Source organism: Lithobates pipiens, unplaced genomic scaffold (genome assembly GCF_037356315.1).
Source record: "Lithobates pipiens isolate NorthernLeopardFrog02 unplaced genomic scaffold, aLitPip1_a1.2 Scaffold_18, whole genome shotgun sequence".
Taxonomy (NCBI): Eukaryota; Metazoa; Chordata; class Amphibia; order Anura; family Ranidae; genus Lithobates; species Lithobates pipiens.
In genome coordinates, this window is record NW_027507758.1 from 459,518,550 (window position 1) to 459,590,638 (window position 72,089).

At 42.9% G+C, this 72,089-nt stretch overlaps 1 protein-coding gene across 1 annotated transcript; it reads left to right on the forward strand.

Annotated features, from left to right (window-relative positions):
- The first annotated feature begins 7,002 nt into the window (after nt 1-7,002).
- Nucleotides 7,003-48,863, forward strand: LOC143988580 (mast cell carboxypeptidase A-like). The gene is made up of 11 exons (XM_077488254.1): nt 7,003-7,125; nt 7,245-7,320; nt 13,457-13,581; nt 14,703-14,799; nt 14,881-14,982; nt 26,261-26,362; nt 38,589-38,699; nt 41,481-41,571; nt 46,677-46,879; nt 47,154-47,238; nt 48,448-48,863. The coding sequence occupies exons 1-11, from the start codon at nt 7,022-7,024 to the stop codon at nt 48,633-48,635; spliced, it is 1,284 nt and encodes a 427-aa protein (XP_077344380.1). The 5' UTR covers nt 7,003-7,021; the 3' UTR covers nt 48,636-48,863.
- Nucleotides 48,864-72,089: the final 23,226 nt, after the last annotated feature.

The following is a 72,089-nucleotide window of genomic DNA, read 5'->3' on the forward strand; positions in this document are numbered from 1 at the left end:
CAACATCTGTCTTAAGGGGCGGAATGCGGCCTGGCCAGTCTGAACCCAAGTGGGGAGGTTTCCAGAAGGAACCTCTCCCTGCTTCTAATCAGTGCTCCTGTCAGATGGGAGACCTGTCCCTACACTACATTACCACACGTAAAATGCACATCAAGCCTGGAATACAGGGCCCTAAATAGGCTCCGTCTGACCCAAGATGGCTGCTAGAGTCACATGGGGCAGCAACATCCAATCAGATTGCTTCCCCATTGACCCTGGAAACCATAGAGGAATCATGTCTTCCACCCCCCTTGCAATGTCGTTGCAGCAGAGCACCACCTGCAGTGGAGAAAGTAGACTGCACCTGCCTACACTCCCCCCCCCCTTTGATAAATGCTGTCCCCTGCATCGCAGCACACTAAAGAGCAAAAAAGAAAAAGGCAATGAACATAATTAAAGCATAACAGGTACAAGTTCAAACAATATAATCAGAGTATCTTGCAGGAAGCCGGCTGAAGTTAGACTGGAAAGCCCAACGATCAAAAGTGATCTCTGAGGAGCCAGGTTGCAGGTAATCCTGTTTTGGCAATGACTCCTAGGCCACAGGTGGATGGGGGTCAATCAGAACCTCCATACCCCCATCACCCCTATCCCTAGTCACTATACTGTACTGAGAGGCCAGAGTTTTGAGCAAGAAAGAAGGCAGGTACCATTCAGCGGAGACTTCCTGAACTGGTGGGACTTCCACAGGATCAGTCATCTCTCAATCTCCTGCTAGTTTGGCAGAGCAGTCGCACACCATACACTGGAGTTGAAGGGAAAATGTGTTTTTCTGTGTCTATCTAGCAACATCTGGTTGGTTTTCTGTAGCCTATCCTAGTGCTCCTGCACCCAGGTGATAGGTGTTTGGTGTTACTAGGTGTTCCTACTGGATTCTTCAGGAGAGCCCAGTAGGAGATCCACTGGTAGCCAACCATAGCACCTAAACATCAGGAAGAAGGGCAGTAGCCCAGTATCATTGTAGGCCCATGCCACATGTTGGTGCTATCTGTTTTAGTGCCCTTGTTGCAGAGTCCCCACATGCTAGGAGCGTGGTATGTAATTTCCTGATACTGCTGATTGTAACAATGGCCTGCAAATGAAAAAAACATAAATAAACTAGGTAGATACAATGCACCATCATCCAAATAATATGAAATAAATGATAGTAACTCTGGTCCCCAACCAGAGAAACATCAAACACGGAGGGAGTAAGCGGACTAACTATTGCCGTGCAAAATTAATATAAGGATAGTAAACAACAATATAAAAGAATATATATATATTTATTTAGAAAGTTAATGTGGACATAAAACACATGTACATAAATAGTGGCTAGTAGAAGGGGTGAAGTATTTTGACTAGTTTCGCTTTTACAGCTTCCTCAGGAAATACAGACATCTACAAAATATACAATAACAATTAAATATAACTAGAATTGCATATATAAAATGTATAAAAAAAGGGGTGAGAGCATAAACAAGGGAATCACATGAAAAACGTAGAGAAGTCTTACCAACCACGCTAAAGCCCATTAAACTGCTCAGGCACCGCAATTGTCTCAACCGGCGACTGGGAGTGGTAGACTGGCCACAAACAGGCCAGAATCTAAATGAGGATATAGAACATGTACTCTATGAAATGCTCACAATAGCACATGGGATCAAATAAGGTTGTAGATTACCACCACCCGGGTGAAAAGTGTGATGTAAACAAAAATAATTAAAGTGAAGGGTGCATGAGAAAATATGAGTGAAATATCAAGACATGCTAACTAAAACCCCAGAACGGGGATAAAATAAAGTGTGAGAAAGGTTGTAAAATGAGTGATTAGATAGAACTGCAACCAAATAAGCCCATGAAAGATTATAGAGATTAACCTTTATAGCTGTGATTGGTAGTCTAATTGGGACCTGGGAACAATATAGACAGCACCCACAATAAAGGAGTGCGATCTTGGACACAACCGCCTAGCAGATATACCAAGTAGAAAAGGTCATCAAATGCTCAGTAGTGCCAATGTGACAACTAGACATGTGCATTCGTTTTCGTCCGAATGCATTTTCGTCTGAATTTCAAGTATTTTCATTTTCCTTTTGACAAACGATAACGAAAGTGCAGAATCTGAAAAACGAAAGATCCGACATAAATAAATGCTTTATTTTCGTCTTCGTTGTTACAACAGTTCGATATAGAATAGGAGATTCGACGTGACTCTGACAATAACAATCTGTGTCTATAGAACCTGTAGTCGAATGTGCCTAACCTTACCTCTATTAGTCCAAGATTATATAGAGAAAATATTCGACAGAGAGAAAATATTTGACATAGAGAGAAAAGATTTGACAGAGAGAAAAGATTCTAAAGTGCTAATTTTAAAGGCTAATATGCAAGTTACTGTCCTAAAAAGTGTCTGGGGACCTGGGTCCTGCCCCAGGGGACACGTATCAATGCAAAGCATCCTCCCAATGTTGAGGGCATGTGGCCTTGTACGGTTCAGGAGGGGGAGGGGCGCTCTTTCGTCCCCCCCTCTTTGAGTTGTTGCGTGCTGAAGGGCCTGGTAATTGAATTTGGGGGAACCCCACGCTTTTTTATTTTTTTTTTATTTTTTTATCAATGACTTTCAATGAGTGTTCTCTGTATTACGGGAGCCGACAATTCATTATAGCCACGAGTGATTATAAAGGACTTTTTTTCCTGCAGAAATGACACTTTGTGCAGGGACAGTTCTAAGCATGGGAAACAGGCATACTATAGACACCCCCCAAATACGAAATTTATAGGAATATTACACTTTTATTGTTTTACTTTAATCATTATTAAAATCACTGCTCCCGAGAAAACGGCTGTTTTTAAAACTTTTTTTTTGCATTGATACATGTCCCCTGGGGCAGGACCCAGGTCCCCAAACACTTTTTAGGACAGTAACTTGCATATTAGCCTTTAAAAATAGCACTTTATATTTTGAACATTGGAGTCCCATTGACTTTAATAGGGTTCTAAATTTAACACGAAGTATGTTGTATACTAGCTCCCTCGAATCTTCTTTATACATTCGACAGACACCATAAGCCTTCAAAGACAGATTCGACCGTAATTCATGTGGATTTTTGGACGAATGCAATTTTTGAACGAAAAACTAAATAAATAAAAACGAATTTCGGGAGTAACTAAATAAATTTATTTTTCGGACAAAAACGAAATTCCGAAACAAAATATTTCACTCTGCACATGTCTAGTGACAACCTGTATGAATACAGAAGATTATGGTATCATAGGTGCCATGGGTCATCTAGTATTACAACGAGAAAAAATCTACAAAGCTTAAGAAGTTAGTGGCATAGGCAACTCACTTATCAAAATATGTGTTATGAAATATTACAAAATCATGCATGGTATTTACCTATTCCACCCACATATCTAATGACATTCGTAGATGAATTTAAGGAACTTTGTACCAAAGCCTATTGGCATGACTTAATTGATAGAGAGACCCTTGATTTTCTCATTCCCAAAAATCTGCGTATTCCTACATTCTACACGTTACCTAAAACGCATAAGAGTCTAGATAAACCACCGGGCAGACCTATTGTGTCCGGCATGGGAGCACTAACAGACAGTGCGAGCAAATTTGTACATAGTTTTCTACTCCCGCATGTATCTAGTTTACCTTCACATATTCGCGATACTTCTGACCTTTTGCAACACATTGAAGGGATCCTGGTCCCTCCTGACTCCCTTCTCGTGGCTATCGATGTCGAAGCATTGTATTCGAGCATCCCCCACAAGGGGGGAGTCAGGACGGCCAAGATGTTCCTTATGGAGCAGGAGCACACATCCTGGCCATTGAATGCATTTATTCTTGATTTATTGAGCTTTATTCTTACACAAAATGTTTTTTTATTTGAAAATCAACATTATTTACAAATCCAGGGCATTGCCCTGGGCAAGTCATGTGCACCGTCCTATGCCAACCTTTATCTTGGCGCTTGGGAACGTTTCATCTTCTCTAGTGACCATTTTCAAATATTTATTGAATCCATCCTGTGCTGGTTTAGGTTCATTGATGACCTACTCCTCGTCTGGACAGGTTCTAGCTCCCAACTAAATAAATTTGTACACATGATCAACATCAACGAATGGAATCTACGGTTTACCATGTCAGTGGATGTGAAAAAAAATTCCTTTCTTGACCTACTGATCTACAAAAACCTTGATGGATCTTTGGGGACCAATTTATATTGGAAGTCCGCGGCGGGCAATATATTGTTACATGCATCTAGTGTGCATCTTCAGCCCCTCATACGATGCATCCCATATGCACAGTACCTGCGCTTGCACCGTAACTGTGCACGTGACGAAGACTTCTTCGTCCAGGCAGTTGCCCTACGGGAACGTCTTCTTGTTAGGGGCTATTCCAAGACTAATTTATGTAAAGCCTTTAACAAGGCCTTTGCCCGTACCAGGACCTCCTTGTTGTATCCTCGCCCTTAAGTACCTACAGATGAGTCGGTTAAATTTATTACACAATTTTCAGCACATCATGATCAATTGAGACACATACTGGTCAAACATTGGCATTTATTGACAGACCATCATATTTTGAGTACATATGTACGAGACACCCCGGATCTGGTTTTTCGTAAAGCCCGATCTCTCAAAGACCGCTTGACTGCTAGTCACTACACCACCGATTTCAACCATGGTCCTGGACGAAAAGGAACTTTTCCCTGCGGGGATTGCCCCTTGTTCCCATGGATCTATTCTGGGTCTACTGTCAAACTTCCAGATGGGAAGTTGTTTACCCCTCGTTTCTCCGCTGATTGTAGCAACACAGGTGTCGTTTATTTGATGTTCTGCACCTGTGGTGCTTTTTATGTTGGGAAGACCATACAGGAGCTCAGGCAGAGGGTAGGAGATCATATATACTATTCTACCAATGGCAAGTTAACCTCGGTTGGGCGACAAATTGGGTTACACCGCAGATTTGACCCATTGGCAGTCAAGTTTGTGGTGTTGGATGTGGTGCCAGGGGTAGTAATCGAGATCAAACCATTTTACAAAAAGAGGCACTCTGGATTGAGCAATTAAATGCTCTGGTGCCCCCTGGCCTCAATGAAACCAACTCATTCAAATCTTTTTTATAAATATTTTGATACTGCCCCCTGGCTGAATGGGGCCCCCTTTTTCTTTCCTCCCCTCCCCTCCCCCCCTTTTTTCTTCCCCTCTCCCTTTTCTTTTCCCTCTTTTTTTTTCCCCCTACCCCCTGCTGTTCACTTTTCCCAATAAAACCACCCCCCCTTCCCATCCTTTTTTCCCCTTCCTTTCCAAAACCCCCCTTCTTTTCTTCCCAAACTGAATATTTTGAATATGGATTATCTATGTCAGGTTCATTTACTGTACTCCATTTAATGTTCACTGGCCGCCTTTGAGTGTAGTGCCATCCAGTTCTGGTATCAATAATTTTGCTATTGTATATTGCTTAGATATTTTGTACTGCGAGAACAAATCGCTGTATTTAATATATATATGTATTTACTCTTGTATTCCAGTGTAATATTATTGTCATTACTATTCCTTTATTTTTTGCAGAGCGCTCTGTCCATCCCTGCTGTCAGCCCTGCTTCAGCTGTGGGGTGGATTGATCTATTTGAAGGTTATATAGAGATTCATAATATTCTGAGAAGGAATCAGCTATTTCTTGGGGGTTGTAAATTGTTTTATTTGATTTTTGGTGAATTAACTTGTTAATTTTGCTTTTATTTTGCCGTTGGCGTAGTTGGTTAGCCAAAAGTTTACCCGCTTTATTACCTTGAGAATGGCAATTCAGTTTTATTCGTTTTATGCATTTGTCATGGTTATCTATTAGCTTATATCTCAGTTCCGTTCTTAGATTGTTGAGTTGTTGTGCTAATTTCATATCCCTTGGGGATTTTTTATGTTGTTCTTCGGTTTCGGTAATGTCTTTTAGTAGTTTATTTAATTTAAAGGATTTTCTTTTTTTTGCCTAGCTGCTATTTTTATTAAAAGACCCCTAACAAATGTTTTATAAGCACACCATAGTGCGGTACTTGTTATCAAACCAGTATCAATAAATACAAAAAAAATCTCTAAGGTTTTCTTTTATCATGGACAAGTGTTTCTCTTGGGAAAGTATGTAGGTATTGTTCCTCCATACTTGGTTGTTGGTGCGGGGAAATCCTGTATTCATATTGGAGCATGATCAGACCAAGAAATGTTGTGGATTTGAACTTTAGATATGTTCTGAAGTAAAAATTTGTCCATGATAAAATAATCTATCCTTGAGTAGGATTTACAGACATGGGAATAAAATGTATAGTCCCTTTTGGTGGCGTGCAAACACTTCCAGGGATCATACAAATCTTCATTAGAAAATATCGTATTTAGTCCCATTCTTTTGGTGTGTCCTTGATTGGAGGGGTCTATATCTGGATCCATCGGTGCGTTGAAGTCTCCCACTAATATCATTTAAATTGCCTGGCTATGCAAGGTATCATGTTATGTGCATATATGCATGTTTTGGAAAGATACATTAGTTAGCAGAGGTGGCTCTTGTTACACCTTAAATTTTTATAATTTTTTTAGGGCAGAATCTTAACACAGACATTACTTGTTTCACCTTATCTGTACACAAGACACAAAAACAAAAACTGCAAATGGGCACTACATGAGTGTACACTTTAACACATCAAGTAAAAAATCATGTTTGCTATGCGTGATGATCATGTGAACTTACAAAAGAAAATGTACAAAGTGGGTGTCAATCACAAAGTCAGATACTTTTACAATAAAGTGTATAGATCATATTCCTATTTAAGCCTGAAAATGATTGAATCTTAGATTAGGCTTATTTCCTGTACAACTGTTGTTGGAAATATGATAAGAGAATAACTGAAGTCATTCTAGTGATGATCACATGTACTTTAAAGATAAGAGAAAAATATAATAAGAAGAAAAGGGAAGAAAAGGAAAATATTCAAAAATGAACATAATGAGATTTCTGTGCCTGAACAATATAAAGCTGATGCTGCTTTTGCCTTGTGTGGTGGCAAGTGTCAGCATTTCCAAGGGTCGTCGGTTTGACAAGTATGTAATATCTGTCTGTCTACCTACCTATATATTTACCTATCCATCTAATATTATTTATAAATTTAGATTCATTATCAAAATTCTGGCTGCAGCTACATTTTTTTTTACATTTGCAGCGAAAAAGTATACCATATCAAACTAAATAATGAAAAGGAAGTAAAGTTCATTAAACATTTGGATAAAACAATGAAGGTAAGACAATACTTCCCTTTTCTGATATAATTATATGCTCATGTTAAACTGAATATTCCGCCTTTACTGTACTGGTTACTGACAATACATTGTATGTTTTTACTAAATACGTAGCATTGTATTTGATTGCATGAAACACAGGTCTCACTAAACTATAGAAGTTATAATAAATAATAAATGTTGTTATTTTTTTCTTCTCGCAATATTTGCTAGCATGAAAATATTTAATTCACTTACCAAAATATAGTTGTTCAATCAACATGTTTTACATGGATCTATTATTTAAAAAATGCAAGCCTTTATGTCACATGAATAACGTGTGAATATTCTCTCCAATTATCCAGTCATTTGCAGATGAAATAAGTAAACGGAAGCTTGCTTTTTACACGATTGGATAATTTAAGTGAATACTCTTACAATTTATTGTGTGAAGATTCTCAACTGCTTTAGCAAATCGGCCCTACTATGTCTTTGCTGGAATAGTAGGATTCAGCAAAAACTATACCTGTTGGGAACTGTACATTTAAAATGTGCAGACAAAATAAATACATTTAAACTAAACAAGTAAAAAGTACAAATCAAGGCTATTAAAGCATCTTCAGAGACTATTTAATTAGGCTGAAAGGAAAATACCTTTAGGCTGTAGTTTAAAGTTGAACTCCAGGCAGATAAAAAAGATGAAAAATTCCGTAGCTATTTTCATTAACTTTTCTTTTATATAAATACACACATATATATATATATATACATACACACACATATATATATATATATATATATATATATATATATATATATATATATATATATAGTTTATTGCTTGCTGCCAGCCTATTGTAAGATTATTTAATCCTACATCATGTTCTTGAGACAACCGACTTGGTGACAATGACCAACAGTATTAAAACAGGGGTAAATATTTCCTTTGAAGACACAGGCAACAAATAATATTTGACATATGGTCCATCCATTTCCCACTCTATCTAGAACGAAAAAAAAATTGCCTTTAATACATCAATAAATGTAAGTTTTGGATTCAATCAACAAGTACCAACGTTGATACATTAAGCTGGATACACATTATACAATTTTCTTTAGATTTTTTTTAGTTTGGATTTACCAAAACCATATAAAATGAGGTCGAACCTTAACAGTTTGAGTTGGTATGCAATCGGGCAATGCCCTTGCACTTCATGGTTTTGGTAAATCTAAAGGAAATCAAACAACAAAAGTTGTATAGAGTGCATCAAGCTTAAGGCTCCTTTCACACGGGGTCGTTTTGAAGGCGCTAATGCGCTAAAAATAGCACCTGCAAAGTGCCCTGAAAGAGCCGCTGCTGTCTCTCCAATGTGAAAGCCCAGAGGAGCTGGAGCGGTGTGCTGGCAGAATGCAAAAAAAAAAGTCCTGCTAGCAGCATCTTTGGAGCGGTGAAGGAGTGGTGTGTACACTGCTCCTTCACCACTCCTGCCCATTGAAATCAATGGGGCAGCACGGCTATACCTCCGGCATAGCGCTGCTGCAGAAGCAATTTGCGGTGGTTTTAAGCCTTTCGCAGCTGGTTTTTAACCCTTTCTCGGCCGCTAGCGGGGGTGAAATTGCCCCGCTAGCAGCCGAATAGCGCCGCAAAATTGACGGTAAAGAGCCGCTAAAAATAGCGATACTCTACCGCCGATGCACCCACCGCCACAGTGTAAAAGGGCTCTTTGACTTTTGCAGCTCCAATCGCAGAGCTCAGAGAGGGTGAAGAAGAAACAGCACAGGGGGGCAAGCAAGTGTACTGCAATGCAAGAAATATGCTGGTAAAAGTAGAGGGCAGAGTAGCAGAGAGATGAGCTTATTCATTTGCTGCTTCATTTTCCAACACAACATCCAGTCACAGACTGGGAGATGGAAAGGACCAGTAATTATTACTTTACTGCAGCACTGAAAAAAAATTGGGCTTTTCTGTGTAGCAGAAATGTGTAAATCTCAGAACTGGATGGACAGAAATACAACTCCTTTGGCAAATAAAACTGCACCTATATGATTTTATTATTTGCATTTAGTTGTGTACCTTTTATTCAGCTTTAAAACTAAAAATACAGTATGTTCTTTTAATTAATTGTTCAGTACTAATGCTGTTTGATATCTCTCTTTCTAGTACCCTATTTAATTTGTTCTATATACAGGCATACCCCACATTTAAGTACACAATGGGGTCTATTTGCTAAAGCTGGAAAGTGCAAAATCAGGCTCACTTCTACATAGAAACCAATGAGCTTCTAACCCCAGCTTGTTCAATTAAGCTTTGGTAATAAAACCTGGAAGCTCATTGGTTTCTATGCAGAAGTGAGCCTGATTTTTCACTTTCCAGCTTTAGTAAATAAACGTATCTAAACCCATTAACCCCCTTAATACAAACAGGAATCTGTAAACACCTCTATACAGATCAATTTGTAAAATACTTTTTTTAAGCTTTTTATACCCAGTCACATGACCATCCCTCCTTGCTCCAAACCACACCGGGAGATCTATGGGTGTAACATGCAGGCAATCTATGATGCTACCCATAGATGTCACAGTAGATGTTCACATGCTTTTGCCGTGGGATGCAGTCATGTGTTGAAAAAAAACTAATAAAAACACAATTTTATTTTTAATTAAACATGCACATAAAGCACATGAAAGCCCTTGGTTAAATATAAGATGGCAACTGTAATAAGAAAAATGATTTCTAATGTTTAGAACGATGATGCAGATTGACAACTGGAACCACCCTGCAAGCTGCTGAAGAGTATTACACAGAGCTAGCATAGAAGAAGTGGAAATTGTCAATCACTTTTGCTGTAGCTGCCCCACCAGCCACTGTAGGTAGTCACATGGGGTGGCCTTTAGGGAGGACGATAAATCATTGAATCACTTTTTCTGGAGCCACTCCACAAGACACTGGAAATAGTAACGAGGGGTGGCTTCAAAAGGAAAAAAGAGAAAGTAATGGGCTTCCCCACCCACAGGGAATAACCTGAACATGCATATGGAGAATGGCAGAGCAGGTGCCAGATTGCTGTCTGTAAATTAGTTGCAACTCAGAAGAAAGACAATGGCAGGATCAACCAGGTATTTCCTAGAAATGCATATAATAAAGATAAAAAGGTTAAAAAGATAGGTAGACATAATACAATTTTTATTCCATGACAACAAAAACAATTTTGGTTTACTGATACTTCAAGGGCTCTTGCACACACACACCAAAAAAATTACACATTTTTAGGGGTCCAGGCTGACTTAAATGCAGCCCATTGTTTTTGATGGGTCTGTACACACAGACACATAAATTTGTGTGGCGTATAGATAAGTACAAAAACAATTTGTGTTGCTGGTCAGTATTTTACATGCATTCACTGCACCCCCTAGATTAAAAAAAAATATATATATATAGAAAAATGTTTACACGTGAGCACGTACATGCATTTATGTTCATATACTAATGTACTATACAGCCCATCCTCATGTTTTAATACCCCTATAGGCCAAGTTCACCTTTTCAGGAAGAATTTCACTTTTCATAATAAATAGAAGCCTTTTCTAATGTGTTTCTGCCCATGCCATCTCAATGTGCTTATCTCACACTTACCTAGGTCCATGGCAGCTTTGAATCTACACCTCTCATTTCAAAATTTTAAATAATGCATTCTGAGCCTATCACATCTAGTGGCACCATGTAACCTTCCTTCTCATCATGCATTGCCTTACTGCATCACAGAATAGGGTGTGTTTTATTTCAGTGCACCACATCACCCTCATCACTATACCACCTCTTTTTTATTTCCACCCACTTCCCTGCTTCTTCCTTTAAAGTGGCCATAAACTGTACAATCTGATTGTGCAATCCCCTTTAGATTCACCATCAACTATGTAGTGCTCAGGCCCACCTGATTTGATACATGTTTGTCGCACATTTTTGCACTCAGCAAAATGCACATTTGCTTCTAGTTTTGAGGGGCTGTTAACAATTAATGATGCCGAAAGAGCAACTGGTTTATTTTAGATGTATAAAAAGTGGGCATACACTACACAATCTGATTGTACAATCACTCTGTATCCAATCAGGCAGGGCCTTGCACTACATAGTTGATGGTGGATCTAAAGGAGATTGTACAATCAGGGACACGCTTCTCCTATTTTCAATACTACAGCTCTGCTTCACATAAGTTGTTATGCTATCTCTCAACTCTAGCACATTCTCCCAAAGGAACAATCTATGCAAGAAGGAGGTAAGGTACAAAACAACTGATCAGCAGAGTGGCACTGGCTATGTATTTAATGAAAACATGGCCCACTGCCATTGCCTGCATTGTAGAAACATGCAAGTACAGAGGTTCAGCTATGACTAAGCACCATGCCTGGTGTGAAACGCATCAGTGCTATACCGTTAGTCTGTACCGATTTGTGATTCTTTGATATCCATTTTTATACAATAAAGTTTGAATTTTTGGGAGTGCGGATATCCAGCTATTTATTTTTCCTACAGAGGTGGGCTGGAGTAATTCCTTGGAGGGGGAGGACAGGTGTAGGGTGTGTGTTAATGAAGTACTTCCTTCTAACGCTTTTTCTGTCCTAAGACTGCATACCAGGAAGTAATAGAGGGGTTTTCTATAGGAGACATTTGAGGTTGATGCCTGCTCTAGAATTTAGAGAAAGTAGGGATGCGCTGAAATTTGGAGAAAAAAAACTGCCGAAAATTGTGTTTTCGGCACATTGCCGAAAGGAAAATATTGTAGATAATGGAGCCGAAAATAGAGTGTGGCAGAATTAAAACACTGATCCAATGGTGGGACATTGAATCAGTATGATGTGATCACAGGAGGCGGGACATTGTTACTGCGACCCGGGCAATCCAAGTACATTTACTCTAGATGGCTAATACTGACCCGTTTGTGGACGGCCATGTGAATTTATGCTTTTAGATGTCCCCTGAATTGCTGTCTTGTTACCTTTTAGGGAAGACTTATACCTATGGGAATAAGGACACATTGGTGTCACTAACTGATCCAGAGCCTTATTGAAAGCCCTGACCAGCCACCTACCTTATTTCCTGTAAATAAATATCCGCTACCTTTTTGGGATGTTCCTTCCTTGGGACGTATAGTGCCACCTCCTTTGCTAATGGGGGACGTGAGCTGTGTTCCATCTATGCCTGATACGCCAATGCCGGTTGTGCGCGCACCCTTTCGTCATCTGTAGTAAGAAGAGCCGGCAACACTGTAATACCTTGAAGTGTCGTTTATTGGTACATCAGAGTGACAGTAAAACAATAAAGCTGACGTGTTTCGGCAATAGCCTTAGTCATAGCTTAGTCTCGTCGTCTGCTCGCATGTGCGTGGTCACAGCAAGTGAGTGCGCACGTGCAGCCGTCCGGCGCCATTATACAAATAGATCCCCGCTCTGACAGTCTGATAGGCACTGCAGAGCAGGGAGACGCCAACCACTGAGACCAATGAAGAGGAATGAGGGATAGAGGGACATTGTTCCAAATCAGGTACTGTCCCTCAAAATCAGGGACAGTTGGGAGCTATGGTGTACCCCTAAGAGAAAGCTTTTTCTTTTCTACAACAGAGGTACATTAATGGTATATTGGTACAAGTGTTCACAAAGATGAAATCGTATAGAGTTAGCCTATTGAAAATTACCACTTCTGACCAATGGGGTTAGGACACACAAACCACAGTCTTATAGAAGAGCTGCCTCAAATTAGATAACGCTGCTCCTTTTCATTTAACTAAAAAAAATGTCTATGTGAGCAGGAAGAAGAGGTAATAACATTGATACAAATAATGAACTGCATATCTCTTAAAGAAAACTGAACATACAAGGTTCTTCAAAATGTTTCACCACTTTTTTTAATTCAAAAACAAATTACATCACTTTTCTACATAGTCACTTTCCCTTGTGAGGCATTTTTCCCAGCATTGTACCAAATTTTTAATGCCATCAGCAAAACTCTTTCTGTCCTCACAGTTTCCAACATAAATATAAAAGTGTGGAAACATTTTGAAGGCCACTCGTAGATGTAATTAGATCAGTAGTTCAACTAACAGTAATTATGCAGCAAATTTACCTCTGTCTATGTATTTCCTGACATTTCTAACTTTTGCAGCTTGATTTTTGGAAACCTAAATCATCTTATCATATTACCCCAAAATCCAGCGTGTACTTCCATGCTAACGCACAGCACTCAGAAACCATTGTGCATCAATTAAACAAGAAAGGAATTCAGTACAAGTAAGTGTTTTATTATATGCTTTGCTTAACCACTTAAGCCCCGGACCAATTTGCAAGCAAAGGACCAGGCCCCTTTTTGCGATTCGGCACTGTGTCGCGTTAACTGACAATTGCGCGGTCATGCGACGTGGCTCCCAAACAAAATTGGCGTCCTTTTTTTCCCACAAATAGAGCTTTCTTTTGGTGGTATTTGATCACCTCTGCGGTTTTTATTTTTTGTGCTATAAACAAAAATAGAGCGACAATTTAAAAAAAAAATCTATATTTTTTTACTTTTTGCTATAATAAATATCCCCCATAAATATATAAAAAACTTATTTTTTCCTCAGTTTAGGCCAATACGTATTCTTCTACATATTTTTGGTAAAAAAAACGCAATTAGCGATTATTGATTGGTTTGCGCAAAAGTTATAGCGTTTACAAAATAGGGGATAGTTTTATAGCATTTTTATTAATATTTTTTTTACTAGTAATGGCAGCGACATTATGGCGGACACATCGGATATTTTTGACACATTTTTGGGACCATTCTCATTTATACAGCAATCAGTGCTATTTAAATGCACTGATTCTTGTGTAAATGACACTGGCAGTTAAGGAGTTAACCACTAGGGGGCAGTGTAGGGGTTATGTATGATGTGATGTGTTTTTTGTATTGTAGGGGCACGTGGCCTGGCTTGTGATGTCACTGATCGTCCTTCCCTATAAAAGGGAACAGACGATCGGTGACAGCCACACAGGGAAGCACGGGGAGAGGTTTGTTTACACAGACCTCTCCTCGTACTTCAGCTCTGTGACCCGATCGCGGGACACCAGCGGCGATCGAGTCCACTGGTCCCACGGCCACGGTCACGGAGCACAGGACCAGGAGGCACGCTCCCAACCCACGGCTGGGTACTTAAAGAATCACGTACCGGTACGTGATTGTGCCCAGCCGTGCCATTCTGCCGACGTATATCGGTGTGAGGCGGTCCTTAAGTGGTTAATATGTCCCTTTGGCATATATTAGAAATATAAGAAGTTTTTTTTAATACTCTTCTAATACATAAATTTGCCACTGCTCATGCCTTGGAAGTGAAGTGAAGTTTAGTTCATATTGTGGTTTTGTTATTCTATATCAGGATCATTATCCCTAACTTACAAGAAGTTGTTGACAACCAGTTTAGAAAACAAGGTAAATATGAGAAGGGAATGCCAAGGTACCATCAATGGAAGGAGGTAAGTAACAAACAAATTCTTCTATATTCTTTCACAAAGATTCAGCCAGAAGATTCACTAAGGTTTTACCCATTTCATTAGATTGCCATCTGGGCTTATTCCATTTCATTAGGATACCCAAATTTGGTCTCCTTGGTCACAATTGGAAACACATTTGAAGGACACCCTATGCACGTTTTGAAGGTAAAAGTTTCTGTCACATTATTTGCGACTTCAGAATAAGCCGTGTTGATTGAAAAAACTGAATATAGAATAGTGATGAGCAAGTCTGCTTTGGTTCATTTGTTGGGTAAACACTCCATTTAGTTTGGCCATTCACCAAACAGTGAACACCCAAAGTTCTTGACAGTAGCAAACACCAGTCTCATCCATAATATATAACACTTGCACTATAATTCTTGCAAAAGTGTTCCCATTTAAATGGAATGTATGTTATTTTAATAATAATAAAAAATGAATAATAATAAATATGAAATATAAAAATATTTACATACCAAACTAGCAGGTATACCTTTTCCAGACTTAAGCCGCGTACACACGGGCGGACTGTCTGTCCAACTTAGTCCGCCGAAACACATTTCAGCGGACAGTCCGCTCGTGTGTGGGCTTCAGCGGACTTTTTCAGCGCGCAGTCTGGCGGACTAAGTATTTCGGAATTTCCGTAATATTGTCCGTCCAACTTTGGTTTCAGCGGACAGTCCGCTCGTGAGTAGGCTAGTTGGACGGACTAAGTATGGCGCATGCTCAGAAAGGATTTACACGGCGGAAGGTTGCATTGCTGTGTATTGGACGTCCTATTTCTAGTCCCGTCGTACGTGCTGTACACGTCATCGCGCAAGCTTTCAACGGACTGTTTGTTCATCGTGTGTGGTCAAGTCCGTTCATTCGAAAGTAGGACGGACTGTCCGTCGGATTGTCTGACGGACTTAGTTGGCCAGACAGTTGCTACCTTATTGAAAAAAGTTTATTTTTTTATTATGTCAGAGTGACCCCCCCCCCCCCCACACCCCTGCCTGCATTGCTCAGACAGGAAACCATGGAGTTTAAAGAAAGAGAGTCTGAAGTCAAACAGCTTATGGTCCAATTTATTGAGGCCCCAATTTTACGGTCCAGTTTATTGAGGCCCCAACTAGGAATGATGCTCTGTTGAACCTGGTAGTTTCAAACCATGCAGAGCTTATTACAAATGTTCATATAAAGGAACTTCTGGGTAGCAGTGACCATAACATGATTTCATTTGATGTTAGCTGTAAGCAAAAAACACATACGGGAAAGATAAAAATACTTACATTTAAGAGAGCAAATTTTCCAAGGATGAGGGCTGCTCTCCAAGACTTAAGTCGCATACACACGATTGGATTTTCCAACGGGAAATGTGTGATGACAGCTGTTGATGGAAAATCCAACCGTTTGTACGCTCTGACAAAGTCAGTCGGACAAAAGTCCAAAGTACGGTCTTGTAAACTAGTGTAATGGAGGATTAACATTCGTGACGTGGCAAATTATGAAATCTCGAAATGCAGCACACATACTTTTCTTCTTTAATGGGATAATGAAGCTGCTCTGCTAGAGATACTGATGGAGTTATTGTAAACAAATTTTCAAAGGCTTTTTTTTTCTAGCGATATCAAGAATAATATTACGCATTTTTTTTTTTGGGCAAGTTACCACAACACCATTATCCGGTAGTTTTTAAGATCAAAAATACCACTATGTTGGTGTCCCTTGTCAATTTGACATTGTATTTTTTTAAATGTAACTGCCTACTCCCAAACTGTCATTTGAAGTAAAACACATAGCCAAGTATTATAAAAAAAAATGTTATTGTGCATTAAAAAAAGAAAACAAATAAAATTAGACATGCTATCTGCCAAAAGAACTTAACCAAAAAGTGGTTTGACCCATAATTCTATGCATCCAAAAATATATAAAATATAACAAATCTAATCATTATTATTCAACCAAAAAATAAAATAAAATCCTCATGCATATGCCCTGCTTCTTAATATAGGGGGTCAACAATGCCAAGAGTTGATGAAAGCAGGGGTACGTCATCCGGAAATAATTCTGAAAATCTGGATTATTCTCCTGGAGCTCCTGCAGCAAAGGCATATGACATAATTGGTCACGATTAATAAAGCAACCAATTTTTAGTCCAAGAAATCCTCCTCCTCCTGTTCCTGGACTGGATTTGGGTCAAAGCAATAATTCCAAGGCCAATGATAAATAACACGTTATCTCCTCCGATTCCGTGTCTGGTTGACGAACGGCCGTTCAGAAACTAACTGAAAAGCACGAAATGAAAAGCGTGAACTGATAAGCACTAAATGAAAAGCGTTAAATGAAAAGCACAAATCAACACTCACCAAACATCTACTAACACAAAATTAGCAGAAGGAGCCCAAAAGGTGGCGCTAAAGAGCTAAAAAATAATGTAGCGCTTCACTACATTCGTGTTTATTACATAGTTACATCGTTACATAGTAGGTGAGGTCGAAAAAAGACACAAGTCCATCAAGTTCAACCTATGTGTGTGATTATATGTCAGTATTACATTGTCTGACAGACGCGAGTGAGGAAAAGCCGATCACTGGCTTTTCCTATTTACACTGTGATCAGCCGTGATTGGACATGGCTGATCACGTGGTAAAGAGACTCCGTCGGAGACTCTTTACCGAGATCGTAGTTGCGGGATGTCAGACTGACACCCCGCAACAACGATCGCCGCGATGCGCGCCCCCGGGGGCGCGCATCGGCTCAAAATCCTGATCACGTCATATGACGTCCGGTCAGGATTTTGAAACCACTATGCCACCATGTATCTGCTATAGGGCGGGCGGCAAGTGGTTAAAAAGTGTCAGAAAAGGGTGTTAAAAAGCTACAAGGAAAAGCCCAAAAAAATAACCTAAAAATGGCACCCAGCAGTCACCAGCAGTCAAAAAGCAAGACTTGTTCACTCTCCACTCAAGGTCCCTGCTGTTTAGTTTCCAAATTCCAACCAGCAGTTTGGCAATTTCACAGGTGCTCTACACAAGGTTATATAGGCCTCAAGCCCTGTGAGCACTCAGTTCTGTGTATGCAAATGAGCATGGGGGAGCTCATGTCCATAATAGGGATGGTATTGACACAGCCCTAAATGATCCACAATGGCTCAAAAGGGATATGGTCCAGAAATATTTAGACAGAATAAAGGTGGATAAAGAATCTGGACCAGATGGCATACACCCACTGATCCGAAATTAATTGAGCTCTGTCATTTCAAAGCCGTGGTATTTATTTTTTAGGGACTCATTAAAGCGGAGGTCCACCCTAAAGTGGACCTTCCGCTCATTGGAATCCCCCCCCCCCGGCGCCACAATTGGCACTTTTTAGGGGGGAGGGGGGTGCAGGTACCTGTACAGTACAGATATCTGCACCCACTTCCGGCGTAGATTCTGCAGAAGGTACGCCCCTTTCCGCAGAATCGACACCCCTTTCCGAAAGTCCCCCGCTGCCTGCTGGGAAACACACGGATCCCAGAGAAAGCGGGGACCGTCCTTATTGCGCAGCGCGACTCGCGCATGCGCAGTAGGGAACCGGGAAATGAAGCCGAAAAGGCTCCACTTCCTGATTCCCATACCCAAGATGGCGGCGGCAGCACCCGAGAGACGATCGAGAGATCGGCTTCGGGTGACGACATCGCGGGCGCGCTGGGCGGGTAAGTGTCACTATTTTAAAAGTCAGCAGCTGCAGTATTTGTAGCTGCTGGCTTTTAAAAAAATAAAACGGCGGACTCCCAGCGGACTCCCGCTTTAATAACTGGAATAGTACCACTGGATTGGCGCAGGGCCAATGTGGTGCCTACATTTAAAAAGGCAACAAAGTCTTTACCAAGTAACTATAGACCTGTTAGTTTAACTTCTATAGTTGGGAAGATACTGGAATGTTTAATAAAAGACCACATAGATGAGTTCTTGTTAGAAAAAAATATTTTAAGCATCAGACAGCATGGCTTCATGAAAGACGGAAGTTGTCAAACAAATCTGATTTCTTTTTATGAGGAGGTAAGGAAAACCTTGGACAGAGTGGTGGCTGTGGATGTGGTATACTTGAATTTTGCAAAAGCGTTTGATACAGTTCCCCACACAAGACTAATGTGTAAGGTAAAGTCTACAGGCTTGGAAAGATCAGTTTGTAAATGGACATAAAACTGGCTAAAAAGACAGAATTCAGAGAGTAGTGGTTAATGATTCTTACTCTGAATGGTCTAAGGGTATAAGTGATGTACCCCAAAGTTCAGTGTTGGGATCCTTACTTTTTAATATCTTTATAAATGATGGGATTAAAAGTACCATTTCAGTCTTTGCAGATGACACCAAACTATGCAGTGAAATAACATCTTTGCAGGATGTCTCTTTACAAGCTGACCTCAATGCACTGTACAATTGGACAACTATGTGGCAGATGAGGGTTAAGTTATGCACTTGGGGGCTATGAATATGCATGCATCATACATACTAGGGGGAGTACAACTGGGGGGATCAGTAGTGGAGAAGGATCTGGGGGTTTTGGTAGATCATAAGCTCAATAATAGCATTCAATGCCAAGCTGCGGTTTTTCTAAAGCAAGCAAAGTCCTTTCTCGTATTAAGAGAGGTATGGACTCCAGAGAGAGAAATATAATTGTGTCCCTGTATGAATCATTAGTAAGACCTCATCTGGAATATGCAGTTAAGTTTTGGACACCAGTTCTCAAAACGGATATCGGGGAACTGGAGAAGGTGCAGAGAAGGGTAACCAAACTGATAAGAGGCATGGAGGAACTCAGCTATGAGAAAAGATTTGAGGAACTGAATTTATTCCCTCTTTAGAAGAGGAGATTAAGGGGGTATGATCAACATGTACAAATATATAAGGGGTCCATATAGTGAACTTGGTGTTGAGTTATTCACTTTATGGTCATCACAGAGGACAAGGGGGCACTCTTTACGCCTAGAAGAAAAGAGATTTCCACTGCAAATATGTAGAGGTTTCTTCACAGTAAGGCCGCGTACACACGCGGGGACTGTTCGCTCAACTTTGTCCGCTGAACAGTGTTTCAGCGGACAGTCTGCTCGTGTGTGGGCTTCAGCGGACAGTTTCAGCGGACAGTTTGACGAACAAAGTTTTTCGGAAATTCAGAAAAACTGTCCGCTGAAACATGGTTTGAGCGGACAGTCCGCCCGTGTGTGGGCCAGTCCGCTGTACTTTCGAAATGAGCGGACTGTTCCCGCCCGGAGAAAAGTCTGCTCATTTCGAGCGCGTCTCCAGGTAGGCGGGGCACGCGACGGAGACGTCGCGGGCTCCGCCGCCTGGAATGGACTTAAAGGGGAACCCCAACGCCGAAAAAAATCGGCGCGGGGGTCCCCCCAAAGTCCACAACAGACCCTTGTCCGAGCACGCTACCCGGCCGGCCAGAAAAGTGGGGCGAGCGAGCGCGCCCCCTCCTGAGCCGTACCAGGCCGTGTGCCCTCAACATGGGGGGTGCCTTGGGGAAGGGGGGGCGCGCGGCCCCCCCACCCCAAAGCACCTTGTCCCCATGTTGATGAGGACAAGGGCCTCTTCCCGACAACCCTGGCCGTTGGTTGTCGGGGTCTGCGGGCGGGGGGCTTATCGGAATCCGGGAGCCCCCTTTAATAAGGGGCCCCCGGATACCGGCCCCCCACCCTATGTGAATGAGTATGGGGTACAATGTACCCCTACCCATTCACCTGTAAAATAAAAGTACCCAAAAAAAAACACAACACACGAGATAAAATATTTTATTGCACAGCTCCGGGGGTCTTCCGTCTTCGGGGGTCTTCTCACCGGACTCCTCCGCTATCTTCTTGTAGCTCTTTTGCTAGCGGAGGAGTCCGGCTTTCTTCCTCCCCGCCGCCGGCCTCTTCTCCCGACTTCGGGGGTCTTGTCCCCCTCTTCGGTTCTTCTGCCGGGCCACCGCGCCTTCTTATAGCTCTTTTACAGGCGGTGGCCCGGTCTTCTGTCGCCGCTGTCGCCGCCGCCTTCCGTTCTTCTTCTTCTTCTTCTTCTCCAGAAGATGTTGACACGTCGCTGTCTCCGGCCGGAATGCCAGAGCCGCGCTGCGCGGCCACTTATATAGTGACAATGGGGCGGTGTCACATGGTATATGTCACATGGGTTGGTCACATGGTGACCCCGCCCCCTTACGATGTCATAGTCCCCATGTGACATCAACCCATGTGACCCATACATGTGACATATACCATGTGACACCGCCCCATTGTCACTATATAAGTGGCCGCGCAGCGCGGCTCTGGCATTCCGGCCGGAGACAGCGACGTGTCAACATCTCCTGGAGAAGAAGAAGAAGAAGAAGAACGGAAGGCGGCGGCGACAGCGGCGACAGAAGACCGGGCCACCGCCTGTAAAAGAGCTATAAGAAGGCGCAGTGGCCCGGCAGAAGAACCGAAGAGGGGGACAAGACCCCCGAAGTCGGGAGAAGAGGCCGGCGGCGGGGAGGAAGAAAGCCGGACTCCTCCGCTAGCAAAAGAGCTACAAGAAGATAGCGGAGGAGTCCGGCGAGAAGACCCCCGAAGACGGAAGACCCCCGAAGCTGTGCAATAAAATATTTTATCTCGTGTGTTGTGTTTTTTTTTGGGTACTTTTATTTTACAGGTGAATGGGTAGGGGTACATTGTACCCCATGCTCATTCACATAGGGTGGGGGGCCGGTATCCGGGGGCCCCCTTATTAAAGGGGGCTCCCGGATTCCGATAAGCCCCCCGCCCGCAGACCCCGACAACCAACGGCCAGGGTTGTCGGGAAGAGGCCCTTGTCCTCATCAACATGGGGACAAGGTGCTTTGGGGTGGGGGGGCCGCGCGGCCCCCCCTTCCCCAAGGCACCCCCCATGTTGAGGGCACGCGGCCTGGTACGGCTCAGGAGGGGGGCGCGCTCGCTCGCCCCCCTTTCCTGGCCGGCCGGGTAGCGTGCTCGGACAAGGGTCTGTTGTGGACTTTGGGGGGACCCCCACGCCGATTTTTTTCGGCGTTGGGGTTCCCCTTTAAGTCCATTCCAGGCGGCGGAGCCCGCGACGTGTCCGTCGCGGGCCCCGCCTACCTGGAGACGCGCTCAAAATGAGCGGACTGTTCCCTCGTGTGTGGGCGAGTCCGTTCATTTCAAAAGTTGCGCGGACTTAGTACGACGAACAAAGTTTGCCGTATTTGTCCGCTCAAAAAGTGCCGTGTGTGGGCAAGTTCGTTCATTCAAAAGTTTGAGCGGACTGTTTGACGAACTTAGTTTCGGCAGACAGTCCGCCCGTGTGTACGCCGCCTAAGAGCTTAAAATTGTGGAATAGGCTTCCTCCAGAGGTGGTTCTGGCCAGCTCAGTAGATTGAATTAAGAAAGGCCTTATAATATAACTAGGTACTAACATTTATAGGTAAGTTGATCCAGAGCTTGTCTCTCGGGTATCAGGAAGGAATTTTTCCCCTGCTGAAGCAATTTGGATAATGATTTGCTGGGGTTTTTCGCCTTCCTCTGGATCAACTGTGGGTATAGGTTGTGTATATGGGTTTGTATGATATTATTTATTTATTTTTATGGTTGAACTAGATGGACTTGTGTCTTTCTTCAACTTGACTAACTATGTATTATCGCTTTGTGAAAAACATAATGCATGTCGAGGGCTTTCACACTACAGTGGTGCGCTGGCAGGACGTCAGGGAAAAGTCCTGCCAGCAGCTCCTTTGGAGCGGTGAAGGAGCGGTGTGTTTACCGCTCCTCCACCGCTGCTCCCCATTGAAATCAATGGGGCAGCGCTGTAATACCGCTGGCAAAACGCCGCTATTGCAGCGTATTGCTGGTGGTTTTAACCCTTTCTTGGCCACAAGCGGGGGTAAAAGCGCCACCCGCGAGCGGCCGAAATGCAACGCAAATCCGGCGGTAAAACGCCGCTAAAATTAGCAGTGTTTTACCGTCCACGCTATGGGCAGTGTGGTGTGAAAGGGGTCTTAAAATAAATATTTTATATACAGTGAGCTAAAATATGTATCTTGTCCCTGTGGGCCCCACAATAAGTGTTAAAGGGCTACATGCAGTTTCTGAGCTACAGGTTTGGCAAAAGAATACATTTTGTAATGTGGAAGAAAGCAAGTTCAATGATAAATACAAACCTTCGAAGAAAAGTGTTCCTTAGAGAAGACAGTTCTAATAACCAAACAATTTGATTTTGGAAATATGATGAAGGCATTCTTTGTATAAAAAGATAGTTTCCTATGAAGCTCTATTATTCTTCAGTTGCATGAAGTCCCTGTGGGATTTTTTACCCTACAGTGTTTTAGTTGACCCTTCCTTGAGAAGTTTGCCCAACACTGAATGGGCTAAAACAATATCCTGGCAGGTGGAAAGGGTAGATCAAGCTATATTATGCTCACTTGCTCACGTGCTCTAAATATGGGCATGAATAGGTATAATCTTAAAGCGGGAGTTCGCCGGGACTCCGCGTTTTTTTTTTGTTAAAAGCCAGCAGCTACAAATACTGCAGCTGCTGACTTTTAAAATAGTGACACTTACCTGTCCAGCGCGCCCGCAATGTCGGCACCCGAAGGCGATCTCTAGATCGTCTCTCGGGTGCTGCCGCTGCCATCTTGAGTATGGGAATCAGGAAATGGAGCCTTTCGGCTTCATTTCCCGGTTCCCTACTGCGCATGCGCGAGTCGCGCTGCGCAATAAGGATGGTCCCTGCTGCCTCTGGGATCTGTGTGTTTCCCAGCAGGCAGCGGGGCACTTGCGGAAAGGGGCGGGCACTTGCGGAAAGGGGCGTAATCTACGCCCCTTTCCGCAGAGAGCTATCCCGGAAGTCAGATCGTGGCGAGGCAAGTCGTGTCGCCTCGCATCGCCCGCAGTGTGAACCGGCCCTAACTGTCATGCTATCATTTTATAAGGAGATGAACTGTGAGGCCGCGTACACACGGGCGGACTGTTTGCCCAACCTTGTCCGCTGAACAGTGTTTGGGCGGACAGTCCGCTCGTGTGTGGGCTTTCAGCGGACAGTTTCAGCGGACAGTTGGACGGACAAAGTCTTTCGGAAATTCCGAAAAACTGTCCGCTGAAACTGTGTTTGAGCGAACAGTCCGCCCGTGTGTGGGCCTGTCCGCTGTACTTTCGAAATGAGCGGACTGTTCCCGCTCGGAAAGTCCGCCCATTTCGAGCGCGTGTACAGGTAGGCGGGGCCCGCGAAGGAGACGTCTCCTTCGCGGGCTCCGCCGCCTGGAATGGGCTTAAAGGGGAACCCCAAGGCCGAAAAAAATCGGCGTGGGGGTTCCCCCAAAGTCCACACCAGACCCTTGTCCGAGCACGCTACCCGGCCGGCCAGGAAAGGGGGGCGAGCGAGCGCGCCCCCCTCCTGAGCCGTACCAGGCCGCGTGCCCTCAACATGGGGGGTGCCTTGGTGAAGGGGGGGCCGCGCGGCCCCCCCACCCCAAAGCACCTTGTCCCCATGTTGATGAGGACAAGGGCCTCTTCCCGACAACCCTGGCCGTTGGTTGTCGGGGTCTGCGGGCGGGGGGCTTATCGGAATCCGGGAGCCCCCTTTAAGAAGGGGGCCCCCGGATACCGGCCCCCCACCCTATGTGAATGAGTATGGGGTACAATGTACCCCTACCCATTCACCTGTAAAATAAAGTACAAAAAAAAACACAACACAGGGGAAAAAATATTTTATTGCACAGCTCCGGGGGTCTTCCGTCTTCGGGGGTCTTCTCGCCGGACTCCTCCGCTATGTGTGTGTAGCTCTTTTACTAGCGGAGGAGTCCGGCTTTCTTCCTCCCCGCCGCCGGCCTCTTCTCCCGACTTCGGGGGTCTTGTCCCCCTCTTCGGTTCTTCTGCCGGGCCACCGCGCCTTCTTGTAGCTCTTTTACAGGCGGTGGCCCGGTCTTCTGTCGCCGCTGTCGCTGTCGCCGCCTTCCGTTCTTGTTCTTCTTCTTGTTCTTCTTCTTCTTCTCCAGGCGATGTTGACACGTCGCTCCCTCCGGCCGGAATGCCAGAGCCGCGCTGTGCGGTCACTTATATAGTGACAATGGGGCGGGGTCACATGGTATATGTCACATGGGTTGGTCACATGGGTTGATGTCACATGGGGACTATGACATCGTAAGGGGGCGGGGTCACCATGTGACCAACCCATGTGACATATACCATGTGACACCGCCCCATTGTCACTATATAAGTGGCAGCGGAGCGTGTCCCTGGCATTCCGGCCGGAGGGAGCGACGTGTCAACTTTGCCTGGAGAAGAAGAAGAAGAACAAGAAGAAGAACAAGAACGGAAGGCGGCGACAGCGGCGACAGAAGACCGGGCCACCGCCTGTAAAAGAGCTACAAGAAGGCGCGGTGGCCCGGCAGAAGAACCGAAGGCGGCGACAGAAGAACGGAAGGCAGCGGCGACAGAAGACCGGGCCACCGCCTGTAAAAGAGCTACAAGAAGGCGCGGTGGCCCGGCAGAAGAACCGAAGAGGGGGACAAGACCCCCGAAGTCGGGAGAAGAGGCCGGCGGCGGGGAGGAAGAAAGCCGGACTCCTCCGCTAGTAAAAGAGCTACACACACATAGCGGAGGAGTCCGGCGAGAAGACCCCCGAAGACGGAAGACCCCCGGAGCTGTGCAATAAAATATTTTTTACCCTGTGTTGTGTTTTTTTTTGTACTTTATTTCACAGGTGAATGGGTAGGGGTACATTGTACCCCATACTCATTCACATAGGGTGGGGGGCCGGTATCCGGGGGCCCCCTTCTTAAAGGGGGCTCCCGGATTCCGATAAGCCCCCCGCCCGCAGACCCCGACAACCAACGGCCAGGGTTGTCGGGAAGAGGCCCTTGTCCTCATCAACATGGGGACAAGGTGCTTTGGGGTGGGGGGGCCGCGCGGCCCCCCCTTCCCCAAGGCACCCCCCATGTTGAGGGCACGCGGCCTGGTACGGCTCAGGAGGGGGGGCGCGCTCGCTCGCCCCCCTTTCCTGGCCGGCCGGGTAGCGTGCTCGGACAAGGGTCTGGTGTGGACTTTGGGGTTCCCCTTTAAGCCCATTCCAGGCGGCGGAGCCCGCGACGTCTCCTTCGCGGGCCCCGCCTACCTGTACACGCGCTCGAAATGGGCGGATTTGCCTCCGCCTTACGTGGGCGAGTCCGTTCATTTCAAAAGTTGAGCGGACTGTTTGGCAAACAGTTCGTTGAAACAGTCCGCTCGTGTGTGGGCAAGTCCGCTCATGCAAATTTTGAGCGGACTGTTTGCCGAAACTGTTTGACGAACAAGGTTGGGCAAACAGTCCGCGCGTGTGTACGCGGCCTGACTTTACCCTTCTCCAGTGTTTGAAAATTCATTGCAAGAGCTACTACACAAGAATGTTCTTGCTAGTGTTAACATTTTAAAATGGCAGTAATAGCTACAAGGAAGCAAAGTAAAACTATGTAACATCCTATTTATTTTTTTAAGATTGGAAACCCAAAGACAGGCAAAAAGGCTGTGTTTTTGGAGTGTGGCATTCATGCCAGAGAGTGGATATCTCCAGCTTTCTGCCAGTGGTTTGTGAATGAGGTAACCATTATTTTATTTCTATGTATTTTGTTTTTAGCTAAACTCTATTTTAGAAAAGCAGTAAAATGTATTCAGTTGGTTTAAAGTTTAATTCCAGCAATAAAAAAAAAGGTGAAATACTTATCTGCAAAAAAGGTTTGAAATTCTGTTCATTTCAGTTGGTAATATTCATTTTCATGATTGACATAGAGAGCAAGGGAAAATAATCAGTTCTAGTCGTCAAATATTATAGGTATGCCATATTTTTATTAGTTTATTTAAACATTTCAACAGCTTACTGATGATGCTATTTTACTGTAAAATGTCCATGTAATAATTCCTAGCAGGGGTTTCCTAAAACCATAACCACTTTCCGGCCGCCATATAGCAAAATGACAGCGGCAAAGTGGTTTCAATATCCTGACCGGACATCATATGACGTTGCCAGGATATTAAGCCACTGCACACCCCCGGGGCGCGCATCGCGGTGATCATTGTTGCGGTGTGTCAGTCTGACACACCGCAACACCGATCTAGGTACGGAGTCTCTGACGGAGACTCTTTAGCACGTGATCACCCATGTCCAATCACGGCTCATCACGATGTAAACAGGAAGAGCCGTTGATTGGCTTTTCCTCACCCGCGTCTGTCAGACGCGAGTAGAGGAGAGCAGATCGGCTGCTCCTCTGACAGGGAGGTCTGCGCTGATTGATTATCACCCACAATGGACCACCAGGGACGCCACTAGGACCACCAGGGATGTCACCACCTGGTATGCCACCCTAAACCATCAGGGATGCCAATCAGTGCCCACAATGGATGCCAATCAGTGCCTAAAATGGATGCCAATCAGTGCCCACCATGAGCATCACTGATTGGCAGGCCTTTATTGTTTGGCACTGATTGGCATCCATCAGTACCATACATTACAGTACATCAGTGCCACCTATCAGTGCCCATCCATGCCCATTCGTGCCACCTATCAGTGCCCATCTGTGCCACCTATCAGTGCCCATCCGTGCCACCTATCAGTGTCCATCAGTGCCACTTATGTGTACCCATCAGTGCTGTATATCAGTGCCACCTATCAGTGCCCCATCAGTGCTGCCTATCAGTGCCCATCAATGCCACCTCATCAGTGCCCTCTCATCGGTGCCCATCAGTGCTGCCTTATCAGTGCCCGTCAGTGCAGCCTCATCAGTGCCCATCAGTGAAGGAGAAAACTTACTTATTTACGAAGTTTTGTAGCCAAAACAAAAAAAACAAAAAATTTTTTAAAATTTTCTGTCTTTTTTTATTTGTTTAGCAGAAAATAAAAATCCCAGAGATGATCGAAGAAAACCAAAAGAAAGCTCTATTTGTGGGAACAAAATTATAAAAATTTAGTTTGGCACAGTGTAGCATGACCACGCAATTGTCATTCAAAGTGCTACAGTGATGAAAGCTGAAAATTGGTCTGGGTTCCTCCAGAATTAAAATGATTGAGAAAGGCTGCTCTAGACCAGTGTTTCTCAGCTTCATTTCTCAAGGCACCCCAACAGGTCATGTTTTCAGGCATTCCATTATTTTGCACAGGTGATTTGATCAGTTTCACTGCCTTAGTATTTACCACAGCTGTTTCATCTAAGGGAAATCCTGAAAACATGACCTGTTGGGGCGCCTTGAGGACTGGAGTTGAGAAACACTGCTTTAGACTGTCCCTTCTCCAAAGGGAACCTGTTCCTACGCTTAGCCTAACTCACAAGCAGGTCTCTATCCCTACCTACATTCCATCCAGGGGTCCCAGACTGACCCAGCAGGTAGGGCGTCATGGGGCCCTGGGCAAAGTAGTGCACTTGGGCCCCTACCAGCCTGCTCCAAATGTACACACCTACTCTTGAGAATTAAAGTAGAAATAGCTGATACAATTAAAAACATATATTTATTAGCACTTTCAATAAAATTGTAAACAATAAGAAAACATGCCATGAATTGAAGACTAAATGAACACAAGGGGTAGAGTACAGAGGGAAGGAAGAGGGGCGAAGTATAAGGGGGGGTTCAGGAGGGCAAGATACTGGGATCAGGAGAGCAAAGTACAGGTTCCGGGACCCTGGTCATCTTGGGAAACTTACTAAAAAATGTGACTGTCCCAGCAGATCTGGGACAGTTGGCAAGTATGATGTAGAGCAAGATTATCATGGGGCCTCCATGCACCTGGGGCCCCTGGACAATGCCCAAGGGTGCCCATGCATTAAGAAAGCCCTGCCAGCAGGGCTTTATAAAGTATCCCTCTGTCTGAGAATACTGCCATAATCTCGGGAGAACTCATTGTCCACTGAGGCACAGGCTCCCTCAAGATGACGCCTCGAGTCCATGGCAGAGGACATACTGGTACCATGCCTATGTTTTCCCTGGCAAAACTATTTCCTGGTGCCTCCATGGCAGCATACATGTGATAGAGCTCCGCCTCTACTCCGCCTTCAGGACTAGTGAATAGCATAAATTAACCACCTCAATACAGTGCACTACACCCCCTTCCTGACCAGCCCAATTTTCAGCTTTCAGCACTCTCACAGTTTGAATGACAATTACTCAGTCATGCAACACTGTACCCATATGAAACTTGCATCCTTTTTTCCACACAAATAGAGCTTTCTTTTTGTGGTATTTAATCACTAGTGGATTTTTTTTTTTTTGTGCTATAAGTAAAATAAAACGTACATTTTGTGAAAAAAATGCCTTTTTCTTTGTTTCTGTCATAAATTTTTGCTAATTAGTAATTTTTCTTCATACATTTTGGCCAAAATGTATACCCATATTAGTGTATATTATTTGGTCTTTGTGAAAGTTATAGAGTCTACAAACTATGGTGACAATCACTGAAATCTGATCAGGCCTTCAGTACATCAGGTGTATCTCATTTCTTGAGACACTAACAAGTCAGGAAAGTACAAATACCCCCAAATGACCCCTTTTTACAAAGTAGACATTCCAAGGTATTAAGTAAGTAGCATGGTGAGTTTTATTATTATTTTTTTTTACAAAATTGTCATATTATCAGGTTATTTCTCACACACAGCATATGCATACAACAAATGACACCCCAAAATGCATTCTGCTACTCTTCCCGAGTATGGCGATACCACATGTGTGAGACTTTTTAACAGCCTGGCCACATACAGAGCACCAACATTGAAGTAGTACCTTCAGGCGTTCTACGAGCAAAAATGACGCATCTCATTTCTCAACCACCTACAGTGGTGTGAAAAAGTGTTTGCCCCCTTCCTCATTTCCTGTTCCTTTGCATGTTTGTCACACTTAAGTGTTTCGGAACATCAAACCAATTTAAACAATAGTCAAGGACAACACAAGTAAACACAAAATGCAATTTGTAAATGAAGGTGTTTATTATTAAAGGTGAAAAAAAATCCAAACCATCATGGCCCTGTGTGAAAAAGTGATTGCCCCCTAAACCTAATAACTGGTTGGGCCAACCTTAGCAGCAACAACTGCAACCAAGCGTTTGCGATAACGTGCAATGAGGCTTTTACAGCGTCCTGGAGGAATTTTGGCCCACTCATCTTTGCAGAATTGTCCTAATTCAGTTACATTAGAGGGTTTTCGAGCATGAACGGCCTTTTTAAGGTCATACCACAACATCTCAATAGGATTCAGGTCAGGACTTTGGCTAGGCCACTCCAAAGTCTTCATTTTGTTTTTCTTCAGCCATTCGGTGGTGGACTTGCTGGTGTGTTTAGGATCATTGTCCTGCTGCAGAACCCAAGTTCGTTTCAGCTTGAGTACACGAACAGATGGTCGGACATTCTCCTTCAGGATCTCTTGGTAGACAGCAGAATTCATAGTTCCTTTTATCACGGCAAGTCTTCCAGGTCCTGAAGCAGCAAAACAGCCCCAGACCATCACACTACCACCACCATATTTTACTGTTGGTATAATGTTCTTTTTATGAAATGCAGTGTTCCTTCTACGCCTGATATTCTTGGACACACACCTTCCAAAGAGTTCCACTTTTGTCTCATTGGTCCACAGAATGTTGTCCCAAAAGTCTTGGGGATCATCAAGATGTGTTGTGGAGAAATTGAGACGAGCTTTGATGTTCTTTTTGCTCAGCAGTGGTTTTCTCCTTGGAACTCTGCCATGCAGGCCATTTTTGCCCAGTCTTTTCCTGATGGTGGAGGCATGAACGCTGACCTTAACTGAGGCAAGTGAGGCCTGCAGTTCCTTGGACGTTGTTGTGGGGTCTTTTGTGACCTCTTGGATGAGTCGTCGCTGCGCTCTTGGGGTAATTTTGGGCGGCCGGCCACTCCTGGGAAGGTTCACCACTGTTCCATGTCTTCGCCATTTGTGGATAATGGCTCTCACTGTGGTTCGCTGGATTCCCAAAGCTTTGGAAATGGCTTTATAACCCTTTCCAGACTGATAGATCTCAATTACTTTCTTTCTCAATTGTTCCTGAATTTCTTTGGGTCTCGGCATGATGTGTAGCTTTTAAGGATCTTCTGGTGGACCTTACTGTGTCAAGCAGCTCCTATTTAAGTGATGCCTTGATTGTGAACAGGTGTGGCAATAATCAGGCCTGGGTGTGGCTAGAGAAATTGAACTCAGGTGTGGACAACCACAGTTATAGTATGTTTTAACAAGGGGGGGCAATCACTTTTTCACACAGGGCCATGATGGTTTGGATTTTTTTTCACCTTTAATAATAAACACCTTCATTTACAAATTGCATTTTGTGTTTACTTGTGTTGTTCTTGACTATTGTTTAAATTGGTTTGATGTTCCGAAACACTTAATTGTGACAAACATGCAAAGGAACAGGAAATGAGGAAGGGGGCAAACACTTTTTCACACCACTGTATTACACATTTGAAGGCCCTGGAGTACAAGGACAATGGAATTTCCCATAAAATGACCCCATTTTGGAAAGCAAACACCCCAACGTATAATCTATGAGGCATGGGCTCCAAATAGGTACTCGGGTACTCTGATGGGCTGCCGATAGGTACTCTGGTACTCTGATGGCCTGGTGACAGGTACCTGAGTACTCTGATGGCCTGGTGACAGGTACTCGGGTACTCTGATGGCCTGGTGACAGGTACCCGGGTACTCTGATGGCCTGGTGACAGGTACTTGGGTACTCTGATGGCCTGGTGACTGGTATTTGGGTACTCTGAAGGGCGTGATAGGTACTCAGGTACTCATATGGACTGTGACAGGTACTCAGATGAACTGTGACAGGTACTGGGGTACTCTGATGAACTGGGACAGGTACTCAGGTACTCAGATGGGCTGTGACAGGTACTCAGGTACTCTGATGGGCTGTGACGGATACTCGGGTACTCTGATGGGCTGTGACAGGTACTTGGGTACTTTGATGGGCTGTGACAGGTACTCGGGTACTCGGATGAACCGTGACATGTACTCGTGTACTCTGATGGACCGTGACAGGTACTTGGGTACTCTGATGGACGTGACAGGTACTCGGGTACTCTGATGGACCGTGACAGGTACTTGGGTACTCTGATGGACCGTGACAGGTACTCGGGTACTCTGATGTGCCGTGACAGGAACTCGAGTACTCCGATGGATTGTGACAGGTACTCGGGTACTCTGATGGGCTGTGACAGGTACTCGGGTACTCTGATGGACTGTGACAGGTACTTGGGTACTCTGATGGGCTGTGACAGGTACTCAGGTAGTCTGATGGACTGTGACAGGTACTTGGGTACTCTGATGGACTGTTACAGGTACTCGGGTACTCTGATGGACTGTGACAGGTACTCGGGTACTCTGATGGACTGTGACAGGTACTCTGATGGACTGTGAGTGACAGGTACTATGAGGGGTGGTGACAGGTCCTCTTTATTGGGGGGGGGGGCAATCAGTGTGATTGGTGTACACTGTAAGCGGTAATGAGATGTTACCGCAATCTCCTCCTCACACACGATCGGTGTTGGAGGAGGGTGTTTATTTATAAATACATTTTTCTAAATATGAAATTAATGGTGGATAACTAAATAAAATATCTATTTCTTATCTTATCCTCTCTGAAGAGTATCTTTGGGAATCTTTCCCGTTTGTTGTTTATGTTAGTACTCCTTTGCCTCCATCAGAAAAAACAGCTAAACCTGATACTGAACCATCTGGTTTCAATTCCTCCCTGGTTCAACCCTTTGTACAAGCAGTAAGGAGCACCATTGCCTGGGAAGACCCGAAAGAACCTCCTCAAAAATCAAAATCAAAAACCTATTTCCCATTCCTCAAAAGAAAGAAAATCTTCTTCCCATTATTGGGGGAGATCAGGGAGATCATAGAGGATGAGTGGAACAAAACCGACAAAAAGTTTTCTCTAACCCGTTTAACCAAACTGTATCCTCTGGCAGACTCGGATACTCAGTCCTTAAGCTCAATGCCAATGGTTGATGCGGCTGTAGTGCGTCTGGCGAAAAATGTAACGTTGCCAATGGAGGATTCAACGTCTTTCAAGGATCCCCTAGATAGACGTATTGATCTAGAACTCAAAAGGGGCAGCTTGCACACCAGCCATTGCGCTGACATCTGTTTTCAATGCCATCAGGTCTTGGAAAATGTTGAGACAGCCCTGCACCAAGATGTTCCTAAAGAGGACATAATCAAAGCTCTGGAAGAGCTTAAGTTGGAGGCAGATTTAGTAGGAGAAGCTGCGATTGACTCAATCCGTTGTTCGGCCGATTCAATGCTGCATTTGGTTATGGCAAAGCGGGCCTTATGGCTAAAACCTTGGAGAGACGATCTAGCATCAAAGCAGAATTAGTGCAAGATTCCCTTTGATGGAAAATCTTTGTTTGGCGAGAAACTCGACAAAGCAATCTCCAGAGTAACAGGGGGCAAATCTGGCTTACTTCCTCAGGACAGGAAGGTGCGGAGAACAAAGACCTATTTATCCCGATTCCGGCAATCAAATTCTAGAGACTTCAGGCAGTCTTGCCCCTTTAGGACAACAAGAAATTGTGGAGAGGCACCCAGACTTCTTTTTTGGGAGCTAGAAAAAACAAGTCCCTCACCGCTCGCCAGGAGGGGACAAAGTCTTTTTGACATCAAAGGGGCGGAGACGCCCTCAGTGGAAGCCCAGTTAAAAAAAATTACCTATCTGGGCCTCCCAGTGTCAAGATCCATGGGTCCTATCAATGATCGGGTACGGTCACTTCTGGACTTTCTCTCAGCAGCCTCCTCACACGTCCTTCAAAGAAACACAGTTACTGGCTTCCCCAGAGAAAGCACTGGCCTCAAACCAATTTTTGTAGTCTCTGCAGCGTCAAGGGCAGCAATACCTGTTCCCCCATTGGATCGATTTACAGGTTTTATTCAACCCTATTCCTGGCAACAAAAAAAACAGGCGATTGGAGACCTGTAATAGATCTTAAAAAACGAAATCGATGCATGCATGCATACCTCTAGTTCCATGGTCTCACTGGCACCGGAGACACTTCCAGACGGGATTCTTAATACAATGGAATCTTTCTCAGACAATCCGTTTAACAACGCTAATGAGCAGGAGTCTACATTGGTGGAAATATCCAGAGAATTTATCCCGGGCCCATCATTTGGGTTTGCACTCATGGACCACAATTACTTCAGATGAGAGTGGCCAGGGGTGGGGTGTCCATTGCAGAGAATTCCGGATTCAGGGAAGATGGTCCTTTCCCACCAGAGGGATAGTGTCCAACATCCTAGAAATGAGGACAGCATTTCTAGCCTTAACCTCTTTTGCATCTCAGGTAAAGGGACAGAGAGTACGTCTGCATTTGAACAACAAGGCTGCAGTCTCGTACCTTCAGAAACAAGGGGGCACCCACAGCAAGACACTTCTGAGGGAAGTGGAACCTGTAATGCTTTGGGCACTGAGGAACCTGGTAGACCTCAGGGCAATATATCTCCCAGGCAAGATGAACACGGAGGCAGATGTCTTATCGAGGAGGTTTGGGGACAACAACAAGTGGTTTCTCCATCCCCATATGTTCATCCAGATCTCCAATCTATGGCAGACCCCACAGGTGGATCTGTTTGCTACACTGGAGAATTGCAAAATCAGGAGATTCTTCTCTCACCTTCCACATCCACAAGCGGAGGGAGTAGATTCGCTATCTTTTCCTTGGACCTTCGAGACAGCTTACGCCTTTCCTCCTCGCCCAATCATATTGAGGTTTCTCCTCAGACTCCTGAGCGAACCAGTCTAAGTGCCGGCAGTGCTACCCTATTGGCCGAAGAGACCTTGGTTTCCTCTAACCATGCAACTCAGTGAGGAACCTCCGATTAGAATTCCTCCCTTCCCTTCTTGTTGACCCAGGGCAGGCTGGACCATCCAGACTCAAAGAAGCTGGATCTTCCTGTATGGAAGTTGAAAGCAGGAGGTTTTTATCGTTAGGCTTTTCCCAAGAGGTCATATCCACCCTGTTGAAAGCCAGAAAACCTGCAACCAACACAATTTATGCAAGGATTTGGGACAAGTTCTTATCCTATGCCACAGGAAAAGGATTTGATCCTATCTCTCCTTCCACTGCTGATGTTCTGAATTTTCTGCAAACTGGTCTTGGTTTGGGGCTCAGCCAGAGTTCCCTCAAGGTACAAGTGTCCGCAATTTCTGCAGAAACTAACACCAGGTGGGCAGAAGACCCTCTAGTGGTTACGTTCCTCAGGGGAGTATTGAAGATGCGTCCTCCATCCAGACATTCCTTCCCAAAGTGGGATCTTCCTCTAATATTGGAAGTCCTATAAACTCATCTGTTTGTGCCGGTTGAAGTCTCAATTTGGAACCTAACTTTAAAAACAACTTTTCTGTTGCCTATTACATCCGGCAGGAGGATTTTGGAACTCCACTCCCTGGGCGTGGGGGATGAACATATATCCTTTTTCCCAGATAGGGTAGAATTTCGCCCTCTAAGAGGATTCACACCCAAGGTCACCTCAACGGCAAACCTATCAGAACCATGGGAATTACCAGTTTTCATGGACTCAGAATCAAGCTCCTGTCATGAGTTAGACATATCCAAAGTCCTCAGGGCCTATTTGGAAGCCACAGCAAGTTTTTAGGAACTCTGAAAGATTATTCATCATCCCATGGGGCAAGAATAGAGCAAAGGAAGCTTCTACTAGAACCTTGGCATCCTGGGTTGTCAAACTAATTCAGAAAGCATACAGAGTAAATAACTTGGAACCTCTGGCTCCAGTGAATGCTCATTCAACAAGAGCTGTATCACCTTCTTGGGCAGCGAGGGCAAATGTTTCTTTGGAAACAGCATGCAGGGCCAACACTTGGTCTTCTCGACATATTCCTTAAACACTATTGTGTTGATTCCGGAGCTCTTACCACTGTAGAGTTCGGGAGAAGAGAACTTTGTGCTGCTATGTCTGTTTCTGATTAAAAATTTCCATTAAAGTATTAAACCCACCTGTGTGAGCTAGTTATTTATCACATGTATGCTGCCATGGAGGCACCAGGAAAATGGAAAATTGTATCATACTTACAGTAATTTTCCTTTCCTGGTGCCAATCCACGGCAACATACGATCCCACCCTTGGTACTCTATATTACAAAGAATGTTGGGGGAGGGACAATGCCCTGTACTTTATGCTATTCACTAGTCCTGAAGGCGGAGTAGAGGCGGAGCTCTATCACATGTATGCTGCCATGAATTGGCACCAGGAAAAGAAAATTACTGTAAGTATGATACAATTTTCAGTTTTCAGTTAAGGAACTTAGGACATATGAGGTCATATAATGATAGAAAGTAAGAACTGCACAAGCAACAAACTTCATTAGAATTAAACAAAGTAAAATGAACACCCTGTTACAAGCTATAAACCCAATACTTTATTATTTTACAGAAAACAACTCATGAGATAAGTAAAGCTTGTAATAAGACTCTTCTGTTGACTTTTCTTCCTAAAAGTACTAGTTGCCCGGCTATCATTTTGATTCTTCAGGTTCAACATCTTCTGAGTCCCTGAACAGCTAAAATTCTGACTTTTCTCTGACTTTCATTTGTTGCATGCTTCTCCTGGGTCTGTTACACAGGGGCATTGAAGCCATTTAAAGTATTTGTTCAGGTCAGGAATAGCTACCTCTTAAAGCGGAGGTCCACCCTAAAGTGGACCTTCCGCTCATCGGAACCCTCCCCCCCTCCGGCGCTACAATTGGCACCTTTCAGGGGGGGAGGGGGGAGCAGATACCTGTACAGTACAGGTATCTGCACCCACTTCCGGGATAGCTCTCTGCGGAAAGGGGCGTAGATTACGCCCCTTTCCGCAAGTGCCCCGCTGCCTGCTGGGAAAACACACAGATCCCAGAGGCAGTGGGGACCGTCCTTATTGCGCAGCGCGGCTCGCGCATGCGCAGTAGGGAACCGGGAAATGAAGCCGAAAGGCTCCATTTCCTGATTCCCATACCCAAGATGGCGGCGGCAGCACCCGAGAGACGATCTACAGATCGGCTTCGGGTGCCGACACCGCGGGCGCGCTGGACAGGTATGTGTCACTATTTTAAAAGTCAGCAGCTGCAGTATTTGTAGCTGCTGGCTTTTAAAAAAAAAAAAACGCGGAGTCCCAGCGGACTCCCGCTTTAACTTGACAGATCTGATCTATAAAAAAGAAAAGAACATGTATAGAAGCTTTTCACAAGAGCGTGATGTATTAGAGAGGCAGGGAGAAAAATGCTCCTACAAAATACACCACATTACTCAATAGTGGAAGCTCTGGAGGCAGGATCCTTTCCATTAGGACTCTCTACTTTGAGTTTAATGACGAGAGTGTGGGACACAGCGAAGGCCATATTAAAATACAGAGGATTAAATGAGTATACCCCCTTATGGAAGAATAGCAAATTGGGAGAACTGCAGAAGATGGGGACAGTAAGAGAATGGGAGAGATGTGGAATAAAATTTATCACTCAGCTATACCAAGATGGTGCCCTGAAAACCTTTCAGGAACTGAGAGATTATTTTGCTCTACCAAATAAATCCTTCTATAAGTATTTGCAGGTCAAGCACGCACTAGAGGAGCAGTTTAGAGGGAGGACCAAAGAATGAAGCGCAATCCCAGTTCTTCAAAAAATAATTAATGCAGAAACAGGAAAAGGTTTAATTTCAAAAATATACCCACATATAAACAAGGGGAGAATGGGAGGGATAGAGATCCCTATGTACAAGAGGAAGTGGGAAAAAGATGTGGGAGATATCTCCAAAATACAATGGAATCGAATTCTTGAACTGGCTCCGTTAGTATCACTCTCTCCCTCTCAGAGGATGTCACATCTGTTGTTATTATATAGAACCTATTATACTCCTCGTAAACTTTTTCAATTTGGCCGATGGCCGGATGCAAGCTGCCCCCGGTGCGGGGACATGGAGGGAGACATGATTCACATGTTTTGGAGATGCCCGAAGTTGATCCGCTACTGGACGGAGGTGACAGGAACCATTGATGGGGTGTTTGGAACCTCCACCAGGATGGAGGCAAAGTATTGTCTCCTGGGATTAGTTGAAAGTTGAAGGAGTTGGAAACCCAGGAAGCAGCAAGACGGTGGTTCTGAGATGCCTATTTCAGGCAAGTAAACTGATTGCCCTAAGATGGTTGTCGGTGTCGCCTCAGTCCGGCAGAGAATGGATAAATAGCATGAATGTGGTAATTCTTAAAGAGAAAGCGTTATATATAAAACAAGGGACTTTAAAGAAATATGACAAGATGTGGAAACCTTGGTGGGAAGCCAGAGGGATTGATATGTGAATAATAATAGTGTGAAAAATAAATATTTTAAGGATGAAAAGTGACCCAATAAGAATTAAAGTATGAGGGCAAATGAAGAGGGTGGAAGTGTGCGAGAATGGGGATGAGAGGGAAGTGTGATAGAGTGGAAATCTAGATTACATGGAACATCAGCTAGGATGGCCCTCATGATACCAATCCCCTCTTAGGCCACCCAAGATATGAACCATCCTTTTTTATATTTTTATCTGATAAGGTGATGGGAGGGGGGGGGGGACTGAGGGGATGTTCAATTTTGATGTATTTTGTAAACAAAATAAATATCTTAATAAAGAAATAAAGTTTAAAAAAAAAAAGAGATTACCAAAATTCCCAGAATGATTTGTGATAATTTGTTTTGTTATGGTGCATATTATCATTTTTGTGACTTAGCACTTTATTATATAACTTAATACATGCATTACTAATTACATAATAACAAGCTGTATGTGTCATTTCTCAATAGGCAATTTACACATATGGAAAAGATAAAGCTATGACTAAGCTCTTGGATAACCTCATATTCCATGTTTTGCCTGTATTTAATATTGATGGCTATATCTTTACCTGGACAAGTGTAAGTATTTTGGTTTAGAGTCATAGGCAGGGGTGGACTGACCATTTGGACACTCGGGCACTGCCCGAGGGCCCCATGCCACTAAGGGGCCCCATCAGGGTTGCCAGCCTCAATAAAACCAGGGACAGTATGTCAAAATCTGTGTTTATTTTTAAATCCCAAGATTATAGCTTCCCCGCCTCTCCAGTACCTTTTCAGTGTGTGTATGTGTATTCTGTGTGTGTGTACTGTATGTGTGTGTGTATACTGTGTGGCCCCATAATCTATTGCCCGGGGGCCCCATATTCTCCTATTGCCCGGGGGCCCCATAATCTCCAATTGCCCGGGGGCCCCATGAGTTGTCAGTCCGCCTCTGGTCATAGGTTCTCAAAGTAGAACTATAGGCAAAACTTTATTTTTATTTTGGATAGACTAAGGGAGGGTTATAACCCCTTTCATATTTGTTTTTCGCCATCTGTGTCCCATTGTGGAGATTTCCATTCCCTTCCTGTCCCATAACCAAACAGGAAGTGAGAGGAAATCTCTGCATATTAAGGGAATTCCTTGGGATCCCCCAGGTCACCAGAACTGGTGTCCCCAGTTTGAAGATTTCTGGGGACAGCCCAACATTTGAGATTTTCTTTTACTTTCACTTTCAATGATAATGGTAAACAGGACAAATAGAGAGGGTGAATCTCCTTAACAGGGGCACTGACATCAATAAACCCTGACAAGCATGCTAAGCTTCCTGTACTCTAGCCAAAAGTTTTGCCTTTAGTTACACTTTAACCACTTTCAGGCCAGACCATTTTGCTGGCTTAAGACCAGACCACTTTTTGCGATTCGGCACTGCGTCGCTTTAACTGACAATTGCGCGGTTGTGCGACGTGGCTCCCAAACAAAATTAACGTCCTTTTTTTCCCACAAATAGAGCTTTCTTTTGATGGTATTTGATCACCTCTGCGGTTTTTATTTTTTGCACTTTAAACAAAAATAGAGTGACAATTTTGAAAAAAACGCATTATTTTTTACTTAATGCTATAATAAATATCCCCAAAAACATATAAAAAACATTTTTTCCTCAGTTTAGGCCAATACATATTCTTCTACATATTTTTGGTAAAAAAAATTGGTTTTGCGCAAAATTTATTGCATTTACAAAATAGGGGATAGTTTTATGGGCTTTTTTATTATTATTTTTTTTTTTTTACTAGTAATGGCGGCGATCAGTGATTTTGATTGTGACTGTGACATTATGGCGGACACATTGGAAAATTTTGACACTTTTTGGGACCATTGTCATTTATACAGCAATCGGTGCTATACAAATGCACTCATTCCTGTGTAAATGACACTGGCAGTGAAGGGGTTAACCAGGGGGTGGCAGTGTAGGGGTTAAGTGTGTCCTAGGGGCGTGTTACTAACTGTGGGGGGCTGGGCTGTGTGTTAGTGAACACTGATCTCTGCTCTAATCACATGGAGCAGAGACCAGTGTTACTTGTTGCTAGGCAGAACGGGGAGATGCTGTTTACATCGGCATCTCCCCGTTCAGCCTCCCCATGAGACGATCACGGGTATCCCCGCGGCGATTGAGTCTGCAGGACCCGCGTCCAGACTCACGGGGTTCCTGACCGGCACGTGGCAAATACAAATGGACGTACCTGTATGCCAATTTGACTGCCTGTGCCATTCTACTGACGTACATCGTCGTGTGCCGTTCGGGAAGTGGTTAAAGAGACTCTGTTACTAGATAAAAATAGTTTAGCAAAAAAGTCAGCCCATAGCCTGCTTCTCCAGTCTTTACTAAACGGTTAGTTCACCTTCAATAGCTTTTGCCAAAAATGACCCTGTGCACTACAGCGTCAATATTCCTTTTTTATGCTGTCCTGCAGATGGCAGATGATGCACTGTAGAATGTGTAGCCCTGGAAACTCACAAACAACAACTCAGCTTGCTCCCTACCCACACATTCGCAGTCCACTCTTTTTCAATCTCACAGAGTGCTGAGTGCTGAGCTGCAGGAGAGAGAGAGAGTGGAATGCACATGAATGGGTAGGGAACAAAGCCATTTACTAATTTATAAGTTTCTGGGGTCATGCATCTAATGCTCACTATGTCCTGCTATCTGTAGAACAGAGTGGTGGGAAATTAATTAAGTAGCTTAGATAATACGAATTCATTCACAAAACAGAGAACTGCATATTGATATACTGATTATGCTGTAATGCATAGGGGTGTTTTTGGTAAAAGTCATTAAAGGTGAACTAACACTTTAAAAAGCTATGCTGGCTGTAAAATCATCTATGTCCAACATGGGCATGGTCACTCTCTTAGCTATGGTTCTATCCAAAACCCGAGAGTTTGCATTCCAGCCTCCTAATGTAAACAAAGAACAGGTACATCACGTTTACAGTAGAACCTTGAAAAGCTTGTAAAGCCCCATACACACTATCATATTTTCTGCTGATATTTTCCTTCAGATTTACCAAACCTTAGGAGTTTCAATGTGAATGCAATCAGGCAGGTCCTTACACTACATGGTTTTGGTAAATCTGAAGACAAAAATCAGCAGAAAATCTGATAGTGTGTATGGGGCTTAAGGGGACAGAACAAAGTGAGACAAAGCTGCTAAGAATCCAACCAAAAGTGACATTGTTATGAACTTTGAGAATATATTGCTCCATACTGCCTGCAGCTACAGAGGTCAGTAAGGGGTGTTCTAACATCCATATACTGGTTGAACATGAACAGGTTAACTTTTCAATGGTGTTATGATACAAAACATTTTTTTTTTAATTCTAGGATCGGTTGTGGAGAAAGAATCGTGCCCCAACTCCGAATGAAAAGTGTTTTGGCGTTGACCTCAACAGGAATTTCAATGCTTCATGGACAGGTGGGTTCTCTTTAACCACTTCGCACCCGCGCTATAGACAAAAGATGGCTACAGCGTGGACGCTAACTGCGGGGAGGGCGTCCCTGGATGTCTTCCTGTTTACTTCCGTAATGCGTGCTCCTGTGTGCGTGCATCGGGATGCTCTTTGCTGGCCGTGTCCCTTGGACACAGCCAGTCACAGATCGCTGTAAATGGCCAATCACAGTAGTCGTTTACAGCACAATCGGCATGTCCAATGGGAGATGATCTCATATGTAAACATATGAGATCATCTCTCATCGCTGGCTCTCCCTCCTCACACAGAGATAGCGTGTGAGGAGGGAGAGATGAACCGCTTAGTCAGATGCAGCAGTTAGTGGAAAAAAAAATAAAGAAAATAAAAAACGAAAATAAAGTGCCCATCTGTCCCCACTGCCATCTGTCCTCACTGCCACCTGTCAATGCCATCTGCCCCCAGTGCCACCTGTCATCAGTGCCATCTGTCCCCAGTGCCCCCTGTCATCAGTGCTATCTGTCCCCAGTGCCATCTGTCCCCAGTGCCATCTGTTGTCAGTGCCACGTATAAGTGCCATCTGTCATCAGTGCCACGTATAAGTGCCATCTGTCATTAGTGCCACATGTCTTCAGTGCCACATAGTGCCAGCTGTCATCAGTGCCATGTATTAGTGCCATGTGTCATTGTTTCCACGTATTAGTGTCATGTGTCATCAGTGCCACGTATTAGTGCCACGTGTCATCAGTACCACGTATAAGTGCTATATGTCATCAGTGCCACATATTAGTGCCATCTGTCATCAGTGTCACGTGTCATCAGTGCCACGTATTAGTGGCATCTGTCATCAGTGCCACATCAGTGTCACATGTCATTGTCCTGGTGCTCCAGGGCTTTCAAAAGTGTAATAGGTAATCAACAATTTAGATGTGTAATTTATGCTCCTAGAACACGTGATGGTGCTCCCTGCATGTTTGGCCTCTCTATGTGGCTAGGCTGTGGAAAATTCCCACACATGTGGTATCGTAATACTCAGGAGGAGTAGGAGAATTTATTTTGGGGCATCATTTGTGGTATACACATGCCAAGTAAGAGAAATAACCTATTACAATGACAATATTGTGGGGGGAAAAAATCTTCATTTTGCAAAGAATTGTGGGAAAAAATTACAACATCAAAAAGCTCCCCATGCCTTTTACTAAATACCTTGGAATGTCTACTTTCAAAAAAGGGGGGGTATTTGTACTTTCCTGGCTTGTTCGGGTCTCAAGAAATGAGTTTGGCCACCAGTACATCAGATGTGATCAATTTTGTATGATTTGCACCACAACTTGTAGACTCTCTAACTTTCACAAAGACCAAATAATATCCACTAATTTGGGTTATTTTTACCAAAGATATGTAGCAGTATAAATTGTGGCCAAAATTTATGAAGAAAAAGTAATAATTTGCAAAATTTTATCACAGAATCAAAGAAAAATGCGTTGTTTTTTTTCAAAATTTTCAGTCTTTTTTCATTTATAGCGCAAAAAATTAAAAACCCAGAGGTGATCAAATACCACCAAATGAAAGCTCTATTTGTGAGAAAAAAAGGCCAAAAAATTCATCTGGGTACAGTATTACATGACAGAGTAATTATAAATAAAGTACTAGTGCGCACAACCTGAAAAGAACAACCCTAATCAGTCAAATTAAAATAACTATAATAGTACAGGAAGCTGGCAACATAAATAATGATCTCTGCACTATCTATTAAATGTAAGAAAGTTATGTAGCGCTACCTATTTAAAACAAGACTAATAAAAATAATACAAATAGTGAACCTCTTAATTCATGAATCAGTGAAAAAATCTAAAAATTATACATACATGTACATCACAATGAAAAGTGCAACAATATTATGCTGACCAGGCATGTACTGGCCATAGGGACTATAGGGAGTTTCCCGGTGGGCCGATTGCTCTGTGGGCCGGTTTCAGTGACAGCCAGTGGCATCGTTGGGGGGGACTTTTGAGGCTATAGCCCCTGAATCTGGGGCCCATAGCCCCAAGTCAGTCCAGGAGTCCCCAACCACAGGGTCCCGGCCCACTACCTGCCCTCTTTCTGGTGACCCTGATGTAAGGAGGGGCTCTCTGGGGACCCTGATGTAAGGAGGGGCTCTCTGGGGACCCTGATGTAAGCCAGGGGCTCTCTGGGGAACCTGATATAAGAGAGAGGTTCTCTGTGGACCCCGGATGTAAGGGGGGGCTCTGTGGGGACCCGGATGTAATGGGTTGGCTCTCTAGGGACCCTGATGTAAGGCGGATGATCTCTGGGGACTCTGATGTAAGAGGGGCTCTCAGGGGACCCTGATGTAAGGGGAAGGCTATATGGGGACCCTGATGTAAGGGGAGGCTCTCTGGGGACCCCGATGTAAGGGGGGTTCTCTAGGGGCTTTTTTGCGCAATTGCATACAGTTTATATACTGTTTTTTGCGTGTTTGCAAAATTAAAGTGGGCAGGTCTGGATGAAGTCCAGGGCCAAATTTTTGTCCCAGTCCAGCCCTGATGCTGACTAAAGTGCAAAAAAACTAATAACATGCAATATAGATCCACAATCATGGAATGTGCAAATTACACAAAATAAGTGACAATATCACAGTGCAAATGAGCAATAAGAAGTCCATCAAAACTCCAGTGTTCCAAAGTATTCAGTGCTGATCAATGGATCGATTCTTATCAGTAACAGTTCAAAGTAAATCATGCAGTGTTTAAAACGTGCAAGCAGACTCCGCAATTATCACACTCCACCTTCAGTGCTCTAGTGCACCCCCATTTCCCCCAGCCTCTCACCTCAATTCAAAACCCCTTGGGGTCAGAAGCGCTTATAAGGAATGATGCTGGCTTTTCTTCAAATCACCCGTTTATCCAAAAATTCCAAGCATAGTACACCAAATCGAGGAGAAAGGAAAGGGGGACTCTCATGTGCAGTATTCCAAAATGATTTAATAAATAATAAAATCCACACTTACATTTAAATGAACAATCTCGCGCTTGTAAACAGTGAATCTTCCGGTCTCGGCCGTGACCGGAAGTGACGAACAAGACACCTGGCTCCTCCCTGACGCATTGCGTCACAGGCACGTGTCACGTGTCTGTGACGCAAGCGCATCAGGGAGGAGTCAGGTGTCTTGTTCGCCACTTTAACCACTTTCAGACCGGACCAATTTGCTGGTCAAAGACCAGACCACTTTTTGCGATTTGGCACTGCGTCGCTTTAACTGACAATTGCGCGGTCGTGCGACGTGTCTCCCAAACAAAATTGACGTCCTTTTTTTCCCACAAATAGAGCTTTCTTTTGGTGGTATTTGATCACCCCTGCAGTTTTTATTTTTTGCGCTATAAACAAAAATAGAGCGACAATTTTGAAAAAAAACGCATTATTTTTTACTTTTTGTTATAATAAATATCCCCCAAAAATATATAAAAAAACATTTTTTTCCCACAGTTTAGGCCGATACGTATTCTTCTACATATTTTTGGTAAAAAAAATTGCAATAAGTGATTATTGATTGGTTTGCGCAAAAGTTATAGCGTTTACAAAATAGGGATAGTTTTATAGCATTTTTATTAATAATTTTTTATTATTTTTTTTTTACTAGTAAGGGCGGCGATCAGCGATTTTTATTGTGACTGCGACATTGTGGGGGACCCATCGGACATTTTTGACACATTTTTGGGACCATTGTCATTTATACAGTAATCACTGCTATATAAATGCAGTGATTCCTGTGTAAATGACACTGGCAGTGAAGGGGTTAACCAGTGGGTGGCAGTGTAGGGGTTAAGTGTTCCTAAGGGTGTGTTACTAACTGTGGGGGGTTGGGCTTTCATTTAGTGAACACTGATCTCTGCTCCAATCACATGGAGCAGAGATCAGCGTCACTAGTTGCTAGGCAGAATGGAGAAATGTTGTTTACAACGGCACTTCTCCATTCGGCCGCTCCGTGAGACGATCGCGGGGATGCCCGCGGCGATCGAGTCCGCGGGTCCCGCGACCAGACTCACGGGGGTCCCGACCAGCGCGGCGGCACGCTCCCGATGGCAGGGCGGCAAATTTAAAGGGACGTACATGTACGCCCATTTGCCTGCCCGTGCCATTCTGTCGACGTACATCGTCGTGCGCTGGTCAGCAAGTGGTTAAACACTGCATGATTTACTTTGAACTGTCACTGATAAGAATCGATCCATTGATCAGCACTGAATACTTTGGAACACTGGAGTTGTGATGGACTTCTTATTGCTCATTTGCACTGTGATATTGTCACTTATTTTGTGTAATTTGCACATTCCATGATTGTGGATCTATATTGCACGTTATAAGTTTTTTTGCACTTTAGTCAGCATAATATTGTTGCACTTTTCATTGTGATGTACATGTATGTATAATTTTTAGATTTTTTCACTGATTCATCAATTAAGAGGTTCACTATTTGTATTATTTTTATTAGTCTTGTTTTAAATAGGTAGCGCTACATAACTTTCTTACATGACTGAGTAATTGTCATTCAAAATGTGAGAGCACCGAAAGTTGAAAATTGGTCTGGGCAGGAGGGGGGTTTAAGTGCCCAGTAGGCAAGTGGTTAATGCAAACAACTTATAACTCTTTCCATAGTGAAAAGGATGACATAGAAATGTCTGCTGAAAGAGCATCCCAGATAAACTTTTTTGAATTTTGGGCAAACTAAAGCAGGTTTTATGCTGTTTGTGTCTCCATGGGGGAGACTTCTGTTTCTGTTCCAGTGGCAACATTGTCAAAGAAGTGTAGGAATTCTCCTTCACAGACACAAACAGTAATGTACAGCTTACAAACTTTTTGCCTTTTATAATTCCCCAAAATGATTTTTTTACTGTTATCATATTGATTTCTCTGACTTCCTGTTCAATTGATAAAACTGCCATTGAGACAAGAAATCAGGGGAAATCTCCACTGCTGACACATGAATAAAAACTGGCAAGGTTCCATTTTTTTATCACATCACAAAATGTCTGCTCATTGCCTTTGTCTTTCTATCCAGTCATTTAAAGGAGTACTTTAAATAGAAACATGTAATAGAGAAATGTGCTTCTTTTAGATGACGGAATTTATGGTGATCCATGCTTTGACGTTTATTCTGGAACTGGCCCAGAGTCTGCACCAGAGACTAAAGCAGTTACTGCACATATTCGTGAACACCTTTCTATTATGAAGGCGTACATCAGTTTCCATGCTTTCTCACAGTTGCTCATGTATCCCTATGGATATACAAAGGAATTGGCACCAGATCATGAGGAACTGGTAGGTTCATTTTCATGCATCATATATAATGAAAATATTGGGATTACTACATTTATTACCTTAAATTGGCAATGTTTATATTATTCGTTTATTCAATATAGTTAAAAAAAAATTTTATTTTATTACATTTATACAGCTGGACAAGTGTTTTGTTATAAAAGTTTATATTATTTGACAAATGAACCATCATAAGTTGCATTTTGATTGACTGTCAAGGTTTATCCAATTTATCCTCTGTCATACTATATACAGAATCTTTTTTTTTCTTCTGTAGAACAAGATAGCAAAATCTGCAGTGAATTCCTTGAACAGCCTTTATAACACCAGCTACAAATATGGACCTATTGCCACTACAATATGTAAGTTTTACAAAGGGTAAAAGGACATAGAAATGAAGCTTCCCAAGACCCATAAGTGATGAGGTAGCGATGATGTAGACTTAAGCCCCATACACACTATCAGATTTTCTGCTGATTTTTCCCTTCAGATTTACCAAAACCATATAATATGAGGTCAAACCTTAGGAGTTTCAATGTGTATGCAATCAGGCAGGCCGTTGCACTACATGGTTTTGCTAAATCTGAAGACAAAAATCAGCAGAAAATCTGATAGTGTGTATGGGTCTTAACACTCCCTCTAGCCTTGTTCAATCATAGAAAAGTAGATTACATATCACCAGTAAACCAAATTGTCCCTTTAATCGGCTCTGTCCCAAAAATGTAATTGCTAATATACAGTATGTGATCCTGCAAAGAAGGTGGTATATACGTGTACTGCTACCCATGCTATGCTTTTCTGGGGACCTTACAATGAAGCTGCTTTGCTCCAACTTTATTATAAAGTTACCATTAAAATCAATGTTCAACATTTCAGGGCTACACAGGGTCCCCTTCCTTAGGTAGACAGTAAACACCAATCCATCCAGCTAAAAATCCACTATATGACAGAGACCCACCCCCAAATCATCACATAATTTTTCGTTCACATTCTAACAAAAATTTTCATCCGCCATGCTCAAATTAATCGTATACAGTCCAATCAGATGTATAGTCACAACAAAATATGCAAAGTCTTAGTATAATATGGTAAATAGAAAAATTAGCATTATTATGAGCATGGGCACCTTCGTTCGGCATGAACAGAATCTGTGCATCAAAAAAATGCAAAAGCATTGAGACATTAATCACATCCCCGATTGGATTTTTAAGCAATGTACCCTTCTACAGTGTATACTCTGACTATTTTACTGTTGATGAGGTTTCCTCAGTTTCTGTATTGTTAAATCAGGGCATGGGACAGCAGTAAAATCCTGGCAAAAGTTCTAACCTTTCCCCACTCTATCCAAAACTTATAAGCTATACATTTCCTTTTTTTTTAATCTGCCCTTCGATAACTTCTAGAAATTGCAGATCTTTCTCACAAGCTGTAAGTTTTAATATGATCCCAATATGCAGCCCGCCACTAATTTATATGCATTGCTCAAATATTTGGCAGATTACAGATGTCAGTTCTAAAATAGCCCCATCATGTGTGTATGTACTGTATATATGTAAAATTTGTATTTGCAGACCCAGCTTTTGGCGCATCACTTGATTGGATATATGATGAAGGAATTAAATACTCTTTTGTTTTTGAACTGCGCGATGATGGACACTATGGTTTTCTTCTTCCTGAACATGAAATTGAACCAACCTGCAGAGAGACCATGCTAGCTGTGAAACAAATTGCCAGCTATCTTATTGATCTGGATACTTAGAAAAGATATATCACTGTCTATTTTTCTTAACTTACTCAATTAAAGTTTTTTTATTTGCATTAAGCATTTTTTACAATTATATGTAAGAAATCAGCACACTTCTCTTTTTATTGATCTCAAACAATTGTAAAATACAGTAAGCTTGCAGAAATCCAGTGCATGATATATTCAGAATACAATGTTGTATTTTAGACATTCAGCATAATAAAATAAAAGTATACACTTTGACAGTCTGAGTTATCATTTATGTTTATTTTAATCGTTTAAAATACATGTACCGTAGGTAACAATGCTCTGCTCTATAAGCGTTATGGTCAACTCATCATGTTGCTAGAGTAAAATGAGATTCACATTCATAAATCCCATACTTTATGAACTGTAAGAGGGCAGTTCCTTGTTCCATAAAAAAAAATTTCATATGTAGTATGATGTGGTTGAAAATTTTTGAACATAAACATTTTCAACTGAGATACACTAGAGGGGGGTGGGCAGGGCTGTCTTTTTGCATGGGCAAGGGGCCCATGCAAAAAGATGACCCCACCTGCCCAGCGACCCCAGCCAAGGCCGCCTACACTCAGTGCCCTGGGGCCGCTTTTGGCTCGGTGCATTCCCAGGTGCCTGTTAGTAAAATCAAGAGCAACGGCGGCCTCCGCAATGCCTCCTCTTCTGATCCGGCACTGCCCACTGAACTGAGTGATATGCCTGAAGGGAGCAGGAGAACGCTGTGGTGCTGCTTGATTTCTCCTCCTTCCATCTGGCCCGTGCGGTGCCAGCTCCGCTCACTTGTCTGCATGCCGAGTCACGAGTGAGGGCAGCAGGACTGCAGGAGAATAGGTGAAGTGAACAGCGTGGAGTAGAAGAATTAAGGTGCTGCAATCTGTATAATCTCTCTCTCATCAATTCACGGTGCATTTTTACCATTGGCTCCTCTTCTCCCAGTAGAAATTGGAGTTTCCTCTTCTCTTCTATAGAATTGAAGTCTGGGATTGGAGTGGAGAGTCTCTGGAAGTGAGTGTCCCTTGCTGATGAGTACTTTGGGCAATGTAGCAGGAAGTGGTCCTCATCCTCCAGGACCCCCTGGTCACATTGTTGGCATAGTTTACTCTCTCTGGGCTTGTAGGTCTGACTGTGCCGCCCTAATTCAATTTCCAGGCTGTGGGCACTCAATCTGTGCAGGCTCAGGGTCTGTGTGTCTTTGGGGTCTTGTAGCACCTCCAGGTACGGAGCCAGTTTGTAGTCTCTCTGCAATGACTGGTAAATGGTTCATTTTTTGGAGTTTGTTAGCTCATTTCTCCATTCTCCAACATGTTTTTCTTTGGAGTCATTGATTATGTTTTTAATTTGAGATTTTGTCAGCCTTTTAAAATTAAATCACGCCATGTATGCTCTATTTCTTATCCTATGAGTACGTCCCACTACTGGAGCCGAGTGGAAGAGGAAAAGATACATCTATAAAAGATATATTTCACCAGTACAGACGATTTTTACATGGATAGCTGGTGAGTGAAGGCACAAGAGGAAGGGGACACAGCACTTTCATCACTTTTGTCATATATTATTTCTCGGATTGCACCTTATAAAGAACTTTTTTTCTGCACAGATGACACTTTAAAGGAATCATCACAATATTGAAGAATTACAGCACCTTATGAACTTTTATTGGAATGTTTTGTCATTTATTCTAATAGATGTTTTTGATTATATCGTAAATATTGTAAATTATTTTTTATGATTCTATATCTTATTGAAGTTCTCACCCTAATTCTTAAAGGAGTATACACCTGTTTTCTTGCAGCAGTCAAAATGTTATTTTAATTTAAATTTATTTAAGCACCCCACAGCGCAGGGATGCTCATAGTAGTCAGAAAAATAGTTTGTGGTAAAGAAATGGCCAGCCCATACTGGAGCAGTAATCAATATTTACAGTGACAATGGAATTCACTTATGACACCAGTACAATATCATATTTAAACATTGCTGCAAATATTATACTGATCTCAGTGCTATCATTGCTGTCATTGCAGAAGTAAACAGATAACTGTCCATAGTATCTGTTTTGTCAAGATAATGAAAGTCTATACAAAAACAATGACAGTTTTATGTATAAGCCATTGCGACTGAGTTACATTTTATTATTATACCATTTACCTAAAATTATTATGTGAAATTCAAATTTTTTGCTTGCTGTCAAATATTTCAATAATGTATTTCATATAAAGATTCCTTTAGTTTTCTGTATATCCAGAAAAAGTGGTTTGTAATCCTTTATAATGCTTTATTCTGAGTATAAATCAGTGGGCTGTTCAATAGAGTATATGAAATGCCCCATCCGACCCCAGTTTTAGGTCAAAAAAGGGTACTAATCTGTAGCTGTAGCATTTGTTAGACAAGACCCTTATAGTGATCCTTTCCTGGTTACAATCCCTATCTCAGGTGGCACTTCCAATATGGACCGATAAGCAATACTCTGAATAATGCTGTGGCTGTTGACCCCGAAGTCACAGGCCACACTGCCTATTTCCATGACTTGTGTTGTCAAATCTCCCTCAGACCTGGAAAAGTGCTTGATACTGTGGTCTTTAGATACACAGTATTAAGTTATGTATTAGTCCTACTGGGTTGCACTCCCGTTGCTCTCTCCCAATCAACAGTCCATGTTCTACTCATAGAAAGTCGATTCCCAGTTTTCTCCTTCTGCTTAGTTCCTACTTCCTCCTCCACACAGTCGTTACATCCCTGCATGGGATGCCCGGTCTTCCTCCAGCGCTACATGCTGACTTCTTCTCCAGGGGCCAGACTTTGGCCTCCCTGGACTCACCTCCAGCTATCCGGCTCCAGGGTCTCTGAACTCCCAGGCCTTCAGCCTCCTCCCAGAGGCTTTGAGATCTCTGAATTCCTGGGCCTCCGGTCCTCCAACTCCAACTACATTCTAGGACCCCGCCGGAGCATGTGATCCCCCTTTTATGAGAGACCTCCCATTGACCGAAGAAATTAGCCATTGGTCAATTCTCTCACATGGGTTTCCTGCCACTCAGGTCTCAGTCCATCCTCTCTTTCCAGCAAAATCTGCTGTCAAGCAGAGGAGGTATCCCTGAGCCCAAGTGTAGGCAGCCACACTCCCTTCTACTCTGACACTCCCATCCCCAAATAAACAACCAGGTCTAGTAAAGAGTAGGACCCTGGCTAAATTTACGTGTCTTTATATCCTATACTGTCAAAAAAACACCACTAAGCACCTACTTACAAGTAGAGGGCACTACATCTATATAAAATCTTTCTTAAAAAAAAATAATAATAACACTTAAGACAGGGTGTACCCATGACATAGGATCTTTGCAGTACTATTTCTAATTACTAGCTATATTTTGTAAGAATTGTTGAATTATTGAACGATTATCCTCATATAGTGTATTATGCTCTTCCTGTGATTTATAAAGAAATTAGCATGTGGCCATTAAACATGTAAACATCAATATAAAGGTGAGGGTCTTATACCTGAAAATAACTTTGTTTTGTGCTTCATTATTCTGCTATTTACTGGGACAATGGCAGCAAAAGGAAAGCTGATCAGCTATAGTGTGCAATAAGCATGTTGAACACTAGGGGGAGACAGTCCTCCACATTTAGCAGAATATACGCTAGAACTAGAATACACAACCAACCGCTTTTTTTTTTTTCCACAATAGCTGGTGTTATTTAACTAATAGTCAGGAACCAGACCTTTCTGGTTGGATAACATGTGTGTGAATGTGTTTGTGTTCCTCTTAAATGACTAGACCAAGTATGAACAGGGATGGACATCTGCAGTTCCCTATGCTATCCTTTCAGGGCTGCCTGGGTCAGAGGAGCATCTAATGCCACGTTCACACAACCAGACTTTTCGACAGCAAAGGTCCGATGAAACGAATCCATCGGACAGTTTGATTGTTTGTGGGCTCCATCGGACCTTTGCTGTCCAAAAATCTGAAGGACTTTAGAAATAGAACACATTTAAAAATTTTCTGCCGGAACTCCGCAAGACCCAGTTCCTATCGAGAAATCCGTTCGTGTGTATGCTAGTCCGACAGACAAAAACCGACGCTAGGGCATCTATTGGCTACTGGCTATGAACTTCCTTATTCTAGTCCAGTCGTGCGTCATCACGTTCAAATCCATCGGACTTTGGTGTGATTGTGTGTGGCCAAGTCTGTTCATTCGGAAAGTCAGACGGAACTTCGCCGAAAGTCTGTTGGGAAGACCGTCGGACCTAGTCTGTCGAAAGGTCTGGTCGTGTGTATGCGGCATTAGGCTCATAATAACCCATGGAGAAGAGACAAAGGTGGTAACACTCAAGTCTTTTGTCTAATTATCATAAACCATGTGAATAAGTGGAGACTACACTTGTAAATCTGCAGATCTGCTGAACTCTTTATTTTGGGGGCAAGAGGATACGGCCCAATTTTGACATTTTTCAAATGCATGTTAGAATCACCTTTTTTTTTTTTGTTAGAAAAATACTTAGAACCCCCAAACATTACATGTTTTCTGAAAGTAGAGGCCCTGAAGAATAAAATGGTGGTTGTTGCACTTTATGAAGTCGTACAATATTTGCACAGCCATTTATGAAACACAAATTTTCAGGAAAAAGATACACTTAAATACATTTTAGTGCACACAACACAACATAATTGACAATTTTTGGTAAACAATAAAAGATGATGACAAACTACGGTACACTTGAGCCCTTTTGCTGCAAGGTTCTTGACGGCGGGGGATTTTACAAATAATTGTGTGATTGTGTGTAAATCTGACACTCCGATTCCTGGCTTTCAAATGCAAGCAGTCTACCTCTGCAGGCAGTAGATTACTTGCACACCGCCCCCCCCCCCCCCCCCCATGCGTGCCCTCCCCTACCATGTATCCTTGCCTCCGCTTTCCCATCTGCGGGCCTGGGATCTGCATAGCGGGTGCCACCGGGTAAGGGGGAGGGAGCTGAGCGGACCCACGTCTGCTCCCCTCCCCTTCTTGTTGCTAACCCGGAAGCAACATGTAAAACATCACTTCCAGGTCCGCCTGTCAGGAAAGAATGGAATGCAGTGTGATCTGTACTGTGTCAGATTCAGTGGAGTACAGGGGAGACATCGAGGATCTTTTAGAACATGTCACCAAAAAATCATCAGGAAGGGGACTTTTTGTCCCCATCGTAATAAAGAAAAAGTTAAGTAAAAAAAAATAGTAATTTAAAAAAAATGCAAGTAACACCCAAGTAATTTAATCCCCCCCATAAAAAACAAAACTTTTGAGGCCCCTCACCCTCACATATAAACCAAATGGTAGTCATCTGTTTTTGTACTTAGGACTTAAGCAATAAGTTCCCCCAAGTATATTATTTCCCTTAACTTTTTCTGTAAAAGAGCGAGGTAGGTCTTCCATATTATCTGGTAGACATGTGGGCCATTAATAAATTCGTTTTGTTTCGTTCCATTCCTTTTCGTATTAGCCATTAATTCTATTTCATAATTCGTGTCAGAAATTCAATTTGGATTCGTACGAAATACGAATTTTCGCTAGGTTCCTTAACTTTTAGTAAGAATTACGAATGTTCGTTATAATGAATTTAAAAAACAAAAAATACCTTTCTCAATATGTCAGTTGTTGACTCATTATGCTCATTATGAGGGGCTCCCACCATCCCTGTGCTGTGCTGACTTCCTCCTGGGGCTGTACCCCCGCTGTGCTCATTATGAGGGACTCCCACCATCCCTGTGCTGTGCACATTATGAGGGACTCCCACCATCCTTGTGCTGTGCTGATTTCTTCCTGGGGCTGTACTCCTGCTGTGCTCATTATGAGGAGCTCCCACCATCCCTGTGCTGTGCTCATTATGAGGGGCTCCCACCATCCCTGTGCTGGGCTCATTATGAGGGGCTCCCACCATCCCTGTGCTGTGCTCATTATGAGGAGCTCCCACCATCCCTGTGCTGTGCTCATTATGAGGGGCTCCCACCATCCCTGTGCTGTGCTCATTATGAGGGGCTCCCACCATCCTTGTGCTGTGCTGATTTCCTCCTGGGGCTGTACACCTGCTGTGCTCATTATGAGGGGCTCCCACCATCCCTGTGCTGTGCTCATTATGAGGGGCTCCCGCCATCCATGTGCTGACTTCCTGGGTTTTTAACTTCATCATAACGAATAATCGTAATTATTATGACAATAATCAAACGATATTAACAAACATTCTTATTCATTTTTATTCTGAATCTCCCATCGACTACCAGTACCAGTCTCCCACTCCCCTATTAAAAAAAGGTAATTTTCCCAACCCTCACTCAGTAGCAGAAAACCTCTGATTGGTCAACAAAACACCAGTCACGTTTCCGTTGTAATGGAATTTGGATCCAAAATTCGTCAACGAAATTTCATATATTCGGAAGCATAGAAATTCGTATTTCGGATGCTTCTGATTGTACAAATTTTCAGAAATTCGTATGAATTTTTGATTCGTACGAAACTAACCACACATGTTTAATATCTGGTGCATGCTTATCCCAGCCAGTGGCAGCTGGTGCTCGATAATTCAGGGGGGGGGGGGGGGGTCGGGGCTGCGGGGAATGCGGCAAACCCCCCCCTCCCCTGTCTGAGCCAGGGAATGCCTCTGCAGGTGAGCCAATTCAGTGGCGGCTGGTGGGTCAACGGGTCTTCTCCTCCGGTCGTGCTGTCCGCTCTCCTCTCTCCTCCCTCCTCCTAGGTGTCCAATAGGATTGCCTGGCGTTTTGGACAATCAGGAAATGGGTCTCATAACCCGCTTCCTGATTGGCCTGGGAGGAGGATTAGTGTGAGAATAGCAAATATTTATTTGCTCTGAGCCCATCCTTTTTTGAAGCCTATTAGAGCCTCTGGCTCTAATCACCTGCTTAAAAAAAAAAAAAAAAAACCCACATTAGAATCCATGGTCCAGGCTCCCCCTATAGACGGGATGCCACTGAACCAAGCAATGTAATGTGTTGCAAAATGGGTTTTAAGTTTCTGATCACTGCTATCATTCTTGTGTCCTGTGAATAGTCCACTTTCCATGAGTTTGAAAAATATTCCACAGTTATCATGTACTCTTTGTCATTCCAGCTGAACAAATCTATGCCTATTTTGGACCAAGGACTATCCGGAAATGGCATGTGGTTGGACTGTTTCCTTTTACTGCTTGTCACACCATGATGCACATTTTGTGATTCCGTTTTTTTATTTGGTCATTTATTCCAGGCCAGTAAACCCATTCATATGCCCAGCGTAAGCATTATTCCACACTAGAGTGGGTAGAATATAATCTCTGTATGTCCCATCTAAGCAGTTCTGAAATGAATGCTCTTTCACTTTCAAATATGATGCCTGCCTACACTAGCAGTTAATCTCTTCTATGTAAAAAGGGGGAGACTTCCACTGGTACAAGTTGTTTGTATTTAGGTCAACCTTGTAATATGAGATTCATTAAAATCTATTATGTAACCTTTTAAGTACAGCTCTAAATTTCTTTTAGAATAAATTTATTTTAAATATAAAATCATATATTCATTTATAATTGTATTTCAATTATTTCTTGTCTACTCCTATTTATGCGAATGATCTTGAAGTTTGTAAACTTACTTAATGGAGATTTCCATACATTTGTGTAGTGACAGCTCCTGAAGAGCAGGCACTATGCGTTTTTGAAAGTTAATGTTACACCTGAACTGTAGTTTGGTTTGGGTACAATTGTTCTAAATTTGGACCTCATCATCAGTCTGACTGGACTACAGGATGTTCAGCCTGGCCACAAGGGGCATTGTCTCTTCTGGCAGGCATGGAACCACAGTCTAGTTGGGTGCTTTAAGTTTACTCTCTCTCGGAGCCCGCCCAGTGGCAGTGTCACTCTTGCTGTGCTTTCTGGGAGAGGGTACTTAAGATGCGGATGTTCGGGGTTTCCGGTCCAGAAGTACGTTCTAACTCCATGGTCCTGGTCCTCCTGACCAGCCCCCAGGAAGGCTATGGCCTGGGGTGCGGATCCACTCGACTTGTTGTCTCGGGCTGGTTAGCCCGAGGCAAGGAAACTAAAGAAGGATTCCAAGGTAGTCTGGTGCCATCTCCGGTAGTTGGAGAGGCCCAGTAACTTCGCAGCTATCCAGGGGAGGACTATTCAGAAGAAGGCCACGTACAGGTTGGCTTTTTAGCAAGAGCCTGGAGGGGCTGAAGTACCTAAGTGAATCCAGTCTCGTGGGTATCGCCAAGCTGGCTGAAAGATCCAGGAATCACACGAGTGTTCCACAAGTTTTCGTTTCCTGAAGTTCTACAACACCATCTGTGGCAGAGACATATTCCTGTAAGTTCTACAACAACGTCTGTGGCAGAGACTTGTTCCTGAGTAAAGCACCTTGTTGGCTGCTAGGCCTTGTGAGAGAGGGACTATCCAACCTGAGTGAACATCCAGTTGTGAATGGCTATTCTCTGGATCTAGTCAAAGTAAGCAAGTTCTTCATTTTTGTCTTTGACACTAAGAGTATCTGAACTTCCTTCCTAACCCTCTGATCCTATTTTAAAGAGACTGTTCATTGTCTAAGTTTTTGCAATAAAAATCCCTTCATGCGGATCTGTCGTCAGTCTCTAGAGTTACTGGGTATCTACCATGGGAAACCCCTAGACACAAATCGAGGAGAAGAAGGTAACGGTAAACTCAATCAAACCAACAGCTCATTAGGGGGTTAGTGCTAGATGTGGGGGCTCGCAGTCCGGGATTTACCGTTACCCCTCGAAAGAACTGTACACGTGGACAGAGGGTTGTGTTTTTTTTTCTACGCCATCTTGTGTATTGATGGACTTCCACTGTTGGTGTGTAATCGTGGGAGGAGCCTGGAAAAAGCCAGCGAGTTGCGAGGCCGAAGATACCACTGGGAGGAGTCTGGCCTGTTTCGTTTTCCTTCACGAGGCACCGCGTGAGTGTGTTGCAGGAGAGGAGGAAGCAGGTTACTTTGTTTGGACACGGAAGAAAGAAACTTTCAGCGCGAAAATGTTCCGAGCTCCGGGAATGCCACCCAGCATGGGACCCCGTATGCCATCAGGAGAAGGTCTTATGGGTGTGAAACTCCCGGGAGCTAGGTTGACTGATACAGGGATCCGCCTGGCCCCTCAAAGGCGGTTCGTCCTGTACGCATCAAGAGATATTGAGGCCCTGGGGATGCTGTGTGGAAAGTATGAAGGACTGTTCGTGAATCCCTGGCCATTTGTCCGCTGTCCTGCCTGTGGGGAATACTTCTTTAAAGTTGAGCAGTCAATCGCACTACCAAGGGCCTACCACGTGGACTGGGCCAAGGGCGTGACGACCAAGGAGTCGGCCATCTTTGCTCCTACAATGAGGCCTTCTACAGCGGTGATACCTGTTGTTGCTGACACCCCTGAGAGAGACGCTGCTACTTCAACCACTGCCACTGCCGGAGAGACCACTTTGGAGCAGATGGACACTGCTTCAACCACCATTACTGCTTCTATAATTTGGAAAGGTAATAAACCATTCTCAGGAATCACATAACTCCCCAAACTTCTGTAGGAGACGGAGTAGTCATTTCTTGTAGAGTTCAGAGGAGACCAGAAAAAAGTGTGAAAGAAAAGGGGGATGCAGAGAGGAGAGGAAGAGCAAAGGGTGTTAAAGTGGTTGTAAACCCATGGGGGAAAAAAAAAAGCAACCTGAATATTGGCAACCATGAAATGAAACGCGTCAGTTTACACAGATGCAATATGTTTCATTTTCAGGACCAAACCTTGGGTTTAATGATTCCATTTGTGAGAAGATTTTCTAAAAATGCCATGAATAGTCGTTATACAATGTTTATGGTCTTTTGCATCATGCTTTTTATATGTTTACTATTTTGTATGTACTTTACATTGCATGCTCTGCTGTGTGCTTTAGACAAATAAACACATCCATCCTCTCATGCAGACCTCATTTAAAGTCCCAACCCTTTATCTCAATGGTTTTCTGTTGGACTAGCTGCCAAACACATGGGACGATTGTCGGATGTTTTTTATTGAACTGGCCAATGTTGCCCAACATTTGGCCCGTATGTACTAGGCTTTAGCAAAGTAGTGAACAGTCCTGGAGCTCTAAGAACACTAGCCAGTGTTCTCTTTGTGTGGACCCTCAGCTGATTTAGAGCACAAGAAGTGGGCTAACTGACTAATGCCGCGTACACACGATTGGAAATTCTGCCAGCAAAAGACCGATGAGAGCTTTTGTTCGGAAAATGCGATCGTGTGTATGCTCCATCAGACTTTTGCTGTCCGAATTTCGGCCAGCAAAAGATTGAGAGCATTCCTATTCGAAAATGCGTTTGTGTGGATGCAATTCCGTCGTTCAAAAACTCACGCATGCTCAGATTCAACTACGAGATGGAAGCTATTGGCTACTGGCTATCAAACTTCCTTTTTCTAGTCCCGTTGTATGCGTTGTACGTCACCGCGTTCTTGACGGTCAGAATTTGGTGTGACCGTGTGTATGCAAAACAGCTTTAGTGAAATCCCATTGGAATTCCGTAGATACATCAGAGCTTTTTCCGACCAAAATTCAGATCGTTTGTACACGGCATTAGGCTCCTTAGGGTGTCTGTACTCACAAGGCTCCTGAAGCACCACTGATAGCCTTCTCTCTCTGTGATGCCAGACCAGATTCACTGTAGACTCTTCCTCTGTCAGCTATGGTAGGACCAGGGTCAGCCACGCAGTCTTCAGGCCCTCAGGTCACCCACCTGAGGCCACAAGGCATAAAGTGACGGGGGGGGTGCAGTGATGTTGCATCATTCCCATATTGACTATTCACCAGTTCAGGGGTAAAAATGGTAGGAATTTGATAGTGTCGACAGTATATTCAATATATTCTACAGCGACCAATGGTTTTTCTTACAGTAGATATTAAGTGAAGTGCTGAGAAAGTCTTTGAATTGTTAAAATCGTATAACTATAAAGTGTCTCATAACATAATATTGTCTAATGATTCAGACCATTCTGCAGCAACCTATGACTTCCAAAGCTTGCCTATGGCTCACCTAGCTACAAAAAGAATAAATCTGAGTAGCCTTTTCTCAGGTTCTCATCGAAAAGAAACTGCTAATTATGGCAAGTTTAGTATGTTGTGTAGATAAGCAGAATTATAGAGGCTAATGATCTTAATCCAGAATGTGCAAATACGGACCTGTATAGTGGTGACAACAAAGGTCAGAATGGCTAAACCAACATTTTTAAAAAGGAAGGGAAACACTGCCAATATGCATATGTATCTCATTACAGATGCACTTTAGGGATGTGATTTGTTCTGCAGTCTGCACAAAGGATAGGCAGTATATCTAAAAAATCTATACTTTTGGTAGTTAGAAGCATATAAGGAATGCCTCCAGTAGGTCCCGCTTTATTTGAAACAACAATCTGACAAGTCTTGCTTGTCAAGAGATCAGACACAGTCATATACATAAAGTATATAACTCCTTTTTCCCAATAATAAAATATATGCGCTAACATGTAAACATGGCAAGCATTGACAGCGTTAAATGTAAACTTGCGACTAGCCAAATATGGATAATGTCACATATAATACTTAAAAGCTAGACACAAGGAAATGCATAAATGAAATATTCTAAAATCACTTTAAATAAAATAAAAAATAAAGCATAAAACACAAATATATTCACTCCAGTGTCCAGAGACTAGAATAAAGATTAAGTAAAGCAGCAGTGTCCGTATCAGAAAGTGTTTTTATACACCCATCCACCGAAAGGAAAGTTCCTTGAATCAAGAAGTTATGTCCTTTAGATTGCGGCTAAAATCATTTCCTTATAATCATAAAAACATTATTCCGCATGCTGATAAACTCTGCTCCTCCACCACTGCACCAGGTGATTCCCCTTTTGTGTGTGAGCTTCCCAGAGGTATAAATCAAAATCCACCACTAGAGGCCACTCTATCTCCTATTAAGTCCTGGTAATCCACTTGGACGGACCAGTGTGTTTAGGATATAAGGATCATGTAGAAATGCAAGGGAAAAAGAACTGCATAATGTAACACTGTTTTATTAAACACACAATTCCCTCCCTGTACACATTGCGCTTACAAGATCAATTAAAACATTCGGCATTTCCCCAGTTAGGCGTCTGCTCACCGCCAGGGTCCTTCACCTTACAAAGCCTGCTATGAGTCCCGGGAAGACGCTGACACTGTTAGTATGCCTGGTCGCGTGGTCACACCTTGACGCGTTTCGCCTCCCTTTTCCCGCCTATTCCACCATTACATTTCCCCTATTATCTTCTATGAGGATTAGCCAGCAAAGCATAAATTATGTAATGTCTCATGCATAGTGGAAGTAAATTTCATTGGGGTGAACGTTTGCTACATCATGCAAATATTCACAGCATACTTGCAGTTTATGGCACACCTACTGTCACCATTGCATCATCTGCTGCTGCCATCTTCACTACTGATTTTTCTGGGACCAGTCCTCTTCAGCCATTCTGCATGCACTGATGATGTATCTCCTGTGCATGCACACAGGAATTCCCTTGTCTCTTTTTAGTTATAGATGCAGGAATGGAGCCTAGAGATTATACTGCACTGTAAATACACCATACAGTGTACACAAAAAAAATGTATTGCATAAATTGACAGCGTTATATAAGTACCCGTAATAAATAAATACAGACACATAAAAGGCGCAAGCACTTTACATACTATTGTAAGCCTACAAGTAAAAAAGGTCCATGTAAATTTCATGAAACATGAATTAAAGTCCATTAAAAGTCCATACACTAAATGCTGTCACCATGTAGGAATAGAATCCGGATTCCAGCAAAGCTGAAAAATAAACAAGGGAGAGGCGCTTCTAATTGTAGGATTAAAAGCGGTTTAATAAGAACATCCAATTGGCAACTCACATGTGTGCATAGTACAAAAGACACATCTGTGTATATGGAGGGTCCCAAAGTGGTATCTTCAGTGGAAAATCCTCTCCGCTCTTCTGATCCTTCCTCTCTGCAGCACTGTGAACTCTGCTGATCACAGCTGTGATAGCAGATTGCCATGTGGTGATAGGGAGCATTTTTTGGGCGGACCTCCACTTTAACCACAATTGTTTGGAAAGCTGAGTTAAATTTCACTTGCCACACCCAGACCTGATTACTGCCAGACCTGTTGAATCAAGAAATCACATAAACGTAGAAGCTGTCTGACAAAGTGAAGCACGCTAACAGATCACAAGAAGCAACACATCATGCCACAATCTAAAAGAATTCATGAACAGATTAGAAACAAACATGTATCGGTCTAGGAAGGGTTTTAATGCCATTTCTAAGGCTTTGGAACTCCAGTGAACCATGGGGAAAGCCATTATCCACAAATGGAGATCACTTGGAACAGTGGTGAACCTTCCGGGGAGTGGCGATCTACAAAAATTAGTCCAAGAGCATGACGACAACTAATCCAGGAGGTCATAAAAGAACCCAGAACAACATCTAAAGAACTGCAGGCCTCACTTCCCTCAGGTAAGACCAGTGTTTATTATTCAACAATAAGAAAGAGACTGGGCAAAAATGGCATCCATAGTAGAGTCCCAAGGCCAAAGCCACTGCTGACTAAAAAGAACACAAATCTCATCTCACATTTACCAAAAAACATCTTGATTATCACCAAGACTTTTACACAAATATTCTGTGGACTGATGAGACAAAAATGTTACTTTTTGGAAGGTGTGCGTCTGGCATAAAACTAATACAGCATTTCATAACAAAAACATCATACCAACAGTCAGACATGGTGGTGGTAGCATGATGGTCTGGGGCGGCTTTGCAGCTTCAGGACCTGGATGACTTACCATAATTGATGGAACCATGAATTCTGAGCTCTACCAAAAAATCCTAAAGGCAAACTGATTCATTGCAGAGCTGATAAGTCTTCAGGTCCAGGCCAATGATTTCTGGCCTGGACATGCTGATCGGCTCTGACCAATGAAATGCTTCCTCTGATCAGAAAGTGGGCAGACAGTTTAATATCAGTTAGGCTACTTTCACACTGGGGCGTGGCGGGCGATGGCGGTAAAGCGGCACTATATTTAGCAGCACTTTACCGTCATTTTAGCGGTGCTATTCGGCTTACTGGAGAGACAGCAGCGGCTGTTTCAGGGCGCTTTGCAGGCGCTATTTTTAGCCCTGTAGCGCCTGCAAAGCGCCCCAGTGTGAAAGGGGCCTTAAGGTCAGCATCAGTCCCAAGCTGCGTCAGATTAGTGCCAGTAGTGCTAACATGAACACATGCACCATAAACCTCCCTTACTAGTATAGTATCAATATCTTTAATCTGATCAGAACTATACTAGTGTCCCCAGTAGTTTAGGGTTCGCAAAACTGCAGCATTAGCGGGATCAGCCCAGATACCTGCTAGCACCTGCGTTAAGCCCCTCCACCCAGCCCAGCCCACCCAAGTACAGTATCAATCGATCACTTACAAAACACAACACACAATACTGCAATGTTTTAACAGGTTTTTTTTGGTAGCGATTAAAGCAGTCGCTGACAATTAGGTGCTCTTTTTGTCTGTGAGTCACACTAGTTGTACCTATAAACTATAGGCCAAAGTGTCCAGACAGAGGTACACTAGTGAAGTAGCCTATAGGTTGCTGAGCATGACAGATGAGAGCGAAGTGGAAGCCGCCTCACTGGCAGATTTAGGCTCAGTATACGAACCAGTAGACAGCAGCGACATCCTGACAGATAGCTCTGATGACGGAGTAGTGGTCCTTGCTAAGGTCAAGCGTACCCAATCCCTTTCTTCTGTTGTCTGCCACCCATGTGTGCTTATCCTCAGGGTCAACCTCAATCAGTCACATAAACACACCAGCAATCTTTCCTTTAGCGGCCCCCGTCTCACTTATACGACAGCTTACTTTCTGCATGAAACAGAGGTCATTAATACCTTGCAGCTGTCTTGTGGCTTTGTAATAGGAGATGATATTCCCAGTTATCCAAGGATTAATGTGACCAGGTGACTACTACACCATGCATATTCATCAAATAGATTTATTCTTTTAGCTCTTGTAGGTACATCATGCTCAGTTAAAGCGGTATTAAACCCAAAAAAGCAAACATTTATTATATTGCAGTTTAACAATTATTAGATGTGATGGCTGCATTAGTTTTCTTTTCAGACTTTCTTTGCTTTATTTTTATCTGGTGATCAGGTCAGTATGTGAACAGGGGTGCTCACAGTGATCAGATTTTATTTATTTATGTACCACCTTTATCTTAAGGGAAAAAAAAACTGTTGAACTGCTTATAAAGTTGGAGGTGGAGTTTGGCTTCAGTTTGTAATTGTATTTAAATATGCTAGTAAATCTAACAATCTTCATCCCCCATATTGACAATGCTGCTGTTCAAAAGTGCCCCCACTGCTTCTTCACCCAGAGTGGGGGCATACTAATGCAGTAAGTGTGTTAGTGGCCAGACCACCAGCTGAAAACAGAGGGGAAAAGCCAAAAAAATAAAACTGATGCAGCCACCACATCTAATGATTGGTAAGATACAATATATTACATTTTGGGTTTTAGACCCAGTTCACACTTGTGCGATGCCAGACATCGCATGTAATTCGCAGCATGCTGCTGTTCACATTACATGCGATGTCTGTGCGGTGCGATGTCAGCCATACAAATAGCATGGCTGATGTCGGACCGCATTCAGTCCAAACATGTACAGGACCCTTTTTTCTGTTCGGACCAGAATCGGATTGCATGTATGTTCACACATATGCGATCCGATTCATGTCCAAACTGTCAGTTCGCAGTGCGATATGCAAGCTGAAATGGGGTGTCGTTAACATATAATGATACTCCCCAGCAGTTCACATATGGCAGTGTGAACTGCCGTGCGCTTCGGGTGCAATGCAGAAACCCGCAGTTGATTCGCAGGGTTCTCGCATCGCACAAGTCTGAACCGGCCCTTACGGTTGAACTTCAGACACACCACTAATTACACAAATTAGGTTCATAGATGGAAGCTGTTTAACTTGCCCAGTGTACTGTATAGGGCGGCACAGTGCTGTAGTGGTTATCACTCTCACCTAGCAATAAGAAGGGTCGCTGGTTCGAATCCCAACCACAACACTACCTGCCTGGAGTTTGCATGTTCTCCCTGTGCCTGTGTGGGTTTCTTCTGGGTACTCCAGTTTCCTCCCACACTTCAAAGACATGCAGGTAGGTTAATTGGCTTCTGCCCAAAATTGACCCTAGTATATGAATGGGGACCTAGGATTGTGGGCTCCTTGAGGGTAGGGACCAATGTGAGTGTGCAGTGCACAAGGATAGGGACAATTGTAGACACTCACTCAGGATGGACTGGTGTCTTTATTCAACCTTACTAACTATGTAACCATAATTGTATGAATCACTGCACTGTTTTGTACACATACTTAGGTGATTTTGGTCACATTTTGCATGCAGCTGGTTATTTGTTGAGCAAAATTAGTTATATACAAGAATGCATTCTTAAATAGATTTTTTTTTATTTTAAACCAGAGCTTAGTGTCATTTTAAGTGCAATGTCAGAAGCCTCTCAACCTGCATCCTACTGAAGTGTAGCTATCTCTCATTTACAAATGTTGTCACTTTTGTTACATTGTAGAGTGCTTTGCTGCACAAACAGATGATGTTAGCAGATTATGAACTGAGTAAAATAGATTTTTCACATGTGCTGTGTTTATGAGACACATTGGTTAGATGCCAATGTCTCCCATTGCCCTAAGGAGGTTTTGTTAAACATATAGTTTATGTGCTGATCAATACACATTTTATTTTTGTTTTATTTTTAATTCATTTACGTTACATCAGGATATGTTGTGTTAAAGAGAAGCTCCAGGCTTCCCCCAAAAAATTAAAAGTCAGCAGCTACAAATACTAATAAAAGGACACTTACCTGCTCCTGTATCCAGAAAAGTCCTCACCTAAGCTGATTGTTCAATCGGCTTCAAATGCAGGAACTTGCATCTTAATGAAAGTGGATGTAAACCCAATTCATGAAATTTGACCTGGGCACATATATATATATGCAGTGTTTCCTTATCTGTCTCCAAAGTACTAAGTCCTGTGACTTTCTCTTGCTCCGTTCTTCTGTTATCAACATGATAACTTCTGATAAGTTCTCTGTCAACTGACATAAAACCAGAGTGAATTTTGTGTCGAGGGAGGTTCCTATAAATAGATTAGCAGTGAGCTAAACTATTCACAGAACAGCTCTGAGAGTCTCTGCTTATATGGAGGGGGTGTGTGCCTTTCCTCCAATCAGCTGCCTTGGCTGTATGCCCAGACTGTCTATTAAATAATGAGAGTGATTAATTTACTCCCCTTTTCTTTATATGTATTACAAATTGAATGCTTGTCCCCTTTAATATAGTTCCCATTTGCACTAATACATTGCTGCAGTCTTGTTTTCCACTAGTTGAAGGCATTGAGAAAATCATTTTCTGTCAGCTGTTTTAACACATCTGCCGTTTTCTTCTTTACAGCATTAGCTGACTCTAATCGGGCGAATAGGAGGATGTTCAAGTGTAGTAATGTGCTTGTCGGTCAAAAACTTTTATGAAACAGGTTTGAATCTGTGTCAAGTTGCTGCAGAATGTCAACACTACATTCCTTGCAACGTTTTTTTTTGCTCTGGTGTGAGAACCCTTAGGGTCATCTTTTCACAAACTTTGCTAATGTTAAGGTTCTTGCACAAAATTTTCCATGCGCTGTCTTTGTCAATTTTCATGGATTTAGCTATCATTCGAACACTGAGTCGGCAGTCTTTTCGAACAACCTGACTGATTTTTTCTACATTTTCTTCGGTTCTTGAAGTACAAGGTCGACCAGGGTGTTCATCTTTGACATTCTCAACTCCCTGAATCTTTTGTGCTACTCAAACATACACGCACAAGACAGGGTGTCCTTCTTATAAGCTGCAGTAAGCATTTGAAAACATTCTGTTGGTGTTTTGTGCAATTTTATGTCAAATGGACATGTTATTCAACTTTTAAACTTAGCCTTTTTTCAGCATACTGCAGAAAACACAACCAAACTAAATAGCGACTCACAATCAACTGAATGTCATAGAGTGTTGCTGCTTGTCATGCAGGTTCAAAACATGTTCAGGGTCACCATGCATGCAGTTATAACTGGTTCTGACTGCTTTGTTTACAAGGTGGGATCACAATCTTGTTATTTAATAGGCATACCTCGTACATGTAAAACTTATGAACGGAGATTTGTTTCACCTCTGCGTATCTTCTGAGGCTTTTCACTTCACTTGGTATATGTGAGGGTTTACATCCACTTTAAGGTAAACCAACAGCCAATTTCCTACTTCACATGTGCGAGCTGCGCTACACTCTGTGAATGGTCCCGCAGTCTTCTAGGACCTGTAGTATTTTAATTACAGATCAAAAATGAACCTCTTCCTGCACACTGCGGGGTGCTAGACTTAGCAGTGGTACAGTATCTGTTACCACACTCACGTTTAAGTCAGGAAACCTGTTGGAAACCTACTTACCCTGCTGAATATTTGGACATCCACCTATTTGAGTATACAATGGATGATCTAAACTGCTAATTATCTTGGTGTATTAATGTGGTTTCTTGGTTGCCTGTAGTACTATCACCACCTTCAGGTCTAAGCACACAAATCAGCTATTGCTGTGATGTCTATGCTAAACTATTGATACACATATACTCTGTCTATTACCGACACAGTGGGATAGCCTTGTGACTATAGTCGTTGATGGTTTAATACTTACCTATACAGTTGACATCATTACCATCGCAGCACTATTTTCAAGCTCCTGAAGAAGCGCTAATGCGCGCAACATGTAGAACGGTGTCCATGAATGACCTCTATCATGCCACAACCACATAATCGTATCTATGTTGGAACACATAGCAATTGTGTTAACCAATTAACATATACCTGGTCATTTTGGTTATTAGTGGTGGGAGTGTTATTTAGGTCTATCAGTCATTATTTTAACGTATGTATATGCTGTACATGCCAATTTTTACGCTAACCAAATAAAACATTTATATTTTATATAAAATTCTTATGGATGTGCCTATAAAGTCCATTTTTGATCTGCAATTCAAATTCTACCTAGCTAGGATGTTGGCAAAGAGCAATTTGTGTGTCCACAGTGCCACTATATGGTGACACACGATATCCAAAATTTCTCTTCTTTCTAGGAACTGTGATGTGCCCCAGAAGGCCGTGGGAAAAAGAGGAGGGCCAAACTTCTGGCACAGATCGCCTTGGTGCATTTGACCAAAAGTGGTACCTTCTCCCCCAAAAAGTGCCAAATGTGGCATTGAAGGGGGGGAGAAATATCAAACAAGCAGAAATTTCCCTTTTGGGTGAAATTCAGCTTTAAGGTACATAGAAATTCATACATATATCACTCCAATAATACACTTTTGTTTAGCCTACCTTTTGTCTTTTCTGGCCAACCACACACCGCCATTCATGCCAAGGTGAGAATTATGTGTCCTCCACTCCTGAAGTCTCTTGGGATATACTCGACACATATCTCAGCTACTGAGTCTAACTTCTGACTGGAGGGGGAAAACCTGAAGGCATGTCATCAGGGGGCCGGCTGCCTGAACTGAGAAAAGACAGTCAGCTCCCGATCACTTCAAAGAGGAAGATGGTGGCACAAGAACTGGCTTGTAGCCGCAGATCACAGTTGGACAATGCTGGAGTCAATGGGCAAGTGGGTACGTTTTTGAACTTAAAAGGTAAAAAAGAGGTTTAAAAAATATGGTGGAAAGGTGACCTTTCTCTTTAAAGAACCTAGATAAAAAAACAATTCCTAAACTTTCATATACGCTTTAATATATTGTCATTCAAATCTTTTTAAATCTGTAGCTTTCAGTAAAACAATACCTGGCCAGGAAATTCCTTGCTCTGGCACTTTCATTTATGGTGTACCAACTGTCTCCCAATTGTGCTCCAGGATTGTCAATCTCTCATATGCTGCTGAAAATGAGAGTGCAAGAATATAATGAGACTACATTTGGCCATACTGGCACACATTGCACACAGGTGTAGTCCACTCTTGTCACTCTTAGAAAATGGTATTAGAGCAATAATGTGCAGCTCACAGCCGGGCACCTCTGACACATGCCCTGGTTCTTTAAGGGTGCCATGCACATAGAATGCACAAGTGTGAATGAGGCCTAAAGAAAAAACTACCATGAAATTAAATTCTAAACACATTTTATAATGCCTACATTTAACCTTTCCACTGATGCTTGCAGCTCAATTCCAGGAATTCAGCAACTTTTTAAAATGTGCATGCATACTATGAGTTAAGTCCAATGAGGTGCATGCCACCTCCTTGACTTATCTCTATTATATATATCTGACTGGTTTATAGAACTCCCAGAAGAGACACTCTGAAAGGAGAGAAGTACACAGCAGCTCTTCCAGCCTTATTTTGTGAAAAAGTTTACATAATACAAAAGCTTCTGTGATTGGGCAGGAGGAGGGGAGGGGTGGGCATAGCAGCTGCATCGACTCTGCTGCTAAAGGAACTGAAATCAGAAGGTCCCGTGTTGGAGCTCCTTGGAGAATAATGATAGCTGTCTTCTAGGAGTTTCATAAACCTGTCAGATGTAAATAATAAAGATAAGTGCAGGAGGTGACATGCACCTCCTTGGACTTAACTGATAGCATCCCTGCACTTTTTACAAAGCATCTGAATTCCTGAAGTTCAGCTTTAAATACCTTGGACCTTTGTAGGCATATATATATTGCAAGTATTAATTTCAGGTGATACAAAGAGTAATGTTATCATGTTTTTTGGCAAGGTTACCTCAATTGACCAAGCAGCTATTCGTAACTACAGAGCGGTCGATTTGTACGATTGCCCGGGACCCGCCGTGGAAGCCGAGCCTGCATTCGATCTAAGACGCCCGGAGCCGCGGTGAGACAAATCCGGTTGTTCTAGTGGTTACATCTCTGTGAATGAATTTTTATTGATTATGTACGTATGGTGTATATGCGCACAAATTTTTTAAAAGAATAAAGCAGTTTGCACTATGGAACCCCTTTTTGCTGTTTTCTATATGTGAACTTGCTGCTGGGAGTGAAGTGTTAAATCCGAAAAATCTATGAGGACACAGGAATTGGGTACAGAGGAATACCAGTGAAAGACTATTTATAAAGAGGTGCCTGTTAACCCATTGGGTTCTGGTGAGTGCTTTACCATAAGGGGTGTCACCGGCTAACAAGCTCTTTCTGCACTGGTGGTCTTTTCTTGGAGATGGACTTTTCTTTCTGTTTTCCATCATTTTGGTGTTTCAACTAAAATCCCATCCTCAGATGTGTGGGACTTTTTAAGGACATTACTGTGGTTTTTGTTGTAAACCATGGGGCTTCTACCCTCTTAAGAATGATTGTTTTGTTGTTTTAGCGCTGTCAATATGGTATATATTGGACAATAGATTCACGAGGGCTATATACTATATAATTTTTATGATTTATCTTTTGTATGATAGCAGCTTGCAAATTATATCATCTTTTGTTTCTGTGTGCGCTGGGATCGGTGGGGAATATTCTTAGCAATTTTTGTTTAGATTGTTTGCCAGTGATATCAGTACTTGTTACCTCAATTGATAGTTTACAGAATAACACCTCCATCAAAATCTTTTATGGAGAATTTAAACAAGCAACAAAGTAGTGCATTCTTGATATACAGTGGAAGAGCCATGTGTGGCAGAGAGGGAGCAGTCCTGGAAAAGTGTCTTATAAACATCCCACAATGAGCTTCCTCTCTCATCAGATAGCTAGCACACACATAGGAAGTAATTTGCTAAACTCCTCACTAGATGACAGCAAATACCATGTTGCTGACAGCAGATACCCGAGCCGGCCATTTTCTTCACATTACACTCACTCAATAATAACAAAAATAGCCCCCCAAGCCCAGTAAGTGAAAAGACAGCTGATTATGGTAGCACATTTGTTCAAATTATTTAAGAATTTGTTCAAATCAATGCTGTATTTCAAAAAAAATTTACAACATTATAAAATATTAACACATGAAAAAAAAATAAGAGCATAACTGTGGTCACTGCACAGCATGCATCTGCTAAGGGTCCAAGCAAAATATGGATCCAGTTCAGTTTGGCTGTATATTGATTTACAGGCTAAGCTTAAATAAAATTTAAGAAAATTCAGCACAAGGAAGAGTACATTTAATGAGAAGTGTTCCCTGTGCGGGTGCCAACTATCATAGTTGAAATTTGAAGTCCTCTGCACCCCCATACCCTGCAGTCATAATCTTCTATTGCTGTGGAGAGTAAATACGAGCGTGGGACCTGTCACAGGTACTTATCAAGACTGCCACCTCCTCCATTCATATAAGCTTTACTATAGCGTCCATTAGTGAAAAGCAATCTGTGAATCTATAGAATGGAGGACGAACAAATGAACGAAAGGTCTACCTCATCCATTCATACTTTGCTTATCATTCATGCAAGCTATAGTACTGCTTCTATGAAAGGAGGAGGGGGTGGAAAGGGTGGACATAGTGTGCACTCTTGACAAGTGCATGTGATAGGTCCAGTCCTCGTATTAACCTCCACAGTACTTTAACTTAGTCAATAAAATAAGACAATGAAAAAACGACATGTGCATAGCAAAGAAATAACAAAAAGCATAGTTCAGGGGTTAGAGCTCTATATTTGTGAGCCAGGGGACACAGTTCACACATTTCTAGCTAAGGCTTGTATTACTTGTCTGCTTGTGGGCAGGGCTTCAGGCTCTTTAGCGGGACACTGTGGAGCTATGCTCATTAATACCTAAGCTATTAGCAGGAGCCGTGGTCATGTGACATCAGCATTAAGGCTCCCATCTCTCTCCACAGTTACCCAGCTGTTGATGATCCTGCTCATCAGTCCTGCCTACTTAAGCTGTCCAGTCCTGAGGAGCTCTACCTTGCCTTGATCACATGACAAGAAACTATCACTATATGAATGCACATTGTCACTTTATTATTTGGCTATTAAGCACTTGTTATTTTATATTTTTTTCATCATATATTTTATACATTATTATTACCACAGTGCAGATATATTTTTACCAGTTCAGAGGCTTTATGCTTATACCTTTGATAGTGAAGCGTTTTTAATGCCATTTTAGTGATTTAACTGTACTTCTATCTTTGTCTGATTTCATGTTTTCTGATAGTAGGTGAAGGTTATGAATTCAGAAGATACAGTCAATCCACTTGTTGTTAAAAAAAAAATCCAGATTGGATGACCAAGATCACCGCATGGATCAGTTTGTCATAGCGTTACAAATGCTGCTGAGTCGCATGGCGCACCTGGAATCTCCCACTGTTGCTCCAATACAACCTGCAGGCCATCCCTGATGATGCGCCAGCCTCTGTGCAGGCACCCGC

Bases quoted from the DNA above. Each gene is read 5' to 3' on its own strand.
- LOC143988580 (XM_077488254.1), top strand. From the start codon at position 7,022: ATGAACATAATGAGATTTCTGTGCCTGAACAATATAAAGCTGATGCTG. The intron at 13,582-14,702 runs GTAAGTGTTTTA...ATTCTATATCAG, and splicing joins AAGAAAGGAATTCAGTACAA to GATCATTATCCCTAACTTAC. The intron at 14,800-14,880 runs GTAAGTAACAAA...CCATTTCATTAG, and splicing joins GGTACCATCAATGGAAGGAG to ATTGCCATCTGGGCTTATTC.